Source organism: Malus domestica, chromosome 15 (assembly GCF_042453785.1).
Source record: "Malus domestica chromosome 15, GDT2T_hap1".
Lineage (NCBI taxonomy): Eukaryota > Viridiplantae > Streptophyta > Magnoliopsida > Rosales > Rosaceae > Malus > Malus domestica.
This window is the reverse complement of record NC_091675.1, coordinates 19,881,668-19,953,756: the sequence shown is the minus strand read 5'-3', so window position 1 is coordinate 19,953,756 and position 72,089 is coordinate 19,881,668. Positions and strand designations below refer to the sequence as shown.

Below are 72,089 nucleotides of genomic sequence, written 5' to 3'. Positions count from 1 at the left end.
ACAATGATAAGTCTGTTAAGTGTTACTTAAGTCATTTTATTGGGTTTAATTAGTTAATTAGTGAATGGCCAGCTGGCAAGTGTTGTGTGAGATTGGAATATATTCCTCAATAGTGGAAAAAGCGTTGTAATGTTGATTTGGATAAAAAAACAATATATCAAAAATATTCTCTCTCTGTCTCTTTCCCTATGTCCCACTGCCATTGTCTCCTGCTACTTGCAGGTTGAGATAAGGAACTGAGATTGAACCTAACATTGGTATCATCTTATCGATCTTGAGTCTCCCTCTTGTATGCCCCGCCACACCACCAATTCTCGAATGTCTACACTGGAATCGTGCCTCTCTGTCGTGGAAATTGTTATGGAAGCCTTTCCTCAGCAAATCCAGGCCACTTCAGACGCTAGATTCACCTCATTGGAGATGAAATTCGCCCTTTTCTTATAGCATCTCCATCGTGACCCTGGAGTTCCAGACGGCGCTAGGTCCTCTGCTACTCCATCTCCTCCAGGTCTCGAGCCATAAAATCCTGCCTCGTTCGTGATTAACGACGGTGATTTCTGTTATCTTGAGACTCCGCGTTTCCAGCGGTGAAATTCCTTCAATGACGGTGGTTTCGCTCCGCATCCTCAGTGGCCTCATCGTTTGGATTTTCCCCGTTTCGCAAACGACAAAGATCCCTCAGCTTGGATCTACAAGGCTGAGTAATACTTTGTTTACTATCACACCCCAGATCACCAAAAGGTCATGACCGCTTCTTTTCACTTCGAGAGTGAGCCGCTGCAATGGTTCCGTTGGCATGATTGCATCAATTCCATGCCAACTTGGGCTACGTTCACCACCGCTTTGTGCAAAGAATTTGGACCCACATATTTCGAGGATTACACTGAATCTTTGTTCAAACTCCAGCAGACTGGTACCCCCCATGATTATGTTGTTGAATTCCGTTTCCTTGCCAATCAAACTTCAGATGTCGGCCCTATTTTACTGAAAAGTTGTTTTCTGGGTGGTCTTAAAAAGAGTTGCGTTATGATGTGAAACTCCTACGCTCTAATTCGATTCATGACGCCATCTCCATTGCTACTCAATTGGATGCTAAGCTCAGTGATTTGAAACATTGTCCACCCAAACCTCATCCAATCGCCCGGCCTCCTCTTGCCTCCCTTCCATCACCCATGGCTCGTTCTTGTCCACACCACCTGCCCTATAAGAAGCTTACGTCTGAGGAAGTTCAACGGAAGAAAGAAAAGGGCGACTGTTGGTTTTGTACTGCGAAATGGACTCACAGCCATAAATGTTCTCCTAAGCAGCTTCTAATGCTTGACATCCCTGAGCCCTTAGACCTAGTGGCGGATGAATCCTTGGAGATTATCGACCCTCCATTATTGGGAATGAAGTTTAGTGTATGTGTTTTCTATGGCACTACGGCCTATTATGCAGTGCAAACCATGAAAATTGAGGGGGTTCTGGAGAAGTAACATATCATAGTCCTTCTCAATTCGAGCAACACTCATAATTTTATTGATTCCCGGTTACTCAAGAAGCTTAGTTGGCACTGTCACCCTACCAAACCATTTGAGGTCATGATCACCAATGGGGGAAATGTCACAAGTTATGGATATTGTCCACAATTATCTCTGCAACTTGGTGCATATTAATGCCATATGATCTGTTTTCTTTACCATTAAGCGGGTGCGATGTCGTGTTAAGCGTTCAGTGGCTTTCTTCAATCAGCCTTATGCTTTGGGACTTCCAAAAGTTCACTCTGGCTTTCTCTATGGGCCAAGACCATTATACACTCTCACAAGCTAGCATTTCCACCAATTCCCAGTTACAAGCGACTTTTTGCCATAACATTAAGAAACAATTCCCTTCATCCAACCTGAGCATCTTACTTTATTCCTTGGAATGGGGAAAATTGAGGCCTCTAATATGTCACCTCAGCAATTAGGTGAACTACAGGAATTGTTGCACAAGTTTGAGGTGTTCATGGTTCCTACCACCCTACCACCATCGTGTGCACATGATCACCACATTCCATTGTTGTTAGGGGTTAAACCTCCTAGTATATTACTATCAAGGATAAATATCCTATTTCGTTGATCGATGATTTGCTTGATGAGCTTTTTGGCTCCATGTTCTTCTCTAAGCTTGACTTGCGATCCGGGTACCATCAAATTCGTATGCATCCTAATGATATCGAAAAGACCGCATTTCGTACTCATGAAGGACACAACAAGTTCTTAGTCATGCCTTTTGGCTTGACTAACGCCCCGGCCACTTTTCAAGGTCTGATGAATGCCATATTCAAGCCCTATCTTCGGCAATTTATTTGGTCTTTTTTTATAACATCCTGGTTTATAGTAAGACCTGGGATGACCATCTCTCACATCTGGCCAAGGCGTTTGAAGCCTTTTAGCAACACTAATTATTTGTGAAAAAACAAAAGTGCTATTTTGGTCAGAGTCAAATAGAGTACTTGGGGCACATTATTTCTCGTGAAGGGGTCACGGCTGATCCAGCAAAAATTTAAGCGATTCTTGAATGGCCTCCCCTTTTCAATGTTAAGGCTCTCAGAGGTTTGTTGGGATTAACGGGTTATTACCGCAAGTTCATTCCTGGTTATGGAAAAATATGCCAGCCCTTATACAATTTGACTAAGAATGATGGATTTCAGTGGTCTCCAAAGTCTGCCTTAGCTTTCAAACAACTCAAAACAGCGATGACTTTTCCACAGTTACTAGCCTTGCCTGATTTTTTCACACCCTTTGTTATTAAATGTGATGTTTCAGGTTCGGAATAGGAGTTATCCTCTAACAGAACGGTCGGAAGATCGCATTTACTAGAAAATCTCTTGGCTCGAGGAACCAAGCTCTCTCAACCTATGAGAGAGAGTTGATCGCAATTGTGCATGCCACACAAAAATGGCAGAATTACTTGCAAGGCCACCACTTCATCATCAAAACAAATCACAGTAGTTTGAAGCATTTTTTGAATCAACGAGCTTCCACTCCATTCCAAAAAAAGTGGGTGGATTTTGATTATGAGATCCAATTTAAGCAAAGGGTAAACAATGTCGTGGCCGACGCTTTGTCTATAATTCCGAGTTCTACTCCTTTACTAGAGCCACCCTTCGAGAAAGTTATCGAGTGCACAATCATCACCTATCCTTACTACAGGTGGTTAGATGAGTTAAGAAGAGAATTGGAGCATGAGGCGTGGATTATCCAGAAAATGAAAAAGGTGTTACACCTCTCTCAGGACTTGGTCACATATACCAATCAATCCCATTATTCCATTGACAATGGCTTCTTAAAATATAGGTCACGCAAGGTGATCAGCCCCACTTCTACTTGGCAGAGGAAGCTCATCGAGGAGCATCACAGTACACCTGCAGCGGGTCATGAAAGAGTTTTTAAGACTTACCAAAGGTTGAAACGCAATTTCTATTGGCCCGACATGAAGAAAGACATCAAGTTATGGGTTTCAGAGTGTGGACCACCAATTGAAATGTAATTTCTCATGCACAGTTTGAAGCCTTGCAACCTGAAAAACTCGGAGTTTGGACACTATTTTCAGGTTGCAAGGCTCCAAACTGTGCATGAGCTCTGGGTACCACCCTCAAAGTGATGGGCAGACTGAGGTGGTGAATAGGTGCCTTGAGACCTACCTGTGATGCTTCACGAGTTGCCATCCCAAGAAATAGCTCTATTGGCTCTTATGGGCCAAATGGAGTTATAACACTTCCTTCCACACCTCCACTCAGCTCACCCCCTTTGAAATTGTTCATGGTTACCCTCTCCTTATGTGACTTCTTATGAGAGAGGCACGATGAAGTTGGATGTCGTGGAACAAGGGCTACTGGAATGGGATAGGTTGTTTTCCATGTTTAAAACTAATTTATTGGTGGCACAGAATCGCATGAAGGCTCAAGTGGATAAGCACCGCAGGGGGAAAGAATTTGCTGTGGGGGACTTGGTCTATTTGAAACTCCTCTTATATCAACTTCAATCCCTTGCTATTCACACTCACCACAAACTCCACCCCAGATTCTATGGTCCATATGAGATATTGGAAAGGATTGGCCTTGTTGCCTACAAGTTAAAACTGGCACTGGAATCCAAAATTCACCCTATCTTCCATGTTAGTTGCCTCAAGAAGCACATCGGCCTACAAGTCACTCCCATTCCATTACTTCCAATGCTTCAAGGTGAAGAGGTGTGTACCAAGGAACCCGAATCTGTGCTGAAAAGAAGGGTATATAAGAAAGGCAATGCAGCAGGAGTTCAGTTTCTGGTGAAATGGCAATTTGGTTCTGATGATGACTCAACTTGGGAAGACTATGATGATTTTTTTGCACGGTTTCCCGATTTCAAGTTCTAGCCTTGACCTTGAGGACAAGGTCCATTTTCAAAGGGGAGAGTAAATGTTAGGGCTCTGTATTACTTGATCACAATGATAAGTCTGTTAAGTGTTACTTAAGTCGTTTTATTGGGTTTAATTAGTTAATTAGTGAATGGCCAGCTGGCAATTGTTGTGTGAGATTGGAATATATTCCTCAATAGTGGAAGAAGCATTGTAATGTTGATTTGGATACAAAAAACAATATATCAAAAATATTCTCTCTCTGTCTCTTTCCTTATATCCCACCGCCATTGTCTTCTGCTACTTGCAGGTTGAGATAAGGAACTAAGATTGAACCTAACATTTCCACAAAAAAATCCACCACAGGGAAATGGATGCCAGTGCGATTTGGATATGGGTTTTTCATTTTTTTTATCGTTTTTTATTGAATTTTATAATTTTATAATGGGAAAATTTATATTTCTTATTAAAATTACTTTGGAAGGGTTCAAGATAGTACGTGCTATCTACACAATTTTTTTTTTTTATTTTCATACTCATTTGCTAGTTTTTATTCATTGATTTTATTCAATTTGAGAGATTAAAAGTTAGAAGATTGTGTGAAAAGTAAAAATAGATGTGTGGATAATATCACTCTTTCTATACCCTGTAGAGAGAGGGTGATGCTTTAGTTACCATTAAATTAGTATGATTTAAATGATTTAAGACACGAATCTCAAATTTAAATTAATTTAATGACAACGGGTGCGATAAAGAGCACATAAAAAATATATCCTTGAATTTGACAAAATATATATATATATATCCTTGAAATTTAGGCCATTTTAAAAAAGTGGCATCACCTTTCAATTTTTTCACATTACCACTCAAATAATTAAACTAGCAACAATAAAAACAATTTTCCTCAAATCTTACAAGCCTTTGTTTTCTATTTACGTAGCATGCGTGAATCTTACTTTAGAAGGCAAAATCAAACAACGTTTCAAATTGACTCTTTTCTCTCTCAGTTTTGGTCAAACAAAAAAATAACTTGAATCATCAAAATTTTTAAACTTCAAGTGATAGGACTGCTATGTGTTTTTTTTTATTTTTTATGAAGTGTCTTGAAATTCAGTGGCGTATTAAAAAAAAAAAAAAAACTATTTCATCGATTTCTCTCGTAAACTTGTACTATCAATTTGCCTCCTGAACTTCAACTTGACAAGTTTCTTCCATCTAGTATTCCCCTTAATGTCATTTTCATTCTCATTTCATCTATTTTTTTTTTAATTTAAGTTGTGACGTAAAATAAAAAACCAATAACTTTTGATGACGCACCTGTGAATTTTTTACACACAAGAAATGAACACGAGGGAAGAGTTAAGGGTAAAAATTGGTAATTTATATTAATTGATAGAGGAAAATTGGCCAAATCAAAATTGTAGGGGCCAAATCATCTAAGAAGTACAACATCCGGGGGGGAAATCGCTAAAATTACCTATCTTAACGGCTTTACCTAACGGCGTCGCATTTCGGTCCCTCTCTTTCTTTTACCTCCAAGTTCGGAATTTGCCGGTTGAGGATTTCCTTCTCTCTATAACCAGAAGCGAGGAAGAAGATGAAGATTGTGACGTACAACGTGAAAGGGCTGCGGCCGCGGATTGGCCAGTTCGGCTCTCTCTTCAAATTGCTGAATTCATTGGACGCCGACTTCATCTGCTTCCAGGAAACCAAGCTGCGACGACAGGAATTAACCGCCGAGTTGGCGGAGGGCTACGAGTCCTTCTCCTCCCGCACCGGCACCTCCGGAAGGGGTCGCACCGGGTACTCCGATAATTTTTTGGTAAAATGCCTCAACCAGCCACACGGCGGGGCACACATTCTCTTCAAATTTTGCACCTTTATGTTTCCAGTTTTGATTGATTTTTTTTTGCATATAATGTGGTTCTGTGAAGGTGTGGCGACGTTTTGTCGCGCGAAGTGGGCGTTCTCGAGTGACGAAGTCGCTTTGCCGAAGGCAGCGGAGGAATGCTTTACCGGGGTTCTTGACAGTGGAAAGGGAGAAATGATTGCGGTTGCGGAAGGGCTTGAGGAGTTTTCAAAAGAGGAGCTTTTGTAGGTTGATGGCGAGGGGCAGTGTGTTATCACGGATCATGGGCATGTTGGTATGTTTTGCCTTAGCTTCTAGTTTCAAGCTCGAGTCTTTGTGAGTTTTTATTTTATTTGTTGGTGAAAGTTTAAAGATTTATATGGACAATGGCTGTGTAGTTCTCTTCAATTTGTATGGGCCTCGAGCTGGATGTGATGATACGGAAAGGACGGAGTTTAAACTCAAGTTTTCAAGATGTTAGAGGTAACCAAAATGACCCTTTTACTTTTTAAGTTGCCATTGTGTTCAGTTTCTTTCTTTTAGCATGAAAAAGTTAGACTTGTTATTGTCGTCGTTTTATTTATTTATTAATGTTTCTGTTGTAGAAAAGGTGGGAGTCTCTCTAGCGTCAGGGGAGGAGGATATTTTTTGTTCGTGATCTTAACATTACACCCACTTCATTAGATCGCTGTGATGCGCAACCAGATTTTGAGAACAACCAGTAAGATGTTTGTCTGATCTCTAACAGTGGCCATCTGTGCATGTAATTATATGCAGAATATATAATTGTAGTTCATTCCTAATAATTGAGAAAATCTACCTTGTAGATTTTTAGAAGATGGTTTAGATCGATGTTGGTGGAAAATGGAGGCTCTTTCTTTGATGTTTTCAGAGCAAATAATCCTGATAGGTAAAGCATACACATGCTGGTCACAAAGTACAGGTGCTGAAGAGTTTAATTATGGCTCTAGAATCGATCACATTCTTTGTGCAGGGGCATGCTTACACCAAGAGCAGGACTTGCAAAGTCATAATTTTGTAACATGCCATGTCAAGGAGTTTGACATATTGACACAATTTAAATGGTGGAAAACTAGGGAATTCACTAAGGTATAGGATACATAGATGCTTGCTTTTTGTGTGCATGCAGCCCATGCATGGATGTCATTCTTGTATTAGTTTTACTTTTGTGATTATGCAACAGTAAGTAATGTGGAAGTGCATGCATGTGGTACATATATGTAGGCGAAACATGTCTATGTGAGTGTTTTGATGTTGCCTTGACCTCTTTCCCTGCCTGCAGGTGGAAGGGAGGGCAGAACATGAAACTCGAAGGCTCCGATCATGCGCCAGTTTAGACAAGTTTACTGGAAATTCTTAGTGTTTCCCAGCATAGTACCCCATCTTTGTCTGTTAGATACATTCCAATGGTTGGTGGCCTCCAACAAACCCATGGTATGGAATTATATTCTCCCTTTTGCTGATTACCATCTTGTTTGATTTTAGATGTTTCCATATAAACATTCTCGTGAAATATGCAAGGACATAAATGATAAACCTTTTGTGCGCACTTGAAATTTGAAGGAAGCGACTGCTTCCTTGGTTCAACTAGTATTTAGTTGTCTATTGATTTTAGTTATATTATAGCAGTACTTATTGATCAAATAGATTAAGGGTTTGTTGTATGCCTTGTATTTAACGTGATTTGGGTTAGTGGAATATCATATGTGCAGCTGCCTTTTGTTTGGGACAAGTTTGGAACTTTGGTGTTCATTAATAAAAATTATATCTATGTGTATAGATGTTAAATATTTTGATTATGAGTCCAACAATAAAAGAGTGAAAACAAAAAAGATTTGAATTTGATTATATCGCTTAATTACTAATACTTCATACTGGATGCTGTATGCTCTCTTAACCTTTTCTCCTGAAGCTACTTCTTCTCTATGCCTACTCGAGGTTGACTGAACCCTTTGTCCTCCTGTGCAGTATATTTGCTAATGAAAAGACAAGCTGCGGAACAAGTTAATCCGGACAGAAATATGATTCAAGAGAGTTTCGGTGAGGGAGAAAAATGTTCGCCTGACCAATGTTGCACACCCGGTGCACCCAGCAGCAACTCCTGTTCTTTGAGCCAAAACTCCCAAGTGATCAGTTCAAAAACAAATGAGCATTCAAGCGCTTTTGCTATTGAGGCTACTTGTAACACCTTGGTAACTTTAGGTGGTGAACGTACAAAAACAATGTGCGGCAGTGAAGCTAGGAAAAAATCAAAAAGGAGTTCCCAACTCTCTTTGAGGTCATTTTTTCAGAAAAGTTCTATCAGTAGCAACAGTGTGAGCATTAATACTGATATTTCTACTAGTCAGAGAAATGTTCCAGATTCTAATCATCTCTCAAATGAAACTCCAATACCAGAAAGTCAAAGCCGCAGTCCCAAGCAGTATGAACTGAACTCTAGTGTATCAAATCAAGATCAGGATGAAGTAGATGCCTGCTCCTTGGACAAAGAGAATAATAATTTTGCGTTATTGGAGTGGCAAAGGTTACAGCAAGTCATGCAGAATAGCATACCAGTTTGCAAGCACCATAGTGAACCTTGTGTTGCTCGGGTTGTGAGCAAGCGAGTTCCTAATTTTGGACGCAGATTCTATGTCTGTGCGCGTGCTGAGGTATGTTTTTGTTAACTTTAATACTGCTGGAAATTTGTTAAAGTTTCTAATATACGATATTGGAGTAAGAGTAAAACAGAAAGAAAATGAAATAATACTCTTGCATGTAAATAAGGAAAACGAAGTTTAAGCATGATTCAGTATTGTGATGTCTGATGAAATTATGAATTCAAGTATATGACAGTGAAGTGTGGACAAAGGACAAGTATCTATAAATGAATTGCTCCTTTCTTTGATTCTTTCCATTATTTTGTACATCTCAGATTCAATTGATTTTATAAAAGCAGAAAACATCTGATAAATTTTTTGTAGTTCCATCCATCTTGTAACTAGTTTCACTTCGGTACTTAGAGCCTAGAACTTGGGATGAACAAGTCCTCCGGCTGCGCAGTCTGTTTTACCCCATTTTGCCATTAAAGAATTTGGGCATCTGACAATTGCAAGCTTTATACAGAACTACAGATATTGTGGAGTTTATATGTACTCGAGCTAAGTTTGCTGTTGACTACTCGTGAGTAACGTTTGTCTTGTTTATGTGGAATAGCAGAGGGCAAAGCAGATGATTTATGAACTAACTAGTGGCATTCCTTTGTTCTTCCTACAGGGACCTGCATCTAATCCAGAAGCAAATTGTAGGTATTTCTAATGGGCTTCTTTGAAACCTCGAGAGAAATGACGGTGGTGATCAGTGATGCCAGGTAATAATCGATGCCATGCTTTTAGTTTCCAGCCTACCCTTCGAGAGTGCTGGCCTTTTCGGTTTGGGAAATTTTGTAATTAAAATGATTCTTTTTGAAATATAAGTCTCAGGCATAAGCTCCTTTGTTGTATTATTTAGCTGTATAACTTTATTCATTTTCTTGTTTAGTGAATTGATCGCCTTGCTACACGAAAGAAATATGTTTCCAGAATATCAGGATCTTTAGTTTTAGGCGTACGTGACGTGTGCCGTCCATATATATATATATGAGAAGTTAAGGAGAAGAAGGTAGCTAGCATCTTTCGAAAGAGAAATTATACGTTTCCTCGGTATGTCATTTATCAACTCGTTTAAGAAGAGTCATACAGCACGCACCCAGAAGAAAAAAATGTTCCATGTATTAATTAATGTATTATTCTTTCTTATTCGTGGACAACTTCCACATAAAAATACAATCTTTGATGTCACAATCTTGTGTTTTTATAATCAATTGGGAGCCGAAATTTGAGTTTGATGTTTCTTCCAACATTTAGAAGAAAAGTATCACTAGCTAGTATTAAATGTCCTATCAACGTCGCGGACGAATGGTCGCAACCGATAACCCAACTATTCAGTAAAAAAATTGAAAGGTTAGTAAACTTCCTCCATACAAAATTGTTTGGGATGGCAAATCAACAAAGGCCAGCGATCGTTATCGATCACAAATTATGGTAAAAGACAACCTTAGAAATAATAATACGATAATGTCAAAACACATCAGCATGGATTATGACAAACCCTCACCCCCAAAGATATGTTTTACATCACTTCGAGCGTCACAGGACTAATTTCTAAGGGCATGCAAAAGTTGAATGAGAAGGTTTTTTACGGCCACAAAAAAGCAAAGATGTCCTTGTCAAATGATGGCATTAGGGATTAGGACCTTACCCAAATTGGCTTGAGCTTTCAAGGTTTTGGTCATCAGAAGAAGGAACAATTATTATTATTAATATTGGAAATTGGATAGGGATTATGCAACGGAATTGGATTATCTGCCCTCCCATTTCGGTACCCTCTCCGTGCCCTCCTGTTTTGTGTGGTCACGGTTAAGCCACGTCAATATTTTATATTGTTTTTTATAAAAATAATAAGACGAAAAAATAATAATAATATAAAATATTGACGTGGCTTAACCGTGACCACACAAACAGGAGGGCACGGGGAGGGCACCGAATTGGGAGGGCAGAGAATCCAAGTCCTTATGCAACTCAATCTTAATTGATTAGACCTTAAAAATTTTAGGTACTCAGTTGTCTACCATGTGGGTTTAATTATGGTCTAGGCCCCATGAGACCTAGTTTGTCTGCCCTCCTCATTTCATGCCATTTCTATCCCCTCCTATTTCTGTGATCACGGTTAAACCACGTCAATATTTTATATTAATTTTTTTTTATAGAAATAATAAGACAAAAAACAATAGGAATATAAAATGTGGACGTGGTTTAACCGTGACCACATAAATATAAAGGGATAAGAAGGGTATGAGATGGAGAATGGTAGACAATCCAAGTCCGGCCTCATGGGCAGGTACAAGTAAGTAACACCAACAAGTATACTTTTTGTTTTTTTAATAGTATCAAATATTATTCATACATAATAAACTTTATTTATCTAAATTTTGCACCTTATTCCACTTTACTCTTCGAAATTCGATTTGGTTTTGGGCCCTATTAAATTGGCTGAACTAAAAAAAATGGGTGCGGGAGAGATGTGATATTTCTATGAATTGAAAGTTTAAGAGAGCTCAAAACTAGAAATGTCAAACTATAAAGTGAAACAGGACTTATAATGTGCAATTGCTAAATTTTATTCTATTATTTTCGGATGAAAGCAAAGGAGGTCATGTGACTCGTGTTATTTTGATTTAAACCATCATTTTGTTACTGGCTTGTTGTACTGTATATGTGCGATAACATGGCAAAATTGTTGGATATAAGTGTTTTTTTTTTTTTCTGTCAGATCAATGTCCCGTATTCAATGAGAATGACTTATCAACACCACCAGAACGCTATCGTGGTATATTGAGCAAATAGCATGACATCCCACGTTTATGTTTTTTGCATAACTTCACATGGCTGATTTAAAACACCATTATGTTTCATGTAAGTCATTGTATTTAGTTTCAACCTCATTACAACCAGTTGTACACAACTTTCTTCACAATTTAGGGTCATTATACTCTACTTTTGTTTGGAATCGGATACCATGTACTTGGCCCTTGGACGTACGTTATATAGATATTTCAGGGTCGATGTATACTACTCATATAAATATAATCAAGCTTGAAAAGGAAGGGGAAGATAAGCAAAACAACAGACAATTGCAATAATTAAGGAGACCTACGAACCTGGTTACTACTGTTTCGACGGACCATCACCGAATAGCTGCTAGTGGACTTGGTAAGGTGGCTCTTCCTAGCCCAAAAAGCTACCAAAATTCACATGCAAATGTATATTATTTTAATCTGTGATCTCGATGATTATCGTGTTAATTATATCTTCAGAAAACAATATCCAAGTCGATGGAGAAGTGCGACTTTATCTGCCTTTGAAATTTGTATGCGGTGGGAGGAGCTTCTGACTTCTGAGGCAAGTAGTTAAAAGATCTGCACGATAAACTAGTGGTTCCAAATGACATCCCACTACACTTGCTGGGTCCTTTTCCTGCTCTAGTAAAATCATGAAAGGTTCTAGATACTTTTTTTTTGGCCAAAATACTCGAGCCATTTGCAAATGGATTTGGCCTCTTAATTTGTTGATTGCGGCTAGCATTGATTCAATATTCTAGGGTTTTATTTTTGGGCACTCAATTATAGCTAATATATGTGACGAGTGGTATATTGTTCTAATGATTATAGTCTTTATCTTCAATCTACTGTATTCTAAGTTCAAACATTTTTTTCTCTCTCTTTTAATGTAGAATATTGCTTGCATTAAGAAAATGCTTCATTTTATAAAAACTTCATGCTTGCTTGTACCTATAGGTGGTTAAATTAGATTGTAATGTCATGGTCGATCATTTGTTAAGAGAATGAATCCAAGAAGTATAAATAATCATGAGCCTTTTTTTGGATTCCATTTATAACGTGGGTGACGTTATACTGTCTCAGGCGAGGAATTAGGCAATTTTGGCTCGATTGAACAGTCGAGCTTTCTCCTTTTTACTGTAGCGTGACCGATTGGGCATGGGCTAGAGCTCATTTTGTTACTTTTGATGGATTGAATCACCCAATACCCCTAGCAATTGGGAGAGGTGGACTTGCTATTATAGTAGATGGGAAAGAGATTATGAGCCTTTATTCCATGTGGTTTATAGTACTTCTTATGCTTTGGTTTGGAGGGCACACATAAGATGCAACCACCATTACTTTCCATTGTCTTATTTTTGTTGTTATTTATTTTGGTTGGTGTATTTTATAAAAGATAATGCTTGTGTTTCTCTATGGAGAATTTAATTGTCCCCCCTATGATTAACTAATATTTATCGTCCAAACATCTTAATCGGAACTGTTCGTTCTCTTTATCATCATTTAAAGATTATATACGCTTAGAAATTATTCAATTAGCAGACATTTTAGCCACTCATATGCATAAAATGAATGGATGGTTCATCACGCGAATGACAATTGTTACCAAAATCGTTAATTGGTTTAACACGGATGGTTGACTAAACAATCTCCAAATTGAATGATTTTTTGTAGACCTGATCTTTAGATGATGATAAAGATAATGAACATTTATGATTTGATGTTATGATGTTCGAATGATAAAAGTGTTAATCGCAAGTGAGAGATAAGTAAGTCCCCAAATGCAGGGGAACACAAGCCTTGTCCTTTTATGTATATCCCTTGTCTATCGGTTCTAGAAGCCATGAGTGATCTCCTCATTCTGGCAATGTCACCTAAATTAACAACATTACATCTTGTTGGGGTTATTAAAGAGAAAGAATAAAGGATTCTCTTTACAACTGCTTTTGGATGGTTTATGCTTAAAAACTTAAACATTCATACATTTTCAATGTTCAATGTACGAAAATAATATATAAGTTGTTATTATTAACTCTGAATTAGAGTTTAGTTTCAATTGGAAAACATTAATTTTATAGGAATGGTGGACAGATTAAGAGAATATAGAGGGAAAAGGTGGTAAAAATAGACATTAAATTTTTTTGAGCATAATGCTATATTTTATACTAGGGGAATGGAGAGTTTGGCTAAGCCACACAATGGGCAACCTAATTTGGTATCGAATTCGCCGTCCACGAGATTAGAAACTAAGACCTCTCACTTATAAGTAAAGAGGAATATCATCAGACCATAGTACTGAGTGGCAAAATAAACATTAAATTTAAAACTTGTTAATTTCAAAATCATGGAAGGTCTGTTTAGGTTTACTTTTCTACATCCTTTTGTTTTTCTTAAATAAATAATCTGCTTCCGCACCAAAGAACTATTTTAGTTATGTGACAAAGTATTAGGTTTAGGTGACTAAGACAGATGCTAACACAATCGTAAACAAACTAGTCGAAACTCGAGATTGATCTAATTAATAAAATTTTATTTACAAAAGAAATTTCAAACTCTCTGCTAACAATTTAATAATGACACATGACGTTACATTATTTGACATAAATAAATACAATTTACAATGAATACAATTTGATTCGATAATAATGAAACAAAACACATCACTAGATGCGTAACACATTTCAACTTTGTAGTAAAAGTAAAGGAAAAAGACCAATCTGCTAATCTAAAGAGGACACAAATGACCAATAAAACTCATCCACTACCATTTATTTTCAATTTATGACCACCAAAAATAAAGTGAAAATTACGATTATTATGTTTGAGGAGTCAGCATCAATCCCAGCCAAACTGGATAACCATTTTCTTAGCTTAACCAAACACCATATTTAACCCTAGTTATAGCTCTGGCCTGGCCCAACCCACGTCCGCATCCAAACACCCCTCAAACTCCCTCAACATATAAAGCCAAACCACCCCCACTCCTCTCCCTCTCTCCTCAACCAAATTCCACAACGCATACCAAAACGCACCGTATCATGCTTTCTGCCTCGTCCTCCACCGCATTCCTCGCCGCTCCAATTCTCTCCGCCACAGCCTCTCCTAAAACGTCGACACGTGTACGATTTCAGCCGATTCGCGCCTTCGCCACCGGCTCCGCTTACGCTTTGCCTGAGGCCGAGACGGCGTCGTATCTCCGCCCTCAAACAATGACCTCGCTGTACGAAATCCTCGGCATCCCAGCCGTCGCTACGTGTCAGGAGATTAAATCGGCGTATCGGAGACTGGCTCGGGTTTGCCACCCCGACGTGGCGGCGATCGAGCGCAAGGACACGTCGGCCGACGAGTTCATGAAGATTCACGCTGCCTACTCCACACTGTCGGATCCCGACAAACGCGCCGATTACGACCGGCAATTTATGCGGCGGAGCCGGCCGTTGTCGTCGGCGTCAAGATATTCCGGGTACTACACTCGCCGGAACTGGGAGACCGACCAGTGCTGGTAGTGAGTTGACTCTCCTGCTGACGGAACGATTCCGAAATTAAAGCAACTAATCCGCGAGATCATCGGTAATTTTGTAAATATACGAAGGGTGGCATAGCGCAATCAGAGGCGTTGATTATTTTGATCGTGATGATCTGGCCGTCCGTCTGTCGGGCACGAAAACAAGAAAAAATAAGTCGCGCCAAAATTCTGGGATGTGAAAAGAGTTGAAAATGTTGTTTTGTGTAGATAATTACTATAATTAGGGATGCAACATTTTCAATATTAGTAAAGTTGTGTTCTTGTCTTGGATTAGTATGACATAAGTAGAGTATTTATGGTGATTTACATGTAGAGATTGAAGCTCAGTATTTTGATGGGTAATCAATTTTTAATATTCTATTGGTATTGATGATTTTAAGTTTTTAAGTGTTTGTTGGTAATGTGAAATTAACTCAATCTTTAACTTTGTTCAAGAAGGTCTTAACTTGCATTTGATTTACGCATACTGAGATTATCATTTCATTTTTATGTCATGGATTGTGTCATAAGCAGTGGCGAAGCTAGGAAATGTTGAGGGGAGGGGCAAAATTTAAAATGTAAAACATTCCAAAAAAATGTAGTCAACCTTTTAGATAGTAGACAATATTAATATCATTCATAATTTATCAGTACAAACAAATTACATGAAAACGTTGCATAATAGGCTCATTATTAGTAAAAACAAAAACATATCTCTTAATGTAAACAACCAAACTATCACTCAACCATTCATCTCCTATTTTGTTACACAATAGTGTTTTGACAATATTCATAGCAAAAAAGGGATCTCCACCCAAACTAATGTAAGAAGCTTATATACTAACTTGTAGTTTTCACACCTCCTAGTCTTCACCAATTCCTTTGAAAAATCACTAATTTCTTTCAATAATGGAAACTCACTATACATCTTCAAATCATGAATATAACTATCAAGTTGAATTAGAATTATGAGGTCCACATGATTAAAATCTTAAGGATAAAGTTGGGAGAAATGATCTACTTTTTGTTGGTCAAAAGATGCAAAATTATTCACCGAACTCAAATATGTCATACAAAAGAAGCAAGTTAATATTTACCTCATTGAAGCGATCATTCAATTCTTTAAGTTGCATATAAAGAAAAATAGAGGTCTACACGATAGTAATTGAAGTTCGTGAGTCTTGGAGCTTCATGCTTTAATTTTCCAAGTACGAAATGCAAGTCAAGTTAGGAACATTAATATTATTTTTCTCACAAAACTTTTGTTCATCAGGAAACAAGTCCTCAAAATCATTATCTCTCAAGGATTAAAAGAAAAAAAGATGAAATAACTTTAAATTCTGAAAATAATAACAATAATTAAAAAGGAACAATAACAAACATCAACCTATTTGTGCTCTTCAGTCTAGACAAATGAGATAAAGGGTAGATAATTGAAATGGTGGGCTTGTATCTTTGGGCAATAATGTTTAATCAACTAAATGGTAGTGAGGTTAGAAAGGAGCCCATATCAATAAATTAAAAAAATAAGGAAGAAACTAAAAAGAACCCACAATCCACACCGTTTCATTAAAGGGAACACTGGAACAAAGCTTTATAAACAATAGCATATGACAATGTTGTTTGGTATTTAAACATCATTAGGTCGTCTTCTTCCTTGATAACATTAAAACCCAGCAGAGCATTGCAGCGCACCAGCCCAAATACCAGCAGGTTTAGAAGATTGGAGAGGCAGAATCCTACTCTTAGTGGAGATTTCTGACAACCGGAGGGGCGGTCACCCCTCATTGCGCCTCTGTAGCTTCGCCACTGGTCATAAGTTTAAATATTTTTTCTTCTTTCTTATAACACCAACAATTATGAAGGTTGCCAACTTGCCAAAATCATTTCTTCAATGACCTATTCATTGATTTAGAGATAATTTGCACACAAGTATAAAGGGTAATTCCCTAAATGGCTATCATAAGTGGCACCAGCACAAGCACCAACGTTACAAATCTATCACAAAAAGGGTAGACGTAACAGATCTAAACCGACGCATACGCAATGTCATCACCAAAAGTGAGATCACATCAAGCAATGATGCCACATAACCCGTTAATTGCGGTACATACATTACCTGCTAGTTGATGTGCTCCCTCACACATAAGCTTCTCTCTCATTCCCATAAACAACCAACCTTAGATTTGCAACAACTATGGACGTTAGCCCCTTGCTCCAGCTTGGGGGTGATGGCCGCATTTCTCTTCCCTCCTCCTAAACTATCTTTGCCCCTTCACCCACTCTTAGTTGTTTTTCTCTGCCTTAGGTCATCTCTGACCGAAGAGTCCGGGAGGGCCGAAAATAGCCATAAAACTGTCTCCAACCGAGGGCCATGCCAAAGGGCTCATGGGCCCCACTAGACAAAAAAGGGCCAAAAGGGCTAACCAACAGGCCCAAACTAGCCAGCCAGTCGGCCCCAGGCGGGGTTGAAATTCAAATTTGCAACGGCTAGTTGCTGACGTCAGCTAGCCGTTATTTAAAAAAAAAATTCAAAATTTGTTTTAAAAATTGTAAAAATTCTTTTTTTTCCCTATAAATTCCTAAACCATTAAACATTACATAACATTAAGTAACATGAAACAACATTAAACAATATTAAACAACATTAAATAACATAAAAATTATACAACATAAAAATAAAACATTTAACAACATGAAACTTAAACAACATTTTTAAAAACATTTAACAACATAAAACTTAAAACACTTATTTCATGCTTCTTTTGGCCCAAAGATGTGTAACAAAATCCTGTTGTAGGTACTTGTTTGTGATATGGGAACGTATCATTCTATAGCACCTCATGTACTCATTTATAGAGATACAACCAGTTCTTGGATTGAAAGGTAAATTAGGCCCATCATATATTTTTGCACGAGCCCTTCTTGACCTATTTGGATCGTCTTGGTCGTCATCGGACTCTCCATCAATGTACCTATCTCGCTCATCCTTTTCAATCATGTTGTGTAATATCATGCAAGACATCATGATGGAGTCCAAATTTTCTCGACTTCACTCTCTTGTCGGTTCGCTGATAATCTTCCACCTAGCTTGTAGAATACTGAAAGCTCTCTCAACATCTTTCCGGTATGACTCTTGGTGTAAGGTAAACAACTTTTCGGCGTCATTCGCAGGGTTTGGAATTGCTTAGACAAATGTCACCCACTTTAGGTAAATGCTATCTGCCAAGTAATACCCCATATTGTACTGACGATTGTTAATGTCGTTGTCAAGTTGAGGTGCTTTACCTTCCGTCAGGGTATTGAAGAGGAGTGAACACCCAAGAACTATAATGTCATTTCGGGATCCAAGGACTCCAAAGAAAGCATGTTAGATCTATGTGTCATACAAGGCAACCGCCTTTAACACAATAGTTGGCTTCCTCGACCTTCTGCAGAAGCTTCATTGCCATCCGGTGGGACAGTTATTCCAATCCCAATGCATGCAGTCTAATGACCCTATCATGCTCAGAAACCCACGGTCTTCAGCTTTGTGAATTAGCCGATCCAGATCTTCTTGAGTTGGCTCACTGAGGTACTTATCTTTGTAAAGCTGAACAATTATGTCATAGAATTTAGCAAGGGTATCAAGGCATGTATACTCAAACATACCATAGGTTTCATCCACCGAATCAATTGGGGAGCCATAGGCCATCATTCAAAATGCACAGTAACCTTCTGATGAGATGAGAAACCAGGGCGGCCTACTCTGTCCCGTTTTTGTCGAAAGCATAGATTAACCTGCTGGACATCACAAAGTAAATGCTCGAAGACATGACGCATCATCCGAAAGTGACGTCTGAAATCTTCTTCTATGTACACCGAGTTAGGGTTAAAATAGTTATGCATCATATTGGCATGCGTCATCGCTCTGTTTTATGGTTTGTAAAAGTGACCAGCAATAGAGCCACCCCATTGAGGTTGTTCCTGAGTTGGTTGACACACCATGGTTGCAGCCATGAATACTACTTTGTTTTGTGTGTTGCGCCATGCTTTATCTTCTTCATCAGACTCCTCATCTTCTCATCTCATATGCGCCCATTTTTCCTATTTGGAATTGGATAAGGACCCTCAGTTGGAATCCGAAGAGGATCCAAAATTGGAATTCATTGCAAACATAAATTGAAATAGATTGAATTGAAATAGATTGAATTTAAAGGTGTGTGAATTATAACCCAATATCCACCCTATGTATAGCAAAAAAAAATTCAAATCCAACGGCTAGCTGATGTCACTTAGCCGTTGGATTTGAATGTAAGTTGTAGTTTTTAAATAATAAATTATGTTTGGCCTTCGGTTGGAGACGATTTTTTGTGACAGGGCTAAAATGAGCCCTATGGCCATTTGGCCCTTGGTTGGAGATGGCAAGAAATATGGACTTGCACTATTCGTTAAAATATTAATTTCTTGGAAGGCCAGGTGGCTAAAACGAGCCATCTTGCCAGCCTTTGGTTGGAGATGACCTTACCTGGTCAAATCAGTGACGACTCTGCTTGCTCGGCTAGCGATTGCTATAGGTCTCTCTGAATGCGATAAAGTCTTTGTGGTCTTGGCTAGGGTTTCCTAATCCTCTATGTGGAGATTTGATATTTTATAGCACCATAAAAAATCGTGAATGTCAATTTATCTTTTGATGACTAGACTTAATAATGGCCCCTAGGAGAAGAAGTACTTCGGTAGAAAAATCAAATTGGTATTGTTGTGAGAATGAGGGTGGGACCAAACTTTGGTGTTTGAAGTCCGCATGGACACATATTTCTGATGTCGAACCTCATAATTTCTTCATTAGAAGGTGTTAGCGGTCTATTTTAGACCCATACTTCGCCACCAATTACTTGATGCCATGTCTTTGTTTAGTCCAACTAAGCACTGGTGGCCTTTAAGGGAAGGAAGATTGGAGATTGTGATATTGTGAAGTCGCTATCATTGAAAAATGTACAAAATTGGTTGTCCACTATAGTTGTTGTTTTGTATAAGTCGGCCATTACAAGTTAAGAACCCTAAGGAAAAATGAAAAGTTGGATGTGGAATCTCGCATGCAATTGACTGATTGAGCAGTGCTAGTAGACAATAACTTCTTCTGTTTTCAATTGTATTTTATTGGTTGATATCATAAAAACTCATATTTGGATTCCAGAGGGATCCAAATGGTGGGGATCTTAGGAATCCTCATATCTTAACCATACATCATGTGGTCAGAAATTATTTGAAATTTTTATTTAAAATTAAACACAAATAATACCTGACGAAAACTGCCTGTACGATATACGATGAATGACTAGGATGTGAGGATCCCTAGGATCCCCACAAAAAGGATTCGAAGATAATCCTCATCCCAAAAACTCAACCATATAATAACCACTTTGAATTTTTAATGCTTTTTTAATATAAAGAAGATATTATAAAAAAAATATCAAAGAGAAAACACTATAATTTTTTTGTAACAAAGAATGAAGAATTGAACACGAGAACTTCTTAGCAAGTCAGAAGGAATAATGCTAGAGAGACCAAAATTTTCAACCGAATTTGCAAACCAAATGATTTGTTACCAATAGAAAATAAACACATTAATTAACACTAAAGTAATAATCTAATCATCAACTTTCACATTATTTTGTTTATACAATTTGATTTAGAAACTCAATCTCCCTATCATTACCTAGTCAAAAGTATCAAATATACTTGTACATATAACACCTTTTCATAAAAGTAAATAATATTACATATATTACCGTGTATGTATGTATTACTCAAACCGAATCTCAAATTTTGTACATGAGAGCGGCTACGGAGATTTTTCAGTGTGATCAAAATATGGGTTAGTATACCACGTGTTACTATAGAGATGGTGAAATATGTGTGTTAAAAAATTAATAACTTAAAAAATAAAATTTCCCACCATTTATATAAAAACACGTGGTGTACCACCTGTGTTCATATCACAATGACAAATTTCTCCATAAATAAAAATCTTTCCTATGAGAGATTTGAACATTTTCTAGTTTTACCAAGTCAAATTATTGCTTTCCTTCTTCATGATAACTTAAGAAGAACATACTTGGCTCCTTATTTAGGGCTAACTTGGAGTTCTTGTATTTTGTTTTTCAAAAATGTTTGTGTTGTGTTGTAAGAATAAATAACAGTGAAAAAACAGGTAAGTGTTTGGTAAAATATAGCACTAAAAGTAATTTTAGCAAAAAATGATGGGGTAGGATTGTCAACATGAAAGTTCCATTATTGAGACGGTTCATTTGTCCCCAATGAAAAAAGTGCGTTTTGAGAAGTATGTGTAGAGCCGATACTGCTTTCTGCTGTTTCAGACCTATAATTTTAAATAAAAAGCACTTATTTTTTCATTTATCAAACACAATTAAGGTCTAACCTTAAAATAAAATAAAAAAATTTAAACAACTAAAAAACAAGCTCTTAAAAAGTGACAAATTACCGTTTGACTTTGATGTGCACATAAAAGCTTTACTTTTCACAATTCTAATATACTAGCGTGCATAAGATATTTTTTGAAATACGGCGTGCTACGCTTGACTTACACGTTTTAAATATATTTAAATGCGTAAATTAACAAAAGAAAAGTCAAATATTTGAAGTAAATGAATAATCTTAGAACATGTTAGAAGAAATCTCTCATAAACCAATTAAAGCAGCTGAATTCACATAATAAAATTAGTCTATATAGAATTTACATTAAGAATAGAGAAAATAATATTTAATAAACAATTGATTGACTCACATTATTGTTAGCCCATTGTGAGGTTAAGCCCACCCCCCTCCCCCTTAGTGTAGATAATATCGTTTGTTAAAAAAAAATTCATTTGACAAGTAATTTAATCACATTGTTATCTCCGTGCGAAATATTTTTTTTATAATCGGCATTACACGTCTCTTAAGATGTTTTGAACGTATTTAAAAATAGAGAAAATAATATTTAATAAACAACTGATTGAATCACATTATTGCTAGCCTATTGTAAGGCTAAGCTCACCCCCTCCCTCTTAGTGTAGATAATATCGTTTGTTAAAATAAATTAAAAAACAATCATTTGACAACTAATTTAACCACATTATTATTCGCATGCGAAAGACTTTTTTTTATAACCGGCATTACACACCTCTTAAGATGTTTTGAAAGTGTTTAAAATAGAAAAAATAATATTTAATAAACAACTGATTGAATCACATTATTGCTAGTTCATTATGAGGATAAACCCACCCCCCCTCTCCCTTAGTGTAGATAATACTGTTTGTTAAAATAAAAAAATAAAAAATTACTTGACAACTAATTTAATCACATTATTATTCACGTGCGAATGACCTTTTTCATAACCGGCATTACAGACCTCTTAAGATGTTTTGAACGTGTTTAAAAAAAGAGAAATTGAATTACATTATTGTTAGCCTGTTGTGAGGCACTAATAAAAAAATTTAAAAAAAAGCACAAAAAATTAATTATTGAAAAAATACTATTAAAATGATGAAAATGCCCTTACCTTATTTGATACATTATTTTGGAATGCCTTTGAAGTTTTTTGTCTTGGGGGCATTGCTGTCCAAATATTTTTGTTGAAACTTAGTGACACTAAAATTACTATTCACTTTTCTATTGGTTTTATATATAGATAGATAGATGAGATATTGTAATTTACATGTAAGAAAGAATCGTTCTGGGTATATGACCGGTTGGAATGAGAATAAAAGTATTAGGACAAATAATGAGACTTGAAGAGGGGGCAGAAGTGAACTTCATGCCGCAAAACATGGGAATTAACACATGATGACGCGATTACTTAGCATACTTAATTCAGGTGACGTCTAAATCATGACCTGGCAGCAACGATTCATTTTTCTGAAAACTCATACAACTCATCAAGAAAAGCAAGCAACGGAGGAAATAAAATATGACTTTATAAGAATATATGCCTACTCATTAGTTGCTGAAATTACTTATTATTGTTATCGTTGATAAATTCCAAAAACAATTAAGGAAGGTTTATCTGTTATTTCTTTTGCTATATTTCGCCACTCAATGCACATTCCGAGTGATTAGATTTAGTTATAAGTTATAACTACGTAGTTGATTGTCGAGTTTAGTAACATGAATTTATGAGTAAATAGTGTATTAAAGTGATTGATTGGTGATTGAGCTTAAGCTAATTGGGTATCGGGGTGTTTGAATACGTTCACTGCAATTTAGTGTGTAAAGTCAAATTTATCGATCATTTATCCACGTCGAAAACGTTGATCTGCATGGAGTGAATTACTTTAAACTTTACATAAATCATTACCCGTGTTAATTGGCGTTGCAAAAAATAAATTTGTGTAATTGATTGCAAGAGGTTTCAGTTTCACTATCAATGGAGTGTGAACTGTGTGATGCTTAGTCCAAATGGATGTCTGTAAACTCTTCAGGCCTTTTCTTATAAGGTATGACTTTAATTTGGTTGTCTCATAAAATACTTCTTGTTATTAATTATATTTGAACTCAAGACACCGGCGCACTGATTAATTTGCAATTAGTGATCCAATTTGTGTAGATTCCTTTTACATTAAAAGTGTTCAATGTTCATCCATACAAAACAAAGATGTTCCCTTTGAGTTAGCTTATGTGACGAATCACGATAATTAGGATTAAAATAGGTTATATTTTTCAATCCATCAAATGTTTGGAAATTTACTAGATTTCAAGCCTCTTTGAAAGTGCTTCAGATGAATATTATTCTCATTGGCGTATTTAACTATATATTTTGGAGAAACTACAAGATGGATATGTCAATTAGAAACAGTGAAAAATCTAAAGAGACCAGAAGAATCATAGAAACCATATCTTATAAATCTCCAAGAGATGTTGTAAAACAACCAAAACTCTATTTCAAAGAGTCAAATTCAAAAAAGTCATCTCCAAGAGATGCCGTAAAAGAGTCTCTGTTATAGCAAAATGGACAATCACTCTTTAATTTAGAAAGCAATTTTTCACTTACTAAATATTAAAAAATAAATAAAACTAATGTTGTTTTAGAAAATGAGTAGATCGGGTTTGAATTGTTAATAATAAAGTATTCAAAGTTTGTTAAATAAAGAGTGTTGTTAGAGATAAAAAGTTAAACTTATTGTAGGCCTAGTTTACTGAATTGTATTTGGGACTAGAGAGGGAGAAGGCCGGTGGCAAGAGAGAGATGTAATTCTGAGGTGTGTGGTGTATTACGCCATTGTGCCTTTATTTATAGTAGTAGAATAGGTTAAATCCTTACCCTAATAGGATTACAACTCTCATAGGATAATATTTAACCCTATGGAATATTCCAAGATATCCCTAGATACACTAGGATTTACAAAATCACATTCCTAATCTAATAGGACTGCAACACTCCCCCTTGAGTGTGTAAATACTAAAAAAAACTTCGCATCAGGTCTTTAGCAGTTGAGGTAGAACAGTTGATGAAGTCATGGGCACAACAGGTAAATGTGAGTATCAAATTTAAAGAAAGTATGCATTGGTAGTAAAATTCATAAAACCTGGCTATGGTAAAACCTAAGGTAGGTAAAAACCCATAAACTAAGGAGAAAAAGTGAAAAGTATGCATAATGTCTAAAACAATCGTCAAACAGGACGAAAGTAGTGAACTTAATAGAGTATGATCATCCCAGAATGGGTGATTCATTAAAACCTCGTTAGATAGTAAAAACCCAATAGGAAAAATGCTCCTAATCGTAGGAAAAATAGTACATTAAGATTAAGTGAGTATGCTTCTGGATACTTACCCTGAGTTAGACCTAACTTCCAAATAAGAGAACTACAAGAAATTCAACTTAGATAATTTACGCATAACGATTCCTTGGACGAGCTTCTAAAATGTAGACTTAGACTTAGGCAATAACTTGGTGAAGAGATCGGCTAGGTTATCCTGGGAACGGATTTGCTTGACTTCAATGTCTGATGATGTTGTTACTGGTAAAAGTAAAAGAACTTCGGCGTTATATGCTTGGTGTTGTCTTCCTTAATGTATCCCTTCTTTAAATGCTCGATACATCCTACATTGTCTTCAAAGATCATCATAGGAAGGTCAACAACGGAAGTAAGACCACCAGTGCTTTGAATGTGTTCCATGATTGCTCTCAACTAAAAGCACTCAAGTGAGGCTTCATGCAAGGCGAGAATCTCAACATGATTCAAAGAAGTTGCAACTAGCGTTTGCTTAGTAGACGTCCAAGATATTGCGGTGTCTCCAACGGTAAAGATATAACTCATTTGAGAGTGTGCCATATGTGGGTCAGACAAATAACCAACAAGGCTATAATTAACTCGAGGACCGAGGGGGGTAACGGTTCCTCTCGAGGATTCATGAGTGTAGAACAAGCCCAAATTCGTTGTACCCTTTAGGTAACGGAAAATGTCTTTAACACCATTCCAATGTCTACGTGTAGGCGTGTTGTTATATCTAGCCAAAAGAATAACGGTGAAGGAGATGTCGGGTTTAATGCATTGAGCCAAGTACAAAAAAGCACCAATTGCACTTAGGTATGGAACTTCAGACTCCAAAATCTTTTCCTCGCTCATTGGGACGGAAGGAATCTCGTTTAGCGTTTAAAGTCCGAACAACGATAGAAGTACTTGAAGGCTTCACTTTATCCTCATTAAAATGTCATAAGACCTTCTGGGTGTAGTTTGATTGATGTACTAGGATTTTATCCGAACAATGCTAGATCTCTAAGCCGAGACAATATCAAGTTTTCCTAAGATGTTTCATCTCAAATTCCGATTTCAAGTGAACGGCAATTTTCTCAAGCTTTGCGGGAGTTCCGATGAGGTTCATGTCATTGACATAAACTGCAATTATCGCAAATCCAAAATGTGACTTCTTGATGAACAGGCATGGGCATAGTTCGTTGTTCACAAAACCCTGACTTGTTAAATATTCACTCAAACGATTATACTACATCCACTTGGATTGTCTCAATCCGTAGAGTGATTTCCTCAATCTAATTGAAAAGGTGTTCCATGATTTAGAATTATTTGAACCAGTCAATGGAAGTCCTTCTGAAACATTCATGTAGATTTCCATATCTAGATCCCCATAAAGATACGAAGTTACCACGTTCATAAGTTGCATATTCATTTTTTCATAAACTGCTAAACTAATAAGGCAGCATAACGTTATAATGTCCATCATGGGGGAATACGCATCTTCGTGATCAATCCCAGGGCATTGAGAGAAGCCTTGCGCTATGAGGCATGCTTTGTATCACATTATTTCATTCTTCTTATTACACTTCCTCACGAAACCCATTTGTAGCCCACATGCTTCATATGTGGTAGAGTAGGAGTTACGGCTCAAACACCTTGCATTTTGCAAACGAATCGAGTTCAACCTGGATTGCTTGTTTCCAGTTTAACGAATCGGTTCTATGTCGACATTCATCAATGGAATTTGGTTCAATGTCATCGAAAAGCATGATGTCGGTAGCAACTGTATACGCGAATGCATCATCAACAATCATCTCATTCTGATTCCAAACCTCATCCAATATTGCATAATGGACTGAAATCTCACGATTCTTGGGAGGCCGGTTTATCTCGTCTAAGACATCACCGTAATATAGAATAACCTCATGCATTGGATCAAATGAGTAAGCGGTGGTCGGATTCAAACTAGGGTCACTAGTTTGTGTTGTTTTCCTCTTTTGGATTATGAATCCTTTGAATTAGGGGGTTTCCCACCCTCGAGGACGGTCCGGCCTTTCGAGGTGGTGTTACGACATATATTAACTATGTACATCTTTGTAGATGCATTTGCAGCGGGTATAAGTGATCTTGTCACCTTTGCTAGATCAATAAAAGTATCCGACATGCTTTGAGCAATACTCTGAAGATCTAGAACACGTCGCACTTCAGTTTTAGACTAGGCAATTCGAGGATCTAAATGAGACAAAGTGGGAGTAATCCACGACAATTATAGAAACGTTAGTGATCTTATCTGCCCCTAACGATAGGAAAATTGTCTCATTGAAGTGATAATCCGCAAAACGTGAGGTAAAGAGATCTCTTGTCAAGGGCTCTAAGTAGCAAATAATTGATGGCTAATCATAATCGACATTGATTCTCATTCTTCTATGAGGATCCATTTTGGTACGTAGTGGCGGCGTTATTGGCACATAGATTGCGCACCCAAACACACGTAAATGCAAGACGTCAGGCTCATATCCAATAACCAACTATATCGATAAATGAGGTTGGGTAGCGGTAAGCCTCAGGCAAACCAACATAGATGCATGCAATATTGCATGGCCCCAGATGAATACCGGTAATTCGATTCACATAACCAAAGTCTGAGCTATCGTTTGAAGGCACTTTATGAAAGCTTCTGCTAGACCATTTTACGTGTGAACATGGGGTACAAGATGTTCATCTTCAATCCCAATTGACATGCAATAATCGTCAAAAGTCTATGACGTAAACTCTCCAGCATTATCTAGTCAAATTGACTTAATCAGATAATCAAGGTGATGAGCCCTAAGCTTAACGATTTGAGCTAGGAGTTTCGCAAATGCAACATTGCGTGTGGGCAATAAGTAGACATGTGACCAACGTGTTGATGTGTCAACTAACACTAAGAAGTATTTAAATAGTTTGCATGTTAGTTGGATAAGTCCACAAATATCCCTTGAATCCTCTGAAGAAACTTAGGGGGTCGTGAATAATCTTTGTAGCTAAAGGTTGAACATTCAATTTCCCCAGGAAGCATGCTTTGCATGGTAAATGGTCGAGATAAGATTTTAGGTGATGCTCGTTTGATATTTTAAGGATGCGGCGCATCATATCTCGTTTGGGATGTCTCATACAATCACGAATGGAATGATACTTGGCAATAACCTTAGGGGTAACTCGGCGTATGTGTGACCAATAATCCTTTGATCCACAGAGGTAGCATATGTCCAATTCAGTGGAAGCTAATTGAACAGTAGTTTTTCCCTTGTTCTTGAAGTTTGGAACCTTAGAGGCAAGGGGTTGGCATTTCTGGGTCAAATTTCCTCCCTTGGGTGGGCCTCTGCTTCATTAACCTTAGGCCTGTGGTGGGGCTTGCCACCCATTTCCACGCTAACGACGGGGTTTTCGTCGGTTGTGGCTACTAGAATTTGTCACATACAGTTCAAGCGGAGAGTTTGAGCCAGTAGGTCGAGCTTGATGATTCTTCATCAAAAGCTAGTTCTGCTTATCAGTAAGAAGTAAAACAGAGATCAAATCTAAAAAATTGGTGAACTTATGTGCCCTATATTGTTGCTGCAGGACAATATTGGTGGCATTGAAGGTCGAATAGGTTATCTCCAGGAAATCCTTTAAGGTTAAGTCCTCTTCACAGAACTTAAGTGGTGATCAGATTCTACAAAATTCAGAGTTGTATTCATTCACAGACTTAAAGTCTTGGAAGCGTAAATGCTGCCAGTCGTGTTTGGCTTCAGGCAAGTAAATGTTTTTTTGGTGATCGAAGCAATCGGCAGAGCAACCCATAGGGTGTGAGGGTCCTCTTCAGTAAGGTACTCGGCCTATTATGCATCATGGATGTGTCTTCGGATGAAGATCATAGCAGTAGCTTTCTAAGCTTCTTTGACTAGGTCATCGGTAGATTCCTCAATAGTGGCTCGAAAACTCTTTACAGTAAGATGGAGCTTCACGTCTTGAACCCACTTTAGGTAGTTTCTGCCAGATACTTCCAAATCAGTGAAATTAAGCTTGTTCGAGTTTGACATGTCCCTAAAACAAAGGGTACAACAAAAACATGGTTAGTCATAAGGAAAGCCATAGACATACGTTATAGAACATTCAAATTCTATAGACATGTATTGGTTTAATTTAAGTATGAAAGCTACAGGTTTCATGTGGTAAGTTTTGAAGGAAAACTTCAAGTTTCAAAAATGCTAAATTCGAAACTACATGTTCGATTTAGTTATAAAAGTCTAGTTCATATATAGGGGTACTTGCAAGAATACATAATACAATATACAACTAAGTGTAGTGAATTTGTGGATTGTTTCAAGAACCCAAGTGTGAGTGTGTCGGGACGACGAAAGATAGTTAATGGTTCAAAGAAAAGAAATAATTTATTAAATCGTTAATTGACTAAAAGTGAGCTTCAGGCCAATAATTTTGGATTAATTGTCCGATTAATGGACTGCTGGTCAATTTAATTAATTCAATAGATCATAACCATCCGGGTTTGATCGTGGTAGCAAAATAATAACATTCAGGTTAATATTAGCGGGAATGCTAAAAAAATAGCATTGGATTCAAAAAATCATAGCCCAATATTAGTGGGTTGGTTGTCACGTACGAGGCAAGACCCTAAATGGGTTGAATGGGCTACGGGTCGGTTGAAAAAGCAACCCAATCATGTCTGCAGGCCACGGGTCTGTTCTAGGAAGGAACCCAATAGCCCAAGCTGCTGGTTTTAGGCCAAAATGGCAAGGGGGGACACGGGCCCAGCACATGTGCTTGCCTGGGGTATACGCACGAAGCCCGCCGCGGGCTGGTTTCAATTTTGGGTTATGGGAAACAAGCCCAGCCATTTGGGTTGGCTTGGCTTTGGTGGTCGCAGGCCGTGATAGGTGGCAAAGACCAATAAGTCGAGGCTTGCTGCAGGCGAGCTGAAGCTTGGACAAAGCCCAACAAGCATAAGACTTGCTGGCATGTTGGGCCAAGCTGTAGGGGACGACTCAGTAAGGCTGCAAGCCTGCTGGTGGGCTCGGGGCTTCAGGCCCATGTAGAACCCAATCCAGGCCGAAGCTTGGTTGTCTATGCAGGGGCAGCAAGCCCACGGGGCTACTACAAGGTGGTCCATGACGTCAAAATGACGTCGTCCTGGTGATGGCGTGGCGGTAGGCCAGTCATGTCGGTTTAGTGGTGCAGCGTGGAGCTGCGGCTCAACCACGAAAAATCCTTTGTTTTTTTTTTTTTTCGAATTTTGGGGTTAAAACCCCTAATTACTTCTAAATTAATTTCAATGCTTTGACCCACAAATTTCACATAGCATAATTGCGTATTGCATGAACAAATATATATTGACAAAATGTATGAACACATATGCAATATATATATATATATATATATATATATATATATATAATTGAAAGGAAAATATAAATATATGGGGTTCATGCATCATTGGGAATGTTTTCATGCTTCAAGGTCATTTCAAATATCTTAATTTATTTTAAAAGAATCTAATTGGCAGAAAACAATTAAGCCTTTGATTATGTAGAAGAGTCTTTTCCACGATCCTTAAGTTCCATAACTTCTGGCAAGAACATGCTGATAACGTGTTGTAGGTCTAATTTACTGAACTACCTTTGGGACTAGAGAGGGAGAGGGTCGGCGGCAAGAGAGAGAGATGAGAGAGATGTAATTCTGAGATGTGTGGTGTATCACCCCATTGTGCCTTTATTTATAGTAGTAGGATATGTTAAATCCTTACCCTAATAGGATTACAACTCTAATAGGATAATATCTAACCCTAGAGAATATTCCAAGATATCCCTAGATGTACTATGATTTACACAATCACATTCCTAATCTAATAAGACTACAACAAAATTGCATAATTGAAATAATTTTTTGCCACTGTTCATTTGTTGTTTAACAAAACTTTAGAGTTGTCTTGAAAATATTCTTAGGAATTAGTACCTAGTTGAAGTTTCTTCCAAAAATTCCATAGTCTTTTGGTAGGACCAGACTGGTAGATAATGACGGTGGATCGGAAGATATGATGGAGATGGATGTAAACTAGTCCAGTGAGTATTATCACTAGAGAATTTTCTTATTTTTCTGTGAATATAGGATTTAAACCACATCTCTAATAGCAATGTTCCAGATCTTTGATGTGGACTAAGGTAGATTTCAAAGGGCTATAAGATAGAATAATACGAATCCACAATGCCGTAGCAATGAGTATGTGATAGTTAATACCCTCCTAATGCAGTTCCTTGATTTTTTTTATGGTGGAATGAAAAGATTGTCTATGGCCACTTCATCATATGCAATTTATTTTTTGCACATAATTATCAAGAAGGAAATCAGACTACAAATGCTTTAGTTGTATTTAGGGCAGATAGTTATGATTATTATGGTGGTTTACAGTTTCGATTTTGTAGCCTCTGCCTATGCTCATGACATTTGGTTTTGTATTTATTATCGTTTCCGTTGATCGTTTAGTCTTTATGAATGTTGGCATAGTCCTCCTGCTTGTATTTTTTTTCCGTTTACTTTCATATAAAAACTGTAAAGGAGGGTAGGGCGGAGAGTTTCTGGGTGTAATTGCCACTTAGTATTATGATATAGTGGTATTCCTATTTACTTGTAAGTGAGATGTCTTAAATTCGATTCTCGCCAAATGAGAATTTGAACCACAATATTATTGCTAGCTCACCCCCTCTCTCTTAACGTAGATAATATCGTTTGTTCCAAAAAAAAAAATTCACGTAATTATCCTCGATTCAACTTATATGTAAAAGAAAATTACCCTCCTTATAAATATAATTTCATGCTGTTAAAGTATTCAACCCACACATTTTTTTTTATTTCGCATGTTTCATAAAGACATGGGTAGGTCAAGAATTGGGGAAATTCTACTTTTTTTTTTCACACATTCTAAGTAAACACAATAGATAAAATAGACTGGTTTTAGATCAAGCCATGAATTGAAGGCATTTTGCGTTATTTAATTAATTCGATTTTTTTTTCTTCCCACCTAAAAACAATTTCTCCAAAATTACTTTTAGTTACTTTAAAATCATATCCAAATAAACAGTTACCCGAGGGATAAACGAAAGAAAAGAGAAGGATCCTAAGACATATTAAGTTACTTAACCCATCAGTGACGTAAAGTTTCTAGAAGATTTACCCAGGAATTAACTGCTCTTCCATCTTCTTCTTATTTCTTTCTTAATATAACCGAACCCACATTCTTGATTCTTCGATGATAAATATGTAATTTAGAGTAACTCCAAGGACTTGACAAAAATTCTAGAAACATTTTTTTTACAAGAAAAAATTCTAGAAACAATTAAGAAAGAAGTATAGACTTATATTTCTGAGTGGTGATTAGCAGTTAATTAGCACCCAGAGTTTTATATTGTCAACACGAAAACAGTACTGATGGGTTAGTTAACTTAATTTGTTAATTGAATGATAATGCTTAGACTAAGTATTCCGATCCGGATCCTAAGACTAAGCAATAAGCATTTTTATCGATTATTTAATCACGGTCGAAAACATTGATCTGCATGGCCTGCATGGTTTTAATGTTTACATAACTGATTAATCTTATACTGATATTCTGCTAATTATTTCATTTCTTCAATTAGTCGCAAGAGGTTTCAGACTCTTGAGATTTTCTTATAAGATATGACGTTTATTTGTTTGCTCTGAAATACTAGTTATACTAATTATATTGGAACTTACAACACCGTCGGCGTGCTAATTATTTTACATAATTGATACTTATTGAGGTAAAAATTCCAATTTGTATGATTCCTCTCAGATCCAAAGCATTCATACAAACACAAAAATGTTGTTTTGCGCTTAGCTTATGTGGTAAAAGAAGCGGGCGTATAGTGGTTACAGGATTAAGATAGCTCAAGGCCTCAAACATTAGATTCCACCAATGTTTGTAAAAACACAGGTTCTAATTGCTATTTCATATCCACTATCTTTTCAATATGAATTCCAAACGTCATGCATGCTTCGTGTCAGTGTTTGAAGATGTACATAATTTAAGCCCTATATTACAAAAACAATCTTGTGTTTGGTTTTGCAGGGTGAAACTAACCATTTCCGTAAGGCTCTTAAATCCACTCTAACCCTGGGCTAAAACCTATAATTCTCCTTGCCCCCCCCCCAACCTGCCCCCAAAATCCAATCCAACCCAACCTATGGCGTAAAACTAACCTAAAACTTAAAACTCATTCGGGGGCCAAATACCGGCCCAAGTTTAGGCTACAAATTGGAGTGGGCCCCAGCATTTGTTGTTGGAGTAAATGTAGAATTATGGAGAATAATCTGAATAATGACTTTGAGGTACGACTTGAATCGTTTCCTTAAAGTGTTATTTGCCCCCACTTGAATGAGTTTGCTAAAGGGTTCTTGGCAAATCACTTCCAGGATGCAACAAAGTATGGAATATTCGATTAGCAAAACCGAATTATATTCCCTTAGAAATAACTAGAAAGAAATTGTATGAATGTGATGATGAGAGAAAAGAGAACAAAGAAATTATGTAGATAACTAATTTCTGAATTAATTGTGTATGAAACATTATACCACAACATGTATTTATAGACATCAAAGTACCCGTTCATCGAGCCATTTCATTTTAGTTGAAGACACACAACTCTTCTTAATAGTGTTGACCCAAAAGACATGTGTTCTATTTAGAATTTTCAAAAAATAAATATTGACTAATTATATCCTTTAATTCTACTCATACAATTTGAGTAAACATCATATCTTTTAACCAAAAGTTGTAATTCAACCAAAAGGTACAAGGCTGAATTAAATCCAACCTTTCAATACATGTTGCCGCATGCATGATGCGGATGGCAGCAGCACTAGGTCATATATATTTATATATTTATATATATTCATAAATATTATATATTAATATATATATATATATATATTAATAATAATAATTATTATTATTATTGAAATCTCTAACAATCCTTCCCAATTTCAATAATATGGTAAATGATATTACAATAATTCTCTCTTTATAATTATCACAAGCATACCGATATAATCATGCATACAATAAAGGTGTCTTTCGAATTAAACCTTTAATTAGTGTAAGTGATTCAAAGTTATAACGAATGCGATGGTGACCTAAGTTTAAACCACCTATTCTTATGTTAAAACCGGAATCACCACACACATGACTATGTCTTATTTCCTTAAAGAAATTTCTGAACCAATTAAGCACTATTATGGCCTTGTGCTTCATCCTGGTTTCATAAACATTTACAAGAGAAAACCCAACTCTTGGTAGAAGCGGCACCACTTCTTATGTTCATATAGGTGAGGTTCCTTCCCATGTCCCTGCTACTATAGACATAACTACAAATAACCTCATTAAGAGATAAAACTCATCCTCCTAAACGTAGCAGTCTTGCACTGATCATCCTGGAATGAGCTATATAATAATTTTCAGTGCTTTCACAACCACTTAACAATAACTTGTTATTACCCATTAAACTTTTAAACTAGTGATGTTCTAGACAAAGTCGGGTTACCATTATTGGTGGCTAATTTTCAGTAAAGGGTTTTAGCCCCATTCCACTAGATGTACTAACTACCAAAGCTCTTGAAAGTGCTTTTGTTAACGGATCCGCCAAGTTATTACTTGATTTAACATAAACAATATTAATAACTCCATCAGTTATTAATTGCTTGACATATTCATGTCTCAAGCTAATAAGTCTAGATTTTCCATTGTATACCTTATTGTATGCTCTAGACAAAGTAGCTTCACTATCACAGTATAAAGAAATGGATGGCATTGGTTGTGGCCACAACTCTATTTCCAATAACAAATTTCTAATCCATTCCGCTTCTTTACCTGCTGCTGCTAATGCTATAAATTTAGATTCCATAGTTGAATGTGCTATACATGTTTGCTTCTTCGAAGCCCAAGAAATTGCTCCTCCGGCAATTGTAAAAATCCACCATATTTGCGCTATTGGTCTTATTGGCATATTCCTCACTTGCTTTTCTGTGTCTACAATCACGAATGTAATGGCCTTTCTTTCCACAATGGTAGCATACACCATTTGCATTCTTTTGATTGTTGTTGGAATTGGTCTTCTTAAACTTCCCTTTGTCAATTTTGACTTTGAAGTTCTTTTTATATTTGTTTCCTTCGATAATATGAACTTTAGAGAAATTTTGATTTGCAAAATTCTTATCACGATTTCGAGTTTCCTCTTCAATTTGAATATCCTTTTGCAAATTCTCCAAACTAATATCTTCCACCATGTGTAAAAGTTTCTTTCTATAGTTATTCCATGTTTGGGGTAATTTTGTCATAATAGCCCCAACTATCATAGGATCCGGAATAACTATTTTAAGGTCATGAAGCTTTGAGACCAAGACCAATAATTCATGAACTTGGTCTAGGATGTGTTTGTTATCAAACATAGTGAATTCATAATATTTGAACATTAAAAATTTATCGGTACCTCTTTTTTCCGTTGTGTACTTGTGTTCAAGTGCTTCCCAAATTTCCTTTGGAGATTGTATGTGTGCATACAGGTCCTATAAACGATCAGATAATGTGCCCAAGATGTGTCATCGACATACCAATTCATCTTCTTCACGCTTCTTTCGATCGGCAACTATATTGTCCGAGTCTTTGTCACTTGGTTCACAAATAGGCTCCAATTTCGGGTCCAACACATATATGACATTTAGAACAGTAAGCATGAAACGCATCTTGTCCTTCCATCGGGTGAAATTTGATCCATCAAATTTGTCTAACTTGTAGACATCTTGATTGATAATCTTCAAAAGCCATGTTATCAGATTTATTATCCATGATGAAAATAACACTTTAAGATTGTTGGAGTAAATGTAGAATTATGGAGAATAATCCGAATAATGACTTTGAGGTACGACTTGAATCGTTTCCTTAAAGTGTTATTTGCCCCCACTCGAATGAGTTTGCTAAAGGGTTCTTGGCAAATCACTTCCAGGATACAACAAAGTATGGAATATTCGATTAGCAAAACCGAATTATATTCCCTTAGAAATAACTAGAAAGAAATTGTATGAATGTGATGATGAGAGAAAAGAGAACAAAGAAATTATGTAGATAACTAATTTCTGAATTAATTGTGTATGAAACATTATACCATAACATGTATTTATAGACATCAAAGTACCCGTTCATCGAGCCATTTCATTTTAGTTGAAGACACACAACTCTTCTTAATAGTGTTGACCCAAAAGACATGTGTTCTATTTAGAATTTTCAGAAAATAAATATTGACTAATTATATCCTTTAATTCTACTCATACAATTTGAGTAAACATCATATCTTTTAACCAAAAGTTGTAATTCAACCAAAAGGTACAAGGCTGAATTAAATCCAACCTTTCAATACATGTTGCCGCATGCATGATGCGGATGGCAGCAGCACTAGGTCATATATATTTATATATTTATATATATTCATAAATATTATATATTAATATATATATATATATTAATAATAATAATTATTATTATTATTGAAATCTCTAACATTTGTGACTGAAACCGGGGCTGTGAAGCCCAGATGCCCAAATGGACTCGTTCCACGCACAGACGCGCCAGAGATTCAGCCGAGGCGGACCTCACCCACGTGGGCATGTCCCCTGGCTTGTCAGCAGCTGTCAGTAGCCAACGACTACTTTTCTTCATCCAACGACTGTGTTAATTAGACCGTTGGTTAATCCAACGATCCACGTTCAAATGTTTTTTTTTAGTTTTATATTTATATATTTATTGAATCCAACGGCTTAGATCCAATATAATCAAATCTAACGGTAAAAAAAAGTTCTAACGGTCCAAATTTAAATCCAATGGCTAAAATTATTTAAAAAAAATTATTTAACTCAAAATTCACCCAAAAAAAAATCTATAAATACCTATGTATTTGTTCAAACATCTACACAAAACTCACTTTTCTCCTACAATTCTTCCAATTTTTCTTTCTACCATTTCTTCTCATTTGTAAATTTTTCAAGATGGCAAAAGAGCATGTTAGAGGTTGTAATTGGACCTTTGATGAAGATATTGCTTTATGTTTGGCATGGATTTCTATTAGTGAAGATGGTGTCGTCAGCACAAATCAAAATAGAAAGGTTTTGTGGGGTAAAATCGTTGATAAGTTCTATGAAAACTCCGACGCCGATCGAAAGGAAGCTAGTTATGTTTATAATCGGTGGAAGATTATCAACAAAGCATGCACTTTGTAGAAGGGAAGCTTGGAGAGAGCCACGGTTGACATGCCTAGTGGAAGGAGCTTATCAGAAATTGTGAGTTTCTTTGTTGATATTTTATTTGTCATATACATAATAGTATTTTTCAACTAATTGTTTTTACGTATTTGATGCATAGGGTGACAAAGTAATGGCAATTTACAAGACAAAAACTACACCAAAAAATCAAGCTTTTACGTATTTAAACGTCTCATATACTCACTCAATGTGACCCTATCCTGTCGGGTTTCATATGTGGTTTCAGCGAGATCTTGAACATCTCTTGCAATAGCTCTCACATGTGTTGGTTGGTCATCATCCATATCTTCATCTGAATCTTCTTCAATTTCGATGTACTCATCTTCCACAATCATGTTGTACAAAATTATGTACGTCATCATGATTGAATGGAGGTCTTCGGTATGCCAAAGTCGTGCAGGCCCTCTAACAATGGCCCATCGAGCTTGTAGGATCCCAAACGCTATTTCCACATCCTTCATGTAAGACTCTTGCCTCTGCGAAAATAATTTCTTCTTTGCACTATTGGGATAAGAAAAACTTTGACAAATGTAGACCAACTAGGATAAATACCATCAGTTAGATAGTAACCTAACTCATACCTATTACCATTTACCTTGTACCGAAATTCTGGTGCCCATCCATTGACAACATCATCGAACAGAGGTGAAGACCAAAGAACGTTGATATTGTTGTTTGATCTAGGAATGTCGAAGAATGCATGCCAAATCCATGTGTCGTAAGACGCCATAGCCTCGAGCACGATGGTTAACTTGTAATGACGACCCTTGAATTGGCCAACCCAAGCAGTAGGACAATTCTTCCACTCCCAATGCATACAATCGAGACTTCCTATTATGCCACGCAGTGGTGAAGCTAGGAAATGTTGAGGGGAGGGGCAAAATTTAAAAGGTAAAACATTCCAAAAAAAATGTAGTCAACCTTTTAGATAGTAGACAATATTAATGTCATTCATGATTTATCAATACAAACAAATTACATGAAAACGTTGCATAATAGGCTCATTATTAGTAAAAACAAAAACATATCTCTTAATGTAAACAACCAAGCTATCACTTAACCATCGATCTCCCATTTTGTTACACAATAGTGTTTTGACAATATTCATAGCAAAAAAAGGCTCTATCCACCCAAACTAATGTAAGAAGCTTATATACTAACTTGTAGTTTTCACACCTCCTAGTCTTCACCAATTCCTTTGAAAAATCACTAATTTCTTTCAATAATGAAAACTCACTATGCATATTGAAATCATGAATATAACTATCAAGTTGAATTAGAATTATGAGGTCCACATGATTAAAATCTTAAGGATAAAGTTGGGAGAAATGATCTACTTTTTGTTGGTCAAAAGATGCAAAATTATTCACCGAACTCAAATATGTCATACAAAAGAAGCAAGTTGATATTTACCCCATTGAAGCGATCATTCAATTTTTAAGTTGCATATAAAGGAAAATAGAGGTCCACACGATAGTAATTGAAGTTCGTGAGTCTTGGAGCTTCAAGCTTTAATTTTCCAGGTACAAAATGCAAGTCAAGTTAGGAACATTAATATTATTTTTCTCACAAAACTTTTGTTCATCAAGAAACAAGTCCTCAAAATCATTATATCTCAAGGATTAAAAGCAAATAAGATGAAATAACTTTAAATTCTGAAAATTATAACAAGAATTAAAAAGGAACAATAACAAACATCAACCTATTGGTGCTTTTCAGTCTAAACAAATGAGATAAAGGGAAGAGAATTGAAATGGTGGGCTGGTATCTTTGGGCAATAATGTTTAATCAACTAAACCAACGGTAGTGAGGTTAGAAAGGAGCCCATATCAAAAATTAAAAAATAAGAAAGAAACTAAAAAGAACCCACAGTCCACACCATTTCATTAAAGGGAACACTGGAACAAAGCTTTATAAACAATAGCATATGACGATGTCGTTTGGTATTTAAACATCATTAGGTCATCTTCTTCCTTGAAAACATTAAAACCCAGCAGAGCATTGTAGCGCACCAGCCCAAATACTAGCAAATTTAAAAGATTGGAGGGGCGGAATCCTCACTCTTAGTGGAGATTTCCGACGACCGGAGGGGCGGCCGCCCATCTTTGCGGCTCTGTAGCTTCGCCATTGATACCAGGGAAGCCTCTTTTGTTTACCTTGCGTAGAAGCCTCTTTAAGTCTTCACGATTTGGCTTGCAGAGGTATGTGGCTCCATATATGGCTTGAGTTGCCTAACATAAGTGCTTCAGGTTCTTAATAGCAGTACTCTCTGCAAGTCGGCAATACTCGTCATTTGAGTCTGCAGAGCACCCATTAGCAAGCATCCGAAATGCAGAAGTGAGCTTCTGATGAGGTGATAGACTTTGTCGGCCGACAACATCTATCTTCCTTGCAAAGTAGTGGTCATGATTGACAATTGCGTTCAATATGCTTTCAAAAAGCTTTCTCTTCATTTGAAACCGCCTTCGAAAATCATAAGCAGGAAATCTTGGACATTCGATGAAATATTCTTTCATCATTCGATCATGACACTTCTTTATCACACTGCACAAATGAACGCCCCGTGACAGAACCACGATGGCTAGATTCGGCATGGTGCTCATATTGCATAAGCGAGTTTACAAGTTCAGCTTCGCCGTTGATCATTTTAGCATCCTCAATGTCAACCCTTGCTTGGTATTGTGCCATTTGCATTGCCCTGGTACGCCTTCTTCTATCACCTATTGATGAGATATTGAGGATTTTTAGGAAACAAAAACACTTTGAAAGTTGAAAGATTGGTGAATGTAGAGGATGATTGAAGATTGAAAGATTGTGTGATCAACTGATATTGGACCTGTGTTTATATAGAGGATGAAAGTTGAACAGTTGGTGAAAGTTGAAAGTTTGTTGAAAGTTGAACGGTTGGTGAAAGTTGAAAGTTGAACGATTGGTGAAAGTTGAAAGTTTGGTGAGTTTCATGTGTCGATTTAGTGATTTTTCAATATTTATCGGAATTTAAATATTTTTAGATTAAAATGTTCATAAAATTAAATTACAATAGCCTAAGTACATAATTTTTTTGAAAGTTAATTTAAGAAAAAAAAATTAGCCTAAGTTCATTCTTTAATAATCTCAGGCTAAAATTTTAGGCCAGAAGGGATGGAGCAAAAAAGTTTTTTCTGGGCTAAATATTTTTAGGTTTTAGTCCAGGGTTGGAGATGGTCTTAACAACATCTTCAAAGGGAGATAGCAATTAATTTGGTAGTAAAGTTAAATTTGCTATCTAAGTAAGAAACACGCATCTCCACCAGAGGTAGCAATTCAATTAGCAAATTAAATAAGTAGCAACTAACTTTGTATATTTACAAAGTCAATTGCTACTTCTTCAACTTAGAAAATCGAGTCTCGCGGTATATTTTTAATCAAAAGTTTTGTTTATGAAAGTGTTAGAAACACTTTACCCCAAAAAAAAGTGTTAGAAACATAAAACCGAACCCCACAAAAATAAGACAAACTTTGAGATAACAATATTTTAAGATAGAGAATAAATTTTCAAGTGTTGGTTGAATAGTAGGTTAGAGTAAAAAAAATTTAGGCTTATTTTTAGATATGCCCACTGAAACTCCATTTTGATCTCATTTTGCCCCTTGTAACTCAAAAATCACCACTTTATTCCTTGAAACTCAAAATTCGTTCCACTTTGATTTGTGGACTCTGTCTTCTCCCTGAAATTTGTAAGTCGTCTCTTAAAACATATGTGAGACCTAACACCCAATAAAACTATGCCACGTGTGCAATAAATTTGATTATAAATCTTCATTATGTGTTAATATTCAAGATTCAACAATTAGAGAATATTAAATTTAAAAGAAATTGAAGAGATAAAAAAAATAAAAAAGGAAATTGGTTGGACTGACGCACCCATATCAAACCCACATAAGTAATTATCAAATTTAAGGCAATGTGGAGCGAATTTTGAGTTTTATAGAGACAATTTTCAAGTTTCAAGAAGCAAAATATGATCAAAATCAAGTTTCAGGTGGCAAAGTGAAGTGAACTTTGAGTTTCAGGGAGTAAAATAGTGACAACTTTTGAGTTACACGAAGTAAAGTAAAATTAAAATCAAGTTCCAAGGAATGTAGCTAAAAAATAAACCAAAATTTTAACTTATAAGTGCCACATAAGTTAGTAAATGACACTTTTAGAGAAAATAGGCAATAAATCTAGTAATACACACACACACACACACACACACACACACACACATACATATACATACGTATACAGAGCCTATAAGGGAATGGATTTGTATTTTTTAAGAAAAATAGGGATTAGTTGTGGGCCCAAACGACATCGAACTTCAACGATCTAAAGTATTTGTTTTCAAGTTGTATTTCATAGATCATCCTTACAAAATATTAGCCAAATTGAAAATATTTGAGGCATCCAATTGAATTTAAAGAAATTGACAAACACTATGGCCTAAGAAACATTGAAATTTAATTGTGACAATAGGCAAATAGTTTCAAATTGAAATGAATTTTTGTAAGGATGATCTATGAATCGAAATTTACAACATAGACAGTTCAAATCGTAGAAGTTCAATATGGATGACTTTTATAACTAATCCTCATTTTTTTTCAAAAATAGGAATCCCTCCCCATAAAGGGCTTATATATGTATATATGCCAATTAGAAATAGAGAAGAAGCGCAGAGAGACTAGAAGCTAGGTAGAGAACCATAGAAAACATATCTTATATGCCAATTAGCTTGACATTCTTCCAATTTTCTAAATATTCCATGCTGGTTAGTCTAGACTGTGACTGGTAGCTAATGGTGGGAGGACCGGAAGTTATGATGGAGATGGATGTATACTATTACCACGATATTGACTAAAGAACTTTCTTGTTGTCCATCAATTTTGGATGTAATCCCCATCTCTAATAACAATGTTCCACCTGTGCTGATGGGACTCTCTACTAGATACTCCAGATTACATTTTTTTTATTCCTCTTACAAAAATCCAAGCCTTTGTGAGAGTTAGAGAAGAGAAAGAATGAATACACGATTAGGTAATCAGTAATCACATAACGGGTCGTAATTCAAGTTAACAAACATGTCATACAGGTACACACATGTTTTATCATATTGATAGAAAACAATTATGATTATATATCTTGATGTGGGTTTGATCTCTATCGATTACTCTCTTCCTAACAATAACCATTTAATCCAGTACCCTATTACTCTACTATAATAAATAAAAACTTGTCATACATTTACGAATAAAACCGTATCGGTGACTGTAATTAGCTTGGAAGCGCTTTGCATTATTTACTTTCTTTTTGTCATCCACTTTTATGACACATAATAAATTTACAACTTCTTCATTCATTTGGGAGAAAAATGAAAGAGAATCTAAGGAAAACTAATGTAAAGGGTTTCAAAACTTTGAATTTTAACCAAATTAAAGTTATTTGATAACTTTTTTTTTAACAAACAATATTATCTACACTAAGGGGGTGGGGGAGTGGGCTAAGTCTTATAATAGGCTAGCAACAATGTTGTTCAAATTCACCTTTGGCGAAAATCGAATATAAGACCTCTCACTTACAAATAAATAATAATACCACACCATAGTACTGAGTGACAAAAGCGAGTACAAGGCACACACCAACCCGTGTTCAATTTCAGAAATGGTATCCATATTCAGTTTAAAAAATAGTCAGTATTCAATTTAAGGAATAGTGATAGTACTAGTGTTCGTTTAATAAATAATGATAGTACTCGTGTTCAGTTTTTAAAAATAATCAGTGTTCAATTTAAAAAATAATGTAGTACCTGTATTCAGTTCCAGAAATAATCAATTTAAGAAATAATGAGAAAGAGAAGATAGTATGTGTGATAGACGCGCGAGAATCTAACATAATATGCCAACCCACACACATATACACATTACATCTAGGTCAAGTCTTTTAAAGCAACTACGTAAGGCATGAAGTCATCACATTGTTAAATTAAAATCAATTAATCCCGATTCCTACCTAAATAGGAATTGATATAACCTTATATATTATAATTATTTGCATAACTATCAAAGACATGAAACTTTGCATGATTTATTCTTTCATTCTAGCATTCCGGAGGTTAACCAATATGCTAATTAAGGGGAGGGAGTTAAATTCAAAGCCTTTAATATTTTGGTAACAAACTCGTCATCTACATAAGTTAAATTTAATACCTCTCCCTAAGAGGTAGAGTGTAATACCCTTAGATTGTAGTACCAAGTGATCACTACATGAATTAAGTCCAACGATTCTAACATGTTTAATATTTTTTTTTGTGCAAAAAAAAAGGGTTTAGAATGACTAATTTAGCTACAAATTACTAATTTAGAATGCTAATAACACTCCTTTTCTGACCTAAAATCCCCAACTTTTTAGTGTCATTCCAAATTAGTCACAACCTTTTTAAACATTCAAAACAAGTACCCAACCTATTAAAAATGCCATATCTGTTAAGCCCTAATTAATTTTTCAAACATATATTATACTCAAAACCCACTAACTGGGCCAATTAATACTCCGGTCTAATGATATTCGTTTTCATTTGTAAGTGAGAGGTATTAGATTCAATTCTGTCCAAAAGCGAATTTGAACCACATTATTGCTAACACATTGTGAGGCTTAGCCTACTCCCCCACCCCCCCCCTCTTAGTGTAGATAATATTGTTTGGTAAAATAAAAAAATTGAAAAAAAATTCACCAATTGAGCATATCATTGTCAACATTAAGGTTTCAAAGAGCTTGTTTCTTCTATGATCCGTCTTTTGATTTTGAAGACAAAGTAACTCCTAGTTAATTTAACATATTTTTAACTATGGCTTATGGATGTATTATTTTCAATAAGTTGGGTACTGTTTAGAATGTTAAAAAAGTTTGAAACCAATTTGGAATGACACTAAAAAGTAAGGGATTTTAAGTACTTAATTCAACAAAATAACACTTCTTGTTTAAGTGCAGAAAAAATTGAAGACCGAAGAGCCTCGGTACCGAAATCTCATTTAGGCCTTTTAATGCTATTGAAATAGAAAATAAGGCCCAAGTACCAATCCAAGTTCTGATCTAATTTATGCATAAAGTCCAGTGGCCCTATATGGTGATTGTTATGACAAGACTGTACAGTTCCGAACACAGTTCATGAATTTTGTCATCATTTGGTAGCACCACACATTCTGGAAAACAAACAAATGAATGGCAGCCTAGATTCTGTTTTTCGTTCAAAGAAAAAAACTAAGAGAAAAGTAGGACCATAATTCCAGAAAAGTAAGAGGAAATTAATAAGCAAGTAGAAACATGTATGTTCAACCCCAGGAGGCTCCTTGTTCTTCTCATGAGACTTAATTTTGCTTGTATTATCCCTTCGATTGTGAATATATAGCTGGGTATAATCATCTTTGAATTTTGTTCTTCAGTATTAGAGTTTCAATTCATAAGATATTTGACACATTGAAGAGCTGCAATGCATGGCAGATAACAACTATTCTGAATGACAAAAAAGAAGGGATCGAGGGTGGAGAAGAACGAACTTTTAGTTCTCAAGTGTGGGATAAAACATGTTCACTTGCGATAGAACAAATTTTTATTTCTTCTGTTTCATTTTGGGTTGAGAGTCTTGAGACCCGAGAGGAGGGATTATAATTATATAGAAACTACATAAGCATAACCGAAGCTCCACGAAACCTTTCCTTTAGGATTCACAAAGCCTTACGAAATCTTGGCTTTTCATGTCGACCATTAACACTTGAGAAAGGCCAAACCCAAAAGGAAATCGATATGCACAATTAAGTTGAAAATTAACTTTAATCACTAGAATATTAAGTGTATTTAAAAGTTAAAAGTGGATGTTATATTCATAAAAAAATAAAAAAATAAAAAATTAGAGGGCATATCCGTGATACCACAAAGAAACATAAGTTTTGACACTAGTCCTAGACCATTAAATTTGTGCAATTTTAATAGTTGAGATGTAATCTAATTAATCCAATTAATTTTTTTATTAAAACATTATGAGTTGGGAATAAAATTCTAAAAATCTTTTAAGATTTTTTTTCTCTCCCATCTCATTAATTGTTTTTCATTAATTTTCTCCCTTTCTCCTTTGACTCTTTTTTCTCCCTTCTCCGGTTCTCCCTCTTCATCGTTCATCCTATATCCTATGTACAGATATTTCCCTTTCTCTTTCTTCTCCATTCATCCTCCCATGGCCATGCTCTTTTCCAAGTTTTTGGTTTTGTTTTTAAATCTCCTCCATTAATTGTCTTTAAATCCCTTCAGACCGGTGCCTTATCCCTTAGAATTTTTTTAACACAAACAGCATCCCCTTCTATATAAAATGTTGCAGAACCTAGCTAATTACTAGCAACAGATTAGGGCGTCCAGGAATCATCCATTTATTGAAGAAAAAATTAAAGTTGTATTTTGCAGCCCATGAATCTCATGCATCCCATGAATACCATACGTAATTATTTGGCTGCAAAACCCTATTTCAATGTGATCCTGATATCTCTGGGATTCAGAATGATTTCCATAAGACTTAATATTTGACATCGTTTAGCAGAACTTCTGCTGCAGAAGCAAAAAAATTTCTCAAGTGAGGATTGATAGAGAAGAGAGATGATATATTTTTTTTGTTAGCATTGTTTGAGGTATGAACTTAAATTAATTGTCATAATAAGTTAAATCTCAATAATTAATAAGGTGATAATCTATGATTTATAACATGTGTCAAAGTTTGGCAAGTGACCCTTTACCATAATGATGGAAAGATGTTGAACCTTGCATAACCGTGTGGGCTCAAACTCTTGTGTCAAAATTTGTGTCACGATGCCACGAATCTGACCACACAAAAATTATTATGTTATACCATAATATGGGGTGTAGTGGATGAAGTCGAACGACAAATTAAAGCAGAAAAGAAGACAAAACCTTGAACAAATTAACAATGTTAAAAAGTTTTTTCACTTGAATGTGATGGGCCTTGTGATTCATACTAATGTGCCACGTTTAGAATATTATAATGTTTTTTTGTTAGCATACGTGAAATGAAGGGGATTCATTCCTCTTCCCACCCTTGAATCTTGCGTGCAATTGCGCAGTGATCATTGACATCACTGTTTACAGTTAAAGTAATGAGAAGTTAATTTTATCTTTTAGCACATTATCCCATTCATATTTGTTGGCTTTTTCGTGTTACACGAGCTTAATTATCATTATTTCAAGTTTGATATTTGACAATGCCGTTGCAAACTAATACAAACAGCAAACAACAATATGTGCCACTCATTTTAAAGTTGATAAAAGCGATTTTGCTTGGTCATGTGATGAATGTACGTGGCATATACTTTTAACATAGCGAATAAGTGTGCAATCATTACTCCTCCCGATTTTGGGTTCCACGAATTGATGGGAAATGATATACTATACCCAGTGATACAAAAATGATTTTGTTTTATTTTCTCCGTAATTTGGGTTAAGAAATTAATGGATGAATGTCTATGATCAGCAGTAGCTAGGGTTTTGAAATTACAGTGCAGAAAATCATACAATTAATTGAAACACAAGAGAAAATATATCAAATACAAAGAGTGTTGGAAGTTTGAATAAAATAAACTAGGTCTGTTTGTCCTGCGTTGATAATTAAAAGGAGGTTTCCAAAAACCAATTATAAGCATACGCAAATATGACTTAATTAGTAAATTGGGTTACACACATGGAGAAGGTAGAGATTTGGGCTTAGCTATACATATTAAATGTCAAAAGATGGCCCTCCTGGTGGACAACGCCTATCGAACTAAAAGTATATTTGAGTCGAGTTGATATTCTATCTATAATAAGATAGTACACCAATATGGTTTTAAAATGTGATTTCCTTAGCATTACTCTTACAAAAATCACCTTAATTATATCATTTTTTTTATTTCACTGTTATATCAAATTGTTTTTGTTATATTGAGAAATAAAGTTGCTATAGTTTGTTTCGACTGTACTGTTGAGTTTGCTAGTCTTATACCATTTTGTTATCGTGAGATCGATCGATCCAACAAGGAGTAGTACTGTGCTGATGAAATCCAATGGCTGAGTAATCAGTGCCTCTGCATGTTTATGTAATTGTCCATGCAAGGCTGGAACTTAATCTTCGAAATTGAGAAATTGAAGTACAAAATAAGCGAAAAAACAACATAATAATGAGTCTGGCAGGAATGAATGTATATTCTCTGGTACGTATGTCATTGATCTTTTCAATCAAGAGACGGCAACTTGGAATGGTTCAGGTCAATAGAAGATTCAACAATGGCCCATAAAAACATGGAGAAAAGGTTGATTCAGTACGTACTTCTTGCATAGTTTGTCTGCTAGCTAGCTTCTCTGCGTAGGCGTTGCTATTTTTGCCTAGTTTTGTTTGTGAGGATGTAATGGTTCAAGCGTACATGCAGTTTTTATACGTTATACGTGTTTGTAATTAGGCATAATTCCTCCATTTTTGTTCAAGCATATTTAGCACGATGACGATTACACAGGTCTCACCACCATTTAACAGAGTAAAAATAATGCAAGTGGTGGATTATTGCCTATGGTACACTAGTATGGTACATAAAAATGTGTATTTCTTTTTTTTTTATTTGTAAAAATATACAACTCACTTACTATTCACATGTGTGAAAGTACACGACTTTCATTTTATTTTTATTATTTTTTTAAGAAAAATACAATATTCATTAAAATAACTTTGAATACGTATAAACTAGGATAGTACGCATACGACTTTTATTAGTTTTCTCTGCGTCATACATTGATGAAAAACGGAAGAAGATGCAGAATTATTGCAACTCATTGCATTAATTATAAGAAATTCTTGCGCATGTAGGGCTGACGTGCACACACGTCATGTTTCAAATATCAGTACCTAAGGGTTGTTAACAGAAATGCCAAGTGTCAAGTGCAAGTGGAGACAAGTGTCACTAACATCGAGGTTGCTTACCAGTTAGGCTGGGTAGTTATAAGTTGTAGCTACTATAAATAGCAAATGTACTGTAGCCGGCCCTAAAGGTGTGCAAAAGGTGCCACCGCATAGGCCTCCCGATTTGGAAGGGCCATCAAATTTTCTTTACATGTAAACAGATACATAATATATACTTAAATGTGCAAGATAATAATAATTATTGTACCAACGCTATTGGTGTAGGCCTTCAATCTTGGTTTGGGTTTGAGTCCTTGTGGAACTATTTTGCTATTTTTAAGTTTTACAAATTTATTAACTTAAAAAGTTGATAAGTTTTACACAAAAAACCATGCAACATATTTCGAATTGAAGACCTTTCAAGACATGAAACACTCTTATCCATTTAAATAATACTTATAATTTGGTGCTCTAATTTGTAGTATTTAAATTTTAATAAGTTTTTGTTTGGACCCAAATTTACACCATTGGCCCGTGTAATCAAGGCCGTTGAGTAAGCATAGTTCTCAACCGTCATATGGAAAAGTGGGGATAATTTTTTGTTATTGTTAAAGGATAATATTATGGTTTTTATCATAATAATTATCTTTTAATTTGAATTATCTTGGCATATTCTTAAACGGGATGGATAGGATGCAGATTATATCCTTAAGCAAGCGGTATAGTTCAATTTAACTTGGGGTGTGTGTGGACGTGTGGATTGGATATGCTGCAAGCTGATATTAAAGAAAGGGGATCAAGATGCATGCATGGATGGGGGTGATGAGATAAGAAGCCTAGGTAGGCTAGGCCTTTGGTCATGATCTGATAATTCCATTAAAGGTGATGAGATATGAGGATTAGGTAGGCTAGGTCTTTGGTCATGAAGTGATAATCTTGGATATGTTTTTATTTATTTATTGAAAATTACGGATAACCATCTGGAAGATAGGCTTTAGCCTATGTCAGTTTTTCATTCCACCAGTTAGAGCTGTAATTGGACTCTACTATCTGGCCGTACCAAGCAAAAGACAGAATGCTATAAATACAAGATGCTCTGCGACGGAGAGAGGCACCTTCAACACAACACACAAACTGCCCTACGCAAACCCTCGCTCTATGCGAAACCTCTTAAACATCTTGAGATTTTTATTTTCTTTTTCGCCAACACATTTTTAGTTTGGATAAACAGCACTGTGAAGAACTGCCCTGCACAAACCCTCGCTCTACGCGAAACCTCTCAAACATCTTGAGATTTTTATTTTCTTTTTCACCAACACATCTTCAGTTTGGATAAACAACACTATGAAGGTAACTGGCGAACATCTTTAGTTTGGATAAACAACACTGTTGTCGTAGAATCAGCCAACTGCGGAGCACCTTCAGTTTAGATAAACAACACTGCGTCGAGGCCGACTGGATATCTATCCAATTCTTGGCCAAAAAGGATTTTTGAATTCTTATTGGCAGAGGTCATCTCATTAGCCTTCTCAGCGAAGTGAGGTGTTACAAGTTACTACATTCGGCACATTGAAAGCCGAATTTGATATTGAACTTCGTAGAACTAGCAGCCTTGCCTTTAGGCTCTAGAACCCGAAGGCCAAGACATGTTCCTTCCTCGGCCGCAGTCGCAAGATTAAGAAGTTGACAGCGCACCCAACGCAAAATCAACACATTGTACTCATCGGCCGACGAGTTGGCACGCCCGCATACAACCGAATGACATAGTTAGCTCATTAGTTACTCGGCATACGCGCCACATAGGCTTGGTAGTTTTAAGAGTCAACAGTTTTACACAAAAAACCATGCAACATATTTTGAACCGAAGACTTTTCAAGACAAGAAACACTCTTGTCCATTCAAATAATACTTATAATTTGGTGCTCTAATTTGTAGTATTTAAATTTTATAGATACAAATTGAAAAAAAAAATAACAAAGAAAATACAATATTAAAAAGGATGAAGGGCCTCCATCTAAATCTTGCACAGGACTTGTAAATTCTCAGGACCGGCGCTCCGTAATACAAGAAAGTTAATGCGTACGTGTGGTCGTTTGTATGAGGGAGGAGAGGCCGTGAACTGTGAAGGAATCTACATAACCTTTCCATATATCCAGCGTTGGAGCCACCTTAGGGCCAAAGGTGGACATGCGCGGCCGCCCCACACCCCCACAGATAGAGACACATCCACAATTTTATTAGGGTTTAGATTTAACATAACTTCCTTGTACATCTTTTAATCTCCTAATTACGGATTTTTTTGTAAGCAAGCAAAAAAAAAAAAAACAAAATGAACTGGCTATAAACGAGTAGACATGAAGTGGGAAAGTGTTAGTGCTTGTTTGGATATACTTTTAAAATAGCTGAAAGCGTTTTTGGTAAAAATGTTTTTAGAACCAATCCTTAGTAAAAATGCAAGTAAATTCTGGAAAAGCACTTAAAGTACTTCATGAAAGAAACACATAACTGGTGCTTCTTGTAAACAACACTTTAAGTGCTTTTGGAACCAAAAAATATTTTTTCTAGAAGCGCCTTAGTCATTTTAAAAGTACATCTAAACGAGTCCTTAGTTAATTTGACAAAAGAAAAACCCTATATAGATCACTCAATGTTTCATCCTAAACCCTAGATTATGACTCGGCATCCATGCTTGTATCACCCATTACCAAGCTCCAAGTTCTCCAACATTCATTGGATCACTCCGCATACAGCTACGTATATAGCACTCCATGTATAACAAATTATTCAAAAAAACAATTAAGGGTAAACTATAACTACCTTGTCAACAATGCATAGGAATTTCTTTAAACTCAAACCACGCATTCCAAGCACCCAAGGAGGCCACTACCTTTTACACCACGAGTTTAATTTTGGAGTGAAGGAAAGAAGAAACAGAAGTGGTCCACTTCAATATGTCTCTGAAATGAAGACGGTAAATTAATCACATGCCAATTATGATTATTTCTAATTACGTAGCCGGTAATAATCAAAGTTCATTGATATTTGATGTTGCTTAGAGTGTGAATCCTAGACTGTGGAATTGAAGTCTTCAATATTACTGATTTGAATAAGGGAAATTTTATTTGAACCCATATTTTGTATCTTAACACCTAGCTTACTTTTTAAACTCACATTGTATTTGATTTATCTATCATTATCTCTTTACACGCAATGTTATTTCCGAAACCGCCCTTATCAAAACTCAACTCAATCAAACTTCTTTTTACACCCAACTCAATCTACTTAAAAAAAATAAAAAAAAAAATAAAAAAACCCTAACTAGTCCATCATCTCCATGGAGCAAAGCCCCTTCTCTCTCTTTAAAAAAATCCTTCCATCTCCCATGGTTGTCATTCTGCACCCCTATCTACTCCTCCGCAGTCATCCAAACCTCTTCCTCTTCCTTTTCTTCATCATTTGACATCTCTAAATTTCTAGAGCACTAATTAGCTTTATAATTGGCATGTGTTCAATCGATTGGTTCAATTTTTACGTATTGATTCCTTTTTCTTTTCAATTAAATGAGCTTCTGGTTAGAGTGTTTAATGAGTTTGGTATGTTTCAATTAAATGAGAATCTTCTAGACTCTATATTCCTATATGTGGTAGAAAAGTGGGTACATCCATGATAACTTTTGGTAGATCAATGAATATTTTTTTACCATGGATATTTATTTATTTATTTATTTTTGTCGAAACCGTGGATATTTATTAGATACAAAAGTTGTGGACAACAATTCACATTACATTGAACTGTGGCTAAAAAGTATATTGCCTTTGCACGTTTTAAAGGCGAACTCATAGCTAAGCAGTTTTTATTGTAGAGCAAAACTTCGGGAATTGATCTAACCTGGATGTGTAATTGAGTTTATGCATTTTAATGATTAAACTGATAAATATTTCAACCACATATGAATTTAATATCATATTATCTTTTAGCTTCTATATGCCACAAAAGTTGCGGACAAAAATTCACAATACATAGAATTATGGTAAAAAAGTATATTTGTGAAATCCTGTTCCTAGATTTCACTGTTATCATCTACGTATTTTTATTATTGAGATTTTATATTATTTTTCTAGAATTTATTTTAATTTTTTTGAATTTAGATTTTAATTAAACTAGTTACGAAGTTTGAATTTTTGAAATTAATTATTTAAAATTCATAGACCATTCGAGGTCACAATTCACATTTTCGAATAAAGCTCGATGACACGAATGCGTAGGCGTGAACTGTTCGTGAAACAGAGTTATAACGAAGAAGTTATTAACGTTTGAAGTTAGGGACATTTGTGTAATTTGGCCATCATTTAGAAGGCTCCAGATTTTCTAGAGCAAAGGGAAGGCCACGTGTGTGGCTAGGATGAAAGGAAAAGAAAAGAAATGGGAGGGATGGACAACTATGATGGAAAGGAGAGAAAAGAAAAGAAAGAAAAGAGGAAAGGATGGGGGAGGAGGAAGAATCAGAAAGGAGAATAAGGAGGGGAAAGGAGGGGGAGGAAAAGCATGGGATCCCCTCGGCCCGTTTCCTTCTCCGACCGGACCCGATCCTCTTCATCTTCTTTCGCCGTTTTTTGTCGGTTTTTCCTACAAACAACGTTGCCTAACCCCATGGAAAATGTCCCACAACCTTCCCTTTACCTATTACAACCCAAAATTATAGAAATTTAGCTTTGAACTCGGAAAAACCTCACCGGTGGGTGCGGGTGTTCTTGCCGTCAATCCTCCAAATTTTGAACAATTTCCTTTGATCTCCACCACCATTAGATTCCCTCAACCTCAGGAACAAAGCCAATGTATTGGTTGGGGCGTCGGAGCTGTTTTGGAGTTGAATCAAGAACACCCAAAATCAAGGGTTTCCAGCGGTTCATGGGCAATTTGAGGTGTTTTCCGACCAAATTGGACTTGGCCACAGGTATGAAACTTGCTCCAATCACTGAGATCTACTTGCCTGTAAAATTTGGTAATTTTTTGTAATAGTTGAATATTTCGGCAAGTAGAGTCGGCTAACCGCCACTGGCGGTGGCGCGTGGCCAGTGGGCCAACACTGCCTTTTTAAGTTAAATTTGATGTTCTAATTTCAGTTTTGATATTCGTTTGATGTGGTGTGATCGTCTGAACCTAGTATTGAATATCACACCATTTGATCATTATACGAATCGATGATCCGACCGTTGGATCGTCACCAAAATTTAATATGTTGTAGTACGTAATGTTTGAGGATGTTAGGAAATGACAGATTGGGAATTCGACATATGGATCTGCCCAAATTGGATTTCTAAGTTTGTAAAATCAAACGTTGGCCACCACTTGAACTTGTAATTTGCGGAGATCTGACTGTCGGATCGTGATGAGATTTTAGTATGTTGATCTATGAGCATAATGTGGACCTTAAGAGGTTACGGATCCAAAATTCGATGTGCAGATCTTCCAGATCAAATTACGTAGGAATGTGGACCCTACCGTTGGTCGAGAGTTAACCTTTAGTCAACATGTCTCGAAACGTTCTAAATACTAAAATTAGTACTACGGGAGACTTAAGTGAAATCTAGTGGGCATACATTGAATAAAGAGTGACTTGAATATATGCGATATAAGATATGGTTATTACGTTGATTTCTTACTTTAATATCGTTTGTGAATATGAAATGGTTATTTAAATGTGATTTCTAATTAAATGTGATTTTTATATATTTAGCCATAGACCTATGTTTATTAAAAATGATTTGGCTTGTGTACTGGTGATGTTTGTGATATGTGATTTGACATGCATATTTGAAATGTGGTTTATTTGCAAAATTGGTATGATGTGAAGAAATGTGAGGGCTAGTAGTGGACCGTTAACCCATTGCCATGGGGTTTGTTGCTTCAAGACTTGTTTCACATATTGTATCATTATTTCATTTCTCATTTTGTTGACCATTCCACATTAGTACTTGTACTTGTTTCATTTCGTTGAGCACTTGATTCATGTTCTGTTTTGTCAAGCCGTTGTTATGTTCCTTGGCCCTTCGCTCGATTCTATTGAGTGATCCGGAACTGAGTATCCATTCGGATTCCGTTGAATGATGGTCCAGAATCGTATCCTAGTTTGGATGTCGTTGAGTGATGGTCCGAAATCCCTCATATTTCGCGATTTTGTTAAGTGATGGTTTGGATTCCCTTCTACTCCGCGATTCCATTGAGTGATGGTCCAGAATCATATCCTAGTTTAGATTTCGTTGAGTGATGGTCTAAAATCCCTTATACTTCACGATTCCGTTAAGTGATGGTCCGGAATCGTATCTTGGTTTGGATTCCATTGAGTGATGGTCCGGAATCCCTCATACTTCGCGATTCCATTAAGTGATGGTCCGGAATCATATCTTGGTTTGGATTCCATTGAGTGATGGTCTGAAATCCCTCCTACTCCGCGATTCCGTTAAGTGATGGTCCAGAATTGTATTATGGTTTGAATTCCGTTGAGTGATGGTCCGGAATCCCTCTTACTCCACGATTCCATTGAGTGATGGTCCAGAATCGTATCCTAGTTTGGATTCCGCTAAATGGTCCGGAATCCCACTTGGTGTTTTGGTTCCGTTAAGTGGTCCGGAACCTGATGTTGATGGATTTCGTTAAGTGATCCGAAATCACATCATTTGACTTATTGGTTCCTTGGATTCGAGTTCAGCTTCAGAGTTGTAAGCTTCGGCCGAACTTTGTCGCACTAGCCCTGCATTTCGATGTATTGTACGTGTTATTGTTTGGTGAGATTATTGGATGATGTTCGTTGTGATTGTTGGCATTATGATTAGACTTGTTGATCAATATGACTAGAGAATATAATTGTGCTTCATCATTGTTCTTTGTAATATTGCATGATATGCATTGTGGTATATTGTTGAGACATAGCGATTTATGTGATGAATATTCGTGTGTAGTGAAATGATGAACTACAAATGGCTTCATCCCTATTTTGGGTACGTAGGTAGTCTAATAACCAAGTTAGATGCAGCCATAAAATATACAAAAAATTTCTATACAATTCGATTCTCGAGTTGTGCTTTGTACATATCTCAGAGGCAGGGTATGTTAGTATACCGATACTGGGTGACGTCACATGTCGATCCTAGACGTATGTCGGGATTGAGGCGTGACAATATCGCCTTTGCACGTTTTATAGGTGAACTCATAGGCAAGTAGTTTTTATTTTTGACCAAAACTTCAGGAATTGATCTAACTTGAATGTATAATTGAGCTTATGCATTTTAATGATTAAATTCATGAACATCTCATCTGCATATAAATTTAATATCGTAGCATCTTTTAGCCTCTATATTGGTATCTGTGGCAAAAAAATGGGTACCTCCATGAGAAAATTTTGTAGATCGATGAATATTTTCAATCTGAATATTTATTTGATACAAGAAATTATAAGTCTATTCACGAAAGTCTAAGTCAATGCCATGTACAATATTTGTTAAGATATATTTAGGGAACTGTTATTACCACTTAAAAATCTTATTCTATACTTTGCATGAGTGTATTTTTCTTTATAATTTTAGAAAATTTGGAGTGCTAATAACAATTTTCTATATTTATATACATTTTATTTTAGTTTGGAAGTCGACTACTATCACTGATTGTGACCCTATGCAACTAGTTGTTAATTCGTTTTGAATAATCAATATTATTTCTTACAATGTCTTGGGCGTATGAGTAACAGAAAGAAAACGGTCATGATACAAGTTGAATAAGAGTAGTACTAATTAGTAAACAGCTTGTGCATGATGTTTGCTTATAACCAAGTGGCATAAAGATGTGTATGTTTCATGCATGACTTGGAATAGTATCAATAAAGTCACATAGGCCAATCAACTTGTTGGCAAATGGCCATTTACCACAGTTGTGAAAAGTGTTATGCTCTTGCATGACGGCGTGGGTTCGAATTCTGTCAGTGACTAATCTAACCTCTAACTTACTAATGTTATCGTTCGACTAAAAAAAAAAGTTAATAATAATAATTCGAAATGTATATAGTGGATAAACACAATCTTAAAATTTAATTAAACTCACATAACAACGACAAATAAAGGCATTACCACAACTTAGGGGTGGTGAGCTATCCCATTAAAATAGAACTTAATATATACATATTAAAAACAAAAACAAATTGATGCAAAATTTCCCGACGACTAATACTATTCTAAGTTGTTGATGCACAAAATCAGCGAGAACTTTGGTACAACAGAAAGTGTTAAGTTTGTGACCTTCGCTAGATTGCTCCGGTCACTAGTGTAGATAAGTATGTAAATGGATAGAGATAGGGAAGTAAACACAAGATGTACGTGGTTCACCTAGATTGGCTACGTCCATGGAGTATAGGAGTTCTCATTAATTGTGAAGGGTTTACACAAATACATAGGTTCGAGCTCTCATTTTGTGAGTACTAGTGAATGATTTAGTACAAATAACATTAGGAAATATTGTGAGAGAATGATCTCTATTTATAGAAGAGAGTTTCTAGTTTCATTCTGACATTGACACGTGTCGTCTTGTGATTGGCTTCTGATGTTGACATGTGTCGCACTATGATTGGCTTCTGATGTCGACACGTGTCGCGCTGTGATTAGCCTCTTGGTTTGAGAGAAACTCTTCTGGGTCCTTGACGGTATAACGTTGACTGGTGCTCAGTAGTTTTGGGATTGGTCAAGTATGGTACAAACAGTGCTTCCCTAAATCCCCGAGTGAAGGAAGCTCCTCGGTTGGGGACTTGCAAGATTCAAGCCATTGAATAATCACGAAACTTTTAAGTACCGAAGTATGGTATCATTTTCACTTGCCTTATCTGTCTCATACATAGATGTGACATCTTCTCTGGAAGTACTTTTCCTTCATCCAGGGGTGGTATCTTTAACCGATGAAGATGCACAAGGTAATGTATCAATTTCACTTGAAGCTTACTTGTAGTTTCGGGCTTGGTCAAGTGCGATACAAAACCCTATAATATTAGTCCCCCAAGTCACCGAGCTAGGAGATTTGTCGAAATAGGTAATAGACAAGGTAAGCAATTAGACTTCCAAGCAAGCAACCTGGATCGGAGGTTCGACTTTGGCTTCCGGTTAATTGTTCTCCTTCTCCTTGTGTCGTAAACAACAACAAGGATAAGGAGAAGCAAATGGAGAAAAGATGATATAAGATACTTTTGCTTTTGAAGAAGTAACTTTCCACAGGTTTATTCTTGAACTGGGCTGGAGGGTTTTCTGGTTTCCTCCATAATATAAGGCCGACTCAAGAATTTGAGGGTCAAAACAAGTCCATCAAATCTAGAGTACGTTCGACCCTGATGATATGGGATACTTTTGCTGTTGAAAAAGTAGTCGATGTATCGGCACGTGTTCTGTTACGCTTGTCTCCATATGCTTCCTTGTATCCTTCTCACTTGCCCTATCTGTTCCTCAGACAAATGTGGTATATTTTCTGGAAGCATAAGATGTTGAAGATGAGTACTCGAGAGCAATGCCAGGTAAGTAATCAGGCAAGGGGTTCCAGGCAGTCAGTTCCTGATTGGAAGCTTGATTCCAAGTGCTAACTGATTGCTCTCTTTCTTCTTGTCTTGCAGGTAAGAACAGGGCCAAAGGAAAAGACAGGGAAAAAGCATGATATGGGATACCCTTGCTTTTAACCCTGATGATATGAGATACTCTTGCTCTGGTGTGGCTTGTTTGCAGAGGTTTTATTGGAAGGAAAAAAAGTTGAGTATTTCGAGAGACTCTGCTGAGAGTGCCCTCTCGGATGTGAAGAAAAGTTAAGCATTTTTTTTTATTTGCAGGCTTGCCTGGCTGTGGAGGATGGAGGTTGACATATATAGGAGACACCCTAACAACAAGTAGTAGTGTTATTCCTTTACCCTTCTTGGTCATAGCACTGTAGTGAGAGCTGCAAGCTTCACGTGTTTTAACTTTGTCATAGCACTTTGAAAAAATGGTCTGTGATATTTGGAAAGCTGATGTTGCATGTGAAGATTGCAGACACGCTTTATCCAAGGAAATCTGGCTCTCGAAGTTCGGAGAGCGGTGCCTCTTCGGCTTTCGAACAAGCAATCATGTCAGGGATATGGCTCTCGAGATTCAAAGAACGGTGCATCTTCAATTTTTGATAAAGCAATCCTGTTGGGAGTCTGACTCTTGAGATTCGGAGAGCAGTGTCTCTTCAATTTTTGAGAAAGTAATCCTGTTGGGAGTCTGGCTCTCGAGATTCGGAGGGTGGTGCCTCTTCGATTTTTGAGCACATAATCCTGTTGGGAGTCTGGCTCTCGAGATTCGGAGAGCGGTGCCTCTTCGATTTTTGAGAAAGCAATCCTGTTGGGAATCTGACTCTTGAGATTCGGAGAGCAATGTCTCTTTAATTTTTGAGAAAGTAATCCCGTTGGGAGTCTGGCTCTTGAGATTCGGAGAGCAGTGTCTCTTCGATTTTTGAGAAAGTAATCCTGTTGGGAGTCTTGCTCTTGAGATTCAGATGGCGGTGCCTCTTCGATTTTTGAGCACATAATCCTATTAGGAGTCTGGCTCTCGAGATTCTGAGAACGGTGCCTTTTCGATTTTTGAGAAAGCAATCCTGTTGGGAGTCTGGCTCTCGAGATTCGGAGAGTGGTGCCTTTTCGATTTTTGAGAAAGCAATCCTGTTGGGAGTCCGACTCTTGAGATTCGGAGAGCAATGTTTCTTCGATTTTTAAGAAAGTAATCCTTTTGGGAGTCTGGCTCTTGAGATTCAGAGGGTGGTGCCTCTTCGATTTTTTAGCAAGCAAACTTATTGGGAGTGTTTTCTCAAATGTGAGTAAAGGTTGGGCATTTTTGCCCGTCTTTCTTGCCACGGAGCACGGAGGTTGACACACATTGGAACTTTCTAGTTATCAAGCAGTGGTGCTGTTCCTGTACCCTTGCGGGTAATAGGAGGGTAGTTGGACCTTCAAAATTTATGTGTCTAAACTTTGTCAGAGATCTTTGGCAAAGTTATATGTGGTACCTGATGAGCTGATGTTGCGAGTGGAAAGTGGTGCATCTTCGAAATCCGGAGAGTGGTTCCTCTTCGATTTTTGAATCAACGGCCTTGTTGCCCTTTCTTTTATAAAGACACCAATTGTGGGCAAGAAGTACATTCAGAGTGTTATTGCTTATAGGAATTTTCCCCTTACTTCAGAGATTTATTGCACCTCATTTCTCCTTCATCATTTCTGAAAATGTCTGGCCCATCCGACCGTCGTTTTGACTTGAACTTTGGTGAAGAGGCAGCCATGCCTTCTCAAGACAACATATGGCGCCCATTCTTCTTATCCCCTACTGGTCCTCTAACCGTTGGGGACTCTGTGATGAAGAATGATATGACTACTGCGGTGGTGGCCAGGAACCTTCTCACTCCCAAAGATAATGAACTACTTTCTAAACGGTCTGATGAGTTGGCTGTTCAGGATTCTCTGGCTCTCAGTGTTCAGTGTGCAGGTTCTATGTCTAATTTGGCCTAACGCCTATTTGCTCGAAATCGCCAAGTTGAATCATTGGCGGCTGAAATGATAAGTCTCAAACAGGAGATCAGAAGGCTCAAGCATGAGAATAAACAGTTGCACAGGCTCGCACATGACTATGCTACAAACATGAAGAGGAAGCTCAACCAGCTGCAGGAATCTGATGGTCAGATTTTACCTGATCATCAGAGGTTTGTGGGTTTGTTCCAAAGGCATTTATTGCCTTCGTCTTCTGGGGCTGTACTGCGTAATGAAGCTTCAAATGATCAACCTTTGGTGCTTCCTCCTTCTGGGGTTCTGCCTAATATTGAAGCTCCGAATAATCACCCTTTGGTGCCTCCTCTTTCTGGGGCTCTGCCGACTGCTGAGACTTCTCCTAAGCAACCTTTGTGAAGGCTCACTCTTGTTTGTTTATTTTGATTCATGTATATGTACATATTTGTAACTTATCGGAGATATCAATAAACAAGTTTTGCTTCATTTCAACTTATTGTGTTAAATACACCAAGGCCTTCTTCACTAAGTTCTTTGAATTTTTCCTTTTGTTGAAGCTTGTATGATGAAGCTTTGTGAATGAAGCATGTAGGTTGAGGTAGTGCTCCCTTAATTTCCCGAGTGAGGAAAACTTCTCGTTTGGAGACTTGAAAAATCCAATTCACTGAGTGGTTGTGAGACTTCCGAGTATCAAGGTGCAGTAGCATATGGTCGGAGTCCCCCAAGTCTCCAGTCGAAGGAGTTGACGAATGAGGCATTTCCTTTCTATGTGGTTGCCCAAAACTCCTTCTTCATATATATTTGTTATGAAAGTTGTTAGGCCCAAAGAAGAGGAGGCCTAGGCAATTTTATTTTTTATTTTTTATTTTTTCAATTTTTTTTTTCAATTTTTCGAATTTTTTAATTTTCAAATTTTTGAATTTTCGAATTTTTGAATTTTCGAATTTTCAAATTTTTGAATTTTTCGATTTCTGAAAAAAAAAATAAATATATATATATATATATATATATATATATATTTAAAAGCTTTGTAGGTGAAGCTTTGAGGTTGAAGTTTTGTTGGGCACCATGAATTGATTTTGCTTCACACTATCTTGATCAAGATAGTGTGAAGTTTTTGTAGGTGAAGCTTTTGTGTTGAAGCTTTGTAGGTGAAGCTTTTGTGGGTCAAACTTTTATGGGTCAAGCTTTTATAGGTGAAGCTTTTGTGGGTCAAGCTTGTGTGGGTCAAGCTTTTGTGGGTCAAGCTTTTGTAGGTGAAGCTTTTGTGGGTTAAGCTTTTGTGGGTCAAGCTTTTGAAGGTCAAGCTTTTGTGGGTGAAGCTTTTATAGGTCAAGCTTTTGTAGGTCAAGCTTTTGTGGGTCAAGCTTTTCTGGGTCAAGCTTTTGTAGGTCAAGCTTTTGTGGGTGAAGCTTTTGTGTTGAAACTTTTGTGGGTGAAGCTTTTGTGTTAAAGCTTTTGTAGGTGAAGCTTTGGAGTTGAAGCTTTGTAAGTGAAGCTTTGGAGTTAAAGCTTTTGTTGGGTACCATGAATTGATTTTGCTTCACACTATCTTGATCAAGATAGTGTGAAGCTTTTGAGAATTTGTAGTTGTCCTCAATTGATGAAGCTTTTGTTGGTGAAGCTTTGGAGTTGAAGCTTTTGTTGGTGAAGCTTTTGTGGGTGAAGCTTTTGTAGGTCAAGCTTTTGTGGGTCAAGCTTTTGTAGGTGAAACTTTTGTTGGCACCATAAATTGGTTTTGCTTCACACTGTCTTGATCAAGAGTGTGTGAAGCTTTTGAGAATTGTGGTTGCCCTCCATTGATGAAGCTCTTGTTGGCACCATAAATTAATTTTGCTTCACACTGTCTTGATCAAGAGTGTATGAAGCTTTTGAGAATTATGGTTGAACTCCTTTGATGAAGCTCTTGTTGGCTCCATAAATTGGTTTTGCTTCACACTGTCTTGATCAAGAATGTGTGAAGTTTTTGAGAATTGTGGTTGCCCTCCATTGATGAAGCTCTTGTTGGCACCATAAATTGGTTTTGCTTCACACTGTCTTGATCAAGAGTGTGTGAAGCTTTTGAGAATTGTGGTTGAACTCCTTTGATGAAGCTCTTGTTGGCACCATAAATTGGTTTTGTTTCACGCTGTCTTGATCAAGAGTGTATGAAGCTTTTGAGAATTGTGGTTGCCCTTCATTGATGAAGCTCTTGTTGGCACCATAAATTGGTTTTGCTTCACACTGTCTTGATCAGGAGTGTATGAAGCTTTCTACGAGTTGTAGTGTTTGCATTGTTACAGAAGGGAAATGTTTGAAGCAGATGCAAGATGGCTAAATAGCTTGATCTTCGTATGCCATGCACTGAAGTTGTTGTTGGCTTGCAATAAGACTTTGTTGGTGACTGTAACTCTTGTTGGGCATAAATGCTCCTCTAGTTGAGTTGTCAAGCTTAAGGGGTTTTTATTATTTTTGAATTCTAGGAGTTCCTATGTACAAGTTGTACCACTTGTCTTCTAGTAGGTGGAATGAATGGTGAGTTGTTTTCATCACTTGGTTAGTGGTACGAAGGTGAGTTACTTCATCACCTTTCATTACATTTCATCACCTGATTAGTGGCACGAGGATGAGTTCCTTCTTCCCCTGGTTGGTGGCATGAATGGCAAGTTGCCAAATGATATTAGAGTACGGGTTGTACATTTCATCACCTAGTTGGTGGCATGAAGGAGGGTACGGGTTGTACATTTCTTCACCTGTTTGGTGACATGAAAATGAGTTCCTTCTTCACCTTGTTGGTGGCATGAGTGGCAAGTTTCCAAATGATATTAGAGTACAGGTTGTACATTTCATCACCTGGTTGGTGGCACGATGATGAGTTCCTTTTTCCCCTGTTGGTGGCATGAATGGCAAGTTGCCAAATGATATTAGAGTACGGGTTGTACATTTCATCACCTGGTTGGTGGCATGAAGAAGAGTACGGGTTGTACATTTCATCACCTGGTTGATGGCATGAAGATAAGTTCTTTCTTCACCTGGTTGGTGGCCTGAGTGGCAAGTTGCCAAATGATATTAAAGTACGAGTTGTATATTTCATCACCTGGTTGGTGGCATGAAAGAGAGTACGGGTTGTACATTTCATCACCTGGTTAGTGGCATGAAGATGAGTTCCTTCTTCACCTGGTTGGTGGCATGAGTGGCAAGTTACCAAATGATATTAGAGTACGGGTTGTACATTTCATCACCTGGTTGGTGACATGAAGGAGAGTACGGGTTGTACATTTCATCACCTGGTTGGTGGCATGAAGATGAGTTCCTTCTTCACATTTCATCACCTGGTTGGTGAGAATAAGGACAATATGTCTAGGCACATTGTAGCAAGTGTCGAATGACACAAAGTATGTTGAACCCTTTCAAAGAACAGTTGGCTTGTGCATGAATGTGTTGGAATGTATGATTGAACGAATATACTGTGAAGCTGTTCGTTTATTTGTATAGTCTTGTTGACATATACTTAGATTTTGTTTCATGTTGGAAACATTCATGTTGAAGCTTTGAACCCGAGTGTTTCATTGCTAGAAATGTAAGAGGATTAAGACCGAGTTGTCTAAATCACCTCTTTATAGAATTCATGCCAAATAGTCTTCGTTACATAGGATGCCGAACGATGAAGCTTAACACTTGTACAATGTGAGTTTACTTGTAATAGTACTTCAAGTGATCAGCATTCCATGGATGGCCAAGGGTCTTTCCATTGGAGCTTCTAAGCTTGAGCCAGGGCGACTGATGCCAACAACTTCAAACGGTTCATCCCAGTTTGGACGAAGTTTTCATTCACTCGAGACTTTGTTGCAGAGTAATCTTTTCTTCAATACCCAGTTCCCCACTTTGAAAGAACGAGGTTTGACCCATAAGTTATAGTAGTTGGAGATGCGCTGCTTGTAAGCAACATTCCTCAAGTGAGCCTGGTTTCTGTGTTCCTCGACTAGATCTAAGTTGAGGGTAAGTTATTTGTCATTTTTGCTTTGCACGTAGTTCTGGACTCAGAACGTTGCTTGCTGAAGCTCAACTGGGACAATTGCCTCTATACCAAAGGCAAGTGAGAATGGGCTTTCTCTTGTTGATGTCCGATACGAAGTGCGGTATGACCAAAGAACTTGTGCATTTGCCTCAGTAATGGTTACCAAGAGTTCTACTTCGGCCCACTTTATGAAGTAGTCAACTGCAACGATTGCATAGCGAACTTTGCCCTTCCCTGTGGGCATTGGGCCGATCAAATCAAGTCCCCATTTGGCCAAGGGCCAAGGGCTGATTATAGGAGTGAGCGGCTCGAGAGGGGAGTGAGGAATAGTTACGTAGCGTTAACACTTATCACATGAGAGGGATATTCTGATGGCATCTTGGTAGAGTGTTGGCCAGTAATATCCTTGGCGAAAAGCCTTGTGTGCTAGGGATCGAGATCCAGCATGATCTCCGCAGACTCTTTCATGTATTTCTCGAATGACAGTTTCCGCCTCTGCGGGCGTAAGGCATCTTAGGTATGGTAGGTTAAAACCCCGCTTATAGAGTTGGTCATTAATGATCAAGTAATGGGTAGCCTTGTATTGAATTTGCTTAGCTTGGACTTTGTCATTTGGAAGGGTGCCATGAGTAAGGAATCTATAAATCCGGGTAATCCAACTATCCCACTGTTGTAAGTTGCACACTTCCGCAGCCATGATGCTTGGTGCTGCCAACAATTCAACCTGAATTTTTCTCCCAATCTTATCTTCCATCGCTGAGGCGAGGCAAGCCAAAGCATCCGCATGACTGTTTGCTGCTCGAGGAATTTGGGTGATCTGGTAGTGGAAGTGCTTGAGCAACAATTGTGTTTGTGCTAGATATGCTGCCATAAAGCTATCCTTAGCGTCAAAGTTGTTAGTGACCTGGTTAACCACTAATTGGGAGTCACTGAAGATATCAATTTGTTTAACCCCAAGGTGTTTGGCCAAACGTAAGCCTGCTATGAGGGCTTCATATTCGGCCTCATTGTTCGACGCCTTGAATTTGAAACGAAGAGCATACTTCATTGCCACTTTGTTAGGGGTCGTAAAGACTAGTCTTGCTCCACAACCCTATTGGTTGGACGAGCCATCAACATATAAGCTCCATGCTGAGGCTGTTGGTTCTGTTTTTTGAGCTTCCGAGGGTAATGAAACCACTTCTTTAGGCGTAGAAACAATGTTCACAAGATATGTGAAGTCGGCGATGAAGTCTGCCACTGCTTGGTCCTTCTCAGCTGGCTTTGGTTGGTAGGAGATGTCAAACTCACCCAATGCTATCACCCATTTGATCATTCGCTCGGAAGTGTCAGGACTTTGGAGTATCTGTCGAAGAGGATGATTGGTAAGTACGATGATGGAGTGTGCTTGGAAGTAAGGGCAAAGTTTTCGAGCAGACATGACTAATGCTAGAGCCAATTTCTCAATGTTGGAGTATCGTGTCTCCACATCTTGTAAGGCCTTGCTAGCGTAGTAAACAGGCCGTTCGACATTACCATCATTTCGAATGAGAACGGAACTTACTACTGAAGCCGATACCGACAGATAGATAATGAGAGTGTCACCAACCTCAGGTTTGGAAAGCAGAAGGGCTTTACTCATGTAGTCTTTGAGGTTCTTGAATGCCTCAGCACATTCATCGGTCCATGTAATGTACTTCTTACTTCCCTTAAGTGCTTTGAAGAAAGGAGCACATCTGCCTGTAGCCTTAGAGATGAAACTAGTTAAGGCTGCCACCTTCCCAGTAAGGTTTTGGATGTCTTTTGAAGTTACCGGCTCCTTCATGTCAAGGATTGCTTTGATCTTCTCAGGATTAGCCTCAATGCCTCGTTGGCTTATCATGAAACCTAAGAATTTGCCAGAGCCTACGCCGAAGGCACATTTGTTGGGGTTCAACCTCATTCGATACCTCTTCAAAATGATGAAAGTTTTAGATATGTTGGTGATGTGTTGATCAGTATTGTTGATGCACAAAACCGGAGGTCTTGGAACAACGTAAATCCGACCGTGAATCTGCATGAAATGTAAATAACATAAGATGTATCGTGGTTCACCCCAAGGTTTGGGCTACGTCCACACTGAATATGTATTTATCTGAGAGAGAGAGAAAGAAAGAAAGAGCTCTGTAATGTGAGAGGCTTAGGGTTTGTGAAGGTGAGGAGGCCCTTTTATAGAATAAGGGCTTCTCCCCTAATTACATATTTGACCCTTTCTTTATTACATAATTACATTTAAGTCCCCCGAGTATTTATACGAGGTCTAAATACGAGGCCCTAAATATGGTATAAACAGTAGTCCCCCAAGTCTTCAGTCAAGAGAGTCTTTTGGCTGGAGACTTGAAATTCAGTCCATGTGTGGGCCAAAGTAACTAGATGTTGTCTTGAATTGATGCTCGATATGACGCGGTGCTCAATCTGAAATGATGCTCAACTAGAAGTAGCACACGTTGCGAGGCTGCTTGGCTCGTGGCTTATATTGCCTTGGTTGGCTCGGCTTGTGGCGTTTGAAGGTGAGGGAGTCCATTTTATAGAATAAGGGCTCACTCCTCAATACATGAATGATGGGTTAAGAGTGATGCTCGCGGTAAGGCAGTTGCTCAGCTGGCGGCGATGCTCTCTAACGAAGGTAAGAGATGGGCTAAGTCCCCAAGTATTTTTCATGAGTGCTCTTTAATGAAAGTGAGGAAGTCCCTTTTATAGAATAAGGGCTCGCTCCTCAGTACATAGATAATGGGCTAAGTCCCCTAAGTATTTTTCATGAGGCCTAGTTAAGGCCCAATATATGGTACATAATGTAGTCCCTAAAGTCTTCAGTCAATAGAGTCTATTGGCTGGAGACTTCAAATTGAATCCATGTATGGGCTGAAGTGGCGATTGTTCGGAGGTGGTATTTGTATACCCTGCACTGAAGCTTTGTAGGTGAAGCTTTGCAAGTGAAGCTTTAAAGCTAAAGCTCTGTAAATGACTCTTTTGAAGCTAGAGCTCTGTATATAAAGCTTTTGAAGCTGATTGACATAAGTGATGCTCATGAATGTTTATGTTGATTGACATGAGTGATGCTCATGGATGTTGTCATGAGTGATGCTCATGAATGTTGACATGAATGATGGTTATGAATGTTTATGTATGATTGTCATGAGTGATGCTCATGAATGTTTATGTATGAATGACATGAGTAATGCTCACGTATAATTTGAAGTACTGGGCGTACTTTTAATCACCTGGTTGGTGGCATGAAGGAGAGTACGGGTTGTACATTTCATCACCTGGTTGGTGGCATGAATGGCTAGTTGCCAAATGATATTAGAGTACGGATTGTACATTTCATCACCTGGTTGGTGGCATGAATGGCTAGTTGTCAAATGATATTTAGAGTACAGGTTGTACACTTCATCATGGTAATAGTGGCGGGTTGCCGAATAATTTTGGAGTACTGGGCGTACTTTTGATCACCTGGTTGGTGGTAATAGTGGCGGGTTGCCGAATAATTGCGGAGTACCGGGCGTACTTTTGATGACCTGGTTGGTGCTATTTTAGGCTTATAGGGCTTCGCCCTCCACACAACATTCCAGCCCATTTATTTTAGGCTTTACCTTTTTTTTTTTTTATTACCCTCTGATGGGGTTTATACATATTACCCTCTGATGGGGTTTATACAGATGTCTCCGAAAGATAAAAAGAAATTACATCATTCCGGTGGGGTGTTTATTCCTTGCTTTTGCTTTCTCTTTTGCTGCTTTCTAAAATATTCTCCCAATGACATGATCTTTTTTCTTTTCTGTTCCTTTACCCTGATCTCTCCACCTCCAGGCACACTCACTTGCTTTTGCTTTCGTTTTCTGATTTGCTTTTGCTTTCATTTTTCTTTCTGCTTTCTGCTTTTGTTTCCCACTCCCTGCAACTTTTAGGATTCCCATAATTGGCATTATAACCTACAACTGGATTTCCAATAGCAGCTGCAGCTCTTACTCTCTTCTCTGTGTTAGCAATTTCTGCACGAACCCAAAGAACACAGCATATCTGATTCAATGTCTCCCCCATGGCATCAAAACCTACACCACCCGCAAGAAGAACTCTCCATAATTGAAGATGCAGATTATTTTCCGAAATCCAGGATGCAAAAAACCCAGTTTTGATTTGAATAACCCAAAGCTCATAGAAAGTATTAAGACTATAATAGAAGGGTCCTGTTACTGCGCTGAAGACCCCGTTGGTGGGCCCAGTTTGTTACTGCGCTGGGAGCGGTCGAACCGGCAAATGAATGATCCGGCCAAGAGAAAACGGGCGGGTCGAGAGACGGAAGTTCACCGCCTGGCACAAGAATGTCCTCAATCACACTACCCAATTGGGATTCTGCGGCGAGGAACCCATGTTCTAATGCTTGCTGGAAATTCCAAATTTCTGGTGCAGTGATGAAGGCGAGAAAGAGAGGTAGAGTTTTCAGCAGCCTTGTAATTCTTCATCACCACGGAAACCACTCTGTTGTACGAAATCGAAATCCACCGGTATGTACACCTCCGGCAGCTCGAGAACCTTCCTCAGCGGCACTCGAACTTCCTTCCTCAGCTGGTCCCTCACTTTGTACGCGTAATGGGCTTGCAAATCAACTTGAGCGTGGTATGTGCGTTATGGGCCCGGGCCTGCGAAAGCTGCTCGTTCAGATGATCGGCAGGGATGTCCGGTACCACGTGGAATCAGAGATCGAGGCAGGGAGCATGGCTGATTGTTCCTGCACCACTCAAAATTTGCTGAACTCTAGAAGGCCGAGAAAAGTTGGGGGAGCCATGGCTGCGAGATCTATGAAAAATCGTCGATCGACATGGGGGTGGAAGAAAACTTTTATAGAGCTGAATGTGAGTTTTGATTCTCTGTGGGTAGGAGCAGCATATGAGGAAAGAGACAGAGAAGAAAACGAAGAAGAATAAGAGAGAGGCATGCCAGGCACGTGGTCTGTGCAGTTGCAGAGAGGGATTGAGTCAGAGATGAGGTGGCTCTGTGGGTTTTCTGGGAAATTTTTGCAGATTCAAGGTGGAGTGTGGTGAGGTATCACGGTGATGAGATGAAAAATTGAGAGAGAACCGACATAGCTTTTCGTGTCGATTCCCACAGACGGCGCCAAATGTTGATGCACAAAACCGGAGGTCTTGGAACAACGTAAATCCGACCGTGAATCTGCATGAAATGTAAATAACACAAGATGTATCGTTGTTCACCCCAAGGTTTGGGCTAAGTCCACACTGAATATGTATTTATCTGAGGGAGAAAGAGAGATAGAAGGAGCTTTGTAATGTAAGAGCTTTGAGAGGGGGTGAGAGGCTTAGGGTTTGTGAGGGTGAGGAGGCCCTTTTATAGAATAAAGGCTCTTCCCCTAATGACATATTTGCCCCTTCCTTTATTACATAATTACATTTAAGTCCCCCGAGTATTTATACGAGGTCTAAATACGAGGCCCTAAATATGGTATAAACAAGCATGTTTGCTCTTGACTAGCATATCATCAACGTAAACTTCCATGCTCTTCCCAATCTGTTCGGCGAACATTGAATTAACCAATCTCTGATAAGTCGCTCCTGCATTCTTTAGGCCGAAGGGCATGACTTTATAGCAATATAGTCCCCTATCAGTAGTGAAGGCTGTGTGTTCTTGGTCCGGAGGGTTCATGAGGATTTGTTTGTATCCTGAGTAAGTATCCATGAAGCTCAGGAGTTCACACCCTGCTGTAGAGTCTATAAGTCTGTCTATGAGAGGAAGATGAAAGCTATCCTTCAAGCATCCTTTGTTTAGGTCTGTGTAATCGACACACATTCTCCACAAAACCTTTTGGAGCAGGAGACTTTCCTTGGTCAGATTCTTCTTAACAAGGACAACATTTGCTACCCACGTTGGATAATTGACTTCGCGGACGAAGCCTATGTCTTTGAGTTTTTCAACTTCTGCCTTCATTGCCTCGTACCGTTTAGCGTCATAGGATCTTCGCTTCTGTCTCACTGGCTTGGTCTTGGGGTCAATACTTAAGCGATGACAAATGATATCGAGAGAGATGTCTGGCATGTCCTCGTATGACCAGGCGAAGACCTCAGTGTTCTCTTGCAAAAAAGAGATCAATGCTAACTGAATAGGTGGTGACAAGGTGGTGTCAATCTTCACCATGCGATCCGGATAATCTTTTGAGATAGAGACCTTCTCCAACTCTTCAGCGAGTTGTGCTTGCTGGGTGAAAGAGTCATCTCGAGGATCGTCGGGTTGACTGTTGCCACCGTGAAGATCCAAGTTGGCTTCGTCTGGGCTGGTCTTTATGACTTGGTCATGTATAGAAAGGGTTTCCTTGGGCATAGGCAGGTGTTGTTGCTTGACCGAAGTGTTGTAACATGATCGTGCACTAAGTTGATCTCCTCTGATGTAACCATTGCTATATGGGTTGGAAATTTCATCAACAACATATATGTGGATACCATGGCCTTGAGATCATTGATGCCTGTGCGTCCGAAAATGACATTGTATGTCGTTGGGCAATCAACCACCAAGAAGTTAGTGGTAATGGTAGCTGTGTAAGGGCATGTACCAATGGTGAAAGGTAAGTGTATGCTCCCCAAAGGTTGCATGATATTACCGGAGAAGCTTATCAGATGGGAAATCGAGCGGTCGAGCAAATGGTCAGCTACATTAAGTGCCCTGAAAGCTTCAGCAAACATGATATTAACTGAAGCCCCCGTGTCTACCAGGATTCGTTGTACTTCAAAGTTGGCTATGTGAGCTTCCACTATCAGTGGGTTGTTGTGAGGGTAGATGATACCTCTTTCTTCCTCAGGGTAGAAACATATTGGATCCCAGTTAGGCTTTTGATACTTACCTCCCCTGATGTCTTCCACGTGAAACACTTGGTGGCCAGACCTTAAAGCTCGTTCACTATTTTTCATGGCCCTGTTGGAAGATTTAGATATGGGTGTGCCACCACTTATGGAATATATCACATTTACCTCGCGTTGGTTACGGTTACCCCTTGGAGGGTGAAGGAAGAATTGATCAATTTTTCCTTCACGTGCCAAAGCTTCAATATGATCACGAATGGTGAAACACTTCTCGTCGTCATGGCCGTTATGCTCGTGGTAGTAGCAAAACGTGCCCGTGTTCTTTGTGGGCTTGTAATCCGGGTGCCTCGACTTTGGCTTCGGTATCAAGTGTGTTATGCTGGGGTAAATGGCCACGCATGTGGCGTTCAAAGGTGTGTATGCCTCATACCTCGGGGTAGGGGTTGTCCTGACACGTGCTTAACCCACTGTGTTGATTGCTTAGGGTCGAGGATTATCATGGCGATACCCTTGGTTATCGCGGTAGTGTCCCTTACTCCTTTTACTAAAATGAAACTGGTGAGGATGGAAATCTTTCCTTTTGCCCTGAGATTGATATGTCTGTTGACTTGGCAAAGTATTAAGTAAGGCAGGGGGATGCGCCGCTGCCGTTTGGAAGGTCGAGGTTTTCTCATTTGGTTGGATCTGGCTTCCACTCCCTACTTGCTGATAAGGGGTGGTTGTGGGGGGTTTCCCTTGATATGTCCTTGCCTCGGCGGAGGCATGGTTGTAAGCCTGTGCCATCACCTCAGAGTAAGTCTTCCAAGTGTTGGCATTGATCATGTACTTGAAGAAACAATCACGTAGGCCTACCGTGAAGGCCTTGAGGGCGGTCTTGTCATCTACCTCAGCGCAGCTGATGCGAAATATATAGGCACACAAATTAAACCCTCTTTTTATCAATTGTAGTAAAGTATGTAAGTAGGGATCGTTCTAGGCCGGGGATTAGGAGGGATTGCTAAATCACTTGGAAACTGACTTGAAAACGTAAAAACAAAGTTTAAAACACTAACTAGACTCAAAGAATGCAAAACTATACTTTAAAACACTAAAACAAACCAAAAGACTCAAAACAGCCCCTAAACACTCAAAACTACCTTAAACACACAATCTGGGCAGTTTTGGGACTCTAACACAAACTTGGACGAATTTTGGTTTTCTAATGAACTAAAACACTTAAAAACATAATCTAAGACAAGTTCTAATTAATATGACTCAAAGAAATAAGATGGGGTTGATTTTGGACGAAAATAATTAAATTAAGACAAGAACAAAGTAAATAAATTCTTAGACAAATTTAAGTGAATCAAAACAGATTGTAAAATGAATTTGAATGAAACTTATGGATGGAAGGTTAGCTAGGAGGTTCTTCTCCACACATGTCACACTTGCATACAAAACGATTTCCAGTTGCTTTTCGATAAGCTATGAATACTCAATGCCCCAAATTAACCGTGAATTGCACTAATTAACCCTCAGTTTTTCCACAAGTTATTGGATTGG

At 37.5% G+C, this 72,089-nt stretch overlaps 3 protein-coding genes across 10 annotated transcripts; 2 read left to right on the top strand and 1 right to left on the bottom strand.

Annotated features, from left to right (window-relative positions):
- The first annotated feature begins 5,865 nt into the window (after positions 1-5,865).
- LOC103400215 (DNA-(apurinic or apyrimidinic site) endonuclease 2-like) lies at positions 5,866-10,095 on the top strand. 8 transcript variants are annotated; one of them, XR_011576627.1, is made up of 11 exons: positions 5,979-6,184; positions 6,297-6,506; positions 6,610-6,694; positions 6,817-6,932; positions 7,039-7,121; positions 7,206-7,321; positions 7,515-7,666; positions 8,201-8,883; positions 9,338-9,394; positions 9,488-9,581; positions 9,752-9,875. XR_011576627.1 is itself a non-coding variant. In XM_070814594.1 (10 exons), the coding sequence occupies exons 7-9, from the start codon at positions 7,639-7,641 to the stop codon at positions 9,374-9,376; spliced, it is 750 nt and encodes a 249-aa protein (XP_070670695.1). In that variant the 5' UTR covers positions 5,979-6,184; positions 6,297-6,506; positions 6,610-6,694; positions 6,817-6,932; positions 7,039-7,121; positions 7,206-7,321; positions 7,515-7,638; the 3' UTR covers positions 9,377-9,394; positions 9,488-9,713. The 8 variants fall into 8 exon arrangements, 2 of the variants coding, with proteins under 2 accessions (XP_070670695.1, XP_070670694.1); XR_011576625.1 differs by having other exon boundaries at positions 9,235-9,394; XR_011576629.1 differs by having other exon boundaries at positions 5,866-6,184; positions 6,822-6,932; positions 7,039-7,321; positions 9,196-9,394; positions 9,752-10,095.
- Positions 10,096-14,588: 4,493 nt separating this feature from the next.
- On the top strand, positions 14,589-15,540 carry LOC103400239 (chaperone protein dnaJ 11, chloroplastic-like). The gene has a single exon (XM_008338897.4). The coding sequence runs from the start codon at positions 14,687-14,689 to the stop codon at positions 15,152-15,154; it is 468 nt and encodes a 155-aa protein (XP_008337119.1). The 5' UTR covers positions 14,589-14,686; the 3' UTR covers positions 15,155-15,540.
- A 23,939-nt stretch (positions 15,541-39,479) lies between these two features.
- LOC139191750 (uncharacterized) lies at positions 39,480-67,779 on the bottom strand. The gene is made up of 2 exons (XM_070812762.1): positions 67,559-67,779; positions 39,480-39,792 (listed from the first exon to the last, which is right to left on the bottom strand). The coding sequence occupies exons 1-2, from the start codon at positions 67,777-67,779 to the stop codon at positions 39,480-39,482; spliced, it is 534 nt and encodes a 177-aa protein (XP_070668863.1).
- Positions 67,780-72,089: the final 4,310 nt, after the last annotated feature.

Bases quoted from the DNA above. Each gene is read 5' to 3' on its own strand.
- LOC103400215 (XM_070814593.1), top strand. From the start codon at position 7,639: ATGGTTGGTGGCCTCCAACAAACCCATG. The intron at 7,667-8,200 runs GTATGGAATTAT...CCTCCTGTGCAG, and splicing joins TGGCCTCCAACAAACCCATG to TATATTTGCTAATGAAAAGA. The intron at 8,884-9,487 runs GTATGTTTTTGT...TTCTTCCTACAG, and splicing joins ATGTCTGTGCGCGTGCTGAG to GGACCTGCATCTAATCCAGA.
- LOC103400239 (XM_008338897.4), top strand. From the start codon at position 14,687: ATGCTTTCTGCCTCGTCCTCCACCGCATTCCTCGCCGCTCCAATTCTC.
- LOC139191750 (XM_070812762.1), bottom strand. From the start codon at position 67,779: ATGGGGGAGACATTGAATCAGATATGCTGTGTTCTTTGGGTTCGTGCA. The intron at 39,793-67,558 runs GTGAGTGTGCCT...TCATTTGTGCAG, and splicing joins GAAAACGAAAGCAAAAGCAA to TGTGATAAAGAAGTGTCATG.